Source organism: Nycticebus coucang, chromosome 16 (genome assembly GCF_027406575.1).
Source record: "Nycticebus coucang isolate mNycCou1 chromosome 16, mNycCou1.pri, whole genome shotgun sequence".
NCBI classification, from domain to species: domain Eukaryota; kingdom Metazoa; phylum Chordata; class Mammalia; order Primates; family Lorisidae; genus Nycticebus; species Nycticebus coucang.
Window position 1 is genome coordinate 92,699,517 of NC_069795.1, and position 72,089 is coordinate 92,771,605.

Below are 72,089 nucleotides of genomic sequence, written 5' to 3' on the forward strand. Positions count from 1 at the left end.
CCAAGAACCTAGCACAACATTCCATGATGGAACCGAGGAATGCCTCATAACTCTTATAGAATGTAGTTAATTAAGCTTATTCAACAAGTAACAAGTAATTCAATTGTTACTCAAAACAAACATCACAACTCTAGGTTTTACTGGTAAATGAAGTCCAGTAGCTACAAACTGTATTTATATATCAGCACTCCAATATAGTAGATATAGTCACAACATCAAACGATAGAGAAAAATCTGGTATAATAAAAACCAGTACCCAAACAGTTGACTAAATTTTTCCCTATGCATTATAATTTTCTAAATAGACATGGATGACAAGGATATACATTGTTTCTTTCAGAAGAATACCAAACATATTATACCTTATCGTTTGGCTTAAGAACTTCATTAGGGAGAATTCTTACCATTTTTAACAAATCCTATTATAACAAAATTTTATTCACCTGTCCAGATTGATAACAGCCTCAAGAGGGGAGGGAGGGATACATATCTTTGATATCACAGAATATATATATATATATTTTGAGACAAAGTCTCACTTTGTCACCCTGGGTTGAGTGCCTCCAACTCTTGGGCTTAAGTCATTCTCTTGCTTCAGCCTCCCGAGTAGCTGGGACTACAGGTGCTTGCCATAACACCTGACTATTTTTTGGTTGTTGTTTAGCTGGCTTGGGCCGGGTTTGAACCTGCCAGCCCCAGTGTATGTGTCCGGCACTCTAACCACAGAGCTATGGGCACCGATTCAATTTAAGTATATTTAAAATAAGTAACTCACTGGCATATAATTGAAGAAATAAAAAAATAAGAATTCCCATATTTACAGTCACACTGTTTACATCACACATTTAAAGCATTATAATTCAAAACCTAAAAAGAATCAAATGGTGTCATCCTTTTTTATTTCTTGATTTCAGTGCATTTAGATAAGCGACATTAATATCAGTTTAACTAAACCTTTTATTTATTACTCCTAGAGTATTTTGCAAACTTTTTTAATTGAACATGGAAGGTAAAAGACCAGGAGAAAGAACAGTAACCCTATATAATTTTGTTTATCCAGACTCCTAAGATGTTAAAAGATATGTCTGTAAATAATGGAAGGAAAGCCTCACCTCCAACACAAAATTACAAATTGAAAAGTACTTTGTAAGCTATAGGGCATAAAACAAATTTAAAATTTTAAATAATTTTATCTTACTGAGAAACTATGATTTGTACCCAATATCATTCCTGCCATTGAGTTTGGGGAAGCTTGGGTACCATTTTGGAACCATAGATTTAACCAATAGGAAGTAGAATGTCTTTTTGGTCGCCTCTGTTACAGATTTACCACCTGGAAAAAAAAAATCATTTACGATTAGAGCCATGCTGTATTGGGGGACCGGGTAATCACTGGGATGATACTGAATACAAAGAGAGTGGAAATGTTGAGTCTGAAGAGGGGAAATATCAAAGGTACTCTTTATCAAGAGTGAAACTTTGAAATCCATCTCTTTAAGATTAATCACTATTCTTTTAGTTAAGCTGTTGTCATCTCTAACTTCCCCTGAGTAGAAAATAATCTACACTTCCAACTAAGTTATTCATGGTCCAATTTGTTCTCAGAACACTATAATAGGCTTTGTGAAGATAAGTTTTATAATAGGGATTTAACATAGTGAGAAGCCAAGACAGAGAAGCCTTCAAACACAAAGAGTATATATATATATATGTACACACACATAAACTGCTCAGGCTCCTCCCCATCTTCTTCCACCCCCCCTACCCCAAAAGGATATTTACTCCTACTTAAAATGGAATTTTTACAAAGGATTCAAATGAAATGGCGGGTCAACAATTCCACAGTGCAATTGGTTTAGCCACTACAATGTTGCCTCTGGAGCCTTTTTCAACAGAGCTGGGAAAAGGGGAAATTTTTAGTAAGGTACCATGAAAAGAAGGAATGCCGTGAAGGGTTTTAAGAAAGAGAAACATTCATCATCTTCCATCCTGGCAGTCTGTCTTCTTGATGATCACATTTACATTCTGAGTTCATAAGCTATAATTCTCAAAGAGAATTCTACTTTCCTAGGGAGAATAAAACTTTCAGACTGGCATCCTGAAAAAAAAAAAAAAAAGGAAAAAGAATCACTAATAATTTATACACATCATTTTTATTTTCCAAACTTTTGATATTTTAAACTGTTGAAAATACATTAAGTTGTATAGACAGTATTGGTTTTTTTCTTCCTCTGTAGCTCTGTAAATGTAACTTTCCACATTTATTTTTTTCTCTCATTTGTATCAAAATGAGTGTATTGGCTATTTGTTTACAAAGTGGCAAAGTACTTGGAGTGCAACAAGTTTTATCTTTATTCCAGACTGTCGGGTTTTTCTTAGCTTCCTTATTTTTTCTATTTTAAACATTTCATTATTTATTTATTTTTTTTTTGAACATACAAAGGAAATTTAAGTATTTCAAATACAAGGCAGTCTTTACCTGTTCATGTATTTTTAATAACTAGCGTTCTTTTTCTGTACATATTGTGTTCCTGTTTTACCTACTTTGTTGCAAGTATGCCTATCTTTTGAATATTTGTAACAAAGTATTAGAAAGAATAAGATGTGTGACTTATTCATATTCAAAACTTTGAAAATCCTACCAATTACAGGAATTCTGTACAGATACACATTTTTAACTTTTTTCAACAAAGATTTTAAAAATTGCTTCGTAATGTGCTTTTAATGATTTCTAGCACTCACACCTCCTTCCTTGCTTTCTAAACTGTTTATACTGTCCCCAATAACACTCAGCGGAAAGCTGTCATTCCTGGCTAAATCCTTACTTAGGGTGGATGCTATGCCTCCGTGAGACAGGGTCAGGGGGTCGAAATCGATTTTGGAGGCCACCTGGAGAGTCCAGGCCATGAACTGACTCAAAAAATTTATATCAGAGCCAGAATGGTCCACCTCCCAGGGTCAGATCTGTCCTGACACTCCAACCGCAGGCTGAGGCATGCTAGACCAAGCTCAGAGAGAGGCCAGAGTTGTTGACCCTGCTAGCTGACCTCTTCAAACTTCAGGAGAATTTTTTTGGCAGTTACCACGGTGACTGGGTACTCTAAAAGCTTATCCTTCTTACTGAATGAAGGGAAAAAAATTAAGAAAAAAATATGTTAAAACCTACCTTGTAGAAATTATTATCATGGTTAAAGTTAAAAAAAAAAATCGGAGGAGGGGGCTATGTCCCTAAATTGTCTATCTTTGATATTAATTTTCCACTACTTTGCAGGAAAAAAAGAATTAGAATCTGCAAGATCTTTCAAACTGTAAAATTTGACATTTGAAGCAGGTAAGACTTTTTTTTTCTCTTTTTCTTTCTTTTTTAGCCAATAGCTGGAAACAGTATGAATAATATATCAAAATACTTTTTAAACAATGCAATTTACTTGTAAATTTTAATATCTCTCTGCTTTTCTTTGAGAATAATCAGTTTTAAAATAAGATCCACCATAAATTCTAGTCTATTAGGAAAAAATACTCTGAGTAATAATTTAAACATGCTCAAGATTCTTTCTTTCCTGAGAGAGAAGTGTGCATTTTTGCTTGACACAAAATGATAAAATTAGGAGAAAAGCAAGGGGCTATTATGATTACATATTTTACCTTTTACCACATGACAATAAAAATAATGCATACATTAAAAACAGTAACCTAAACATACTGCGGAATATGTAATATCACAAAGATACAACATGTACTTTATTTTAGAGCAATGAACATTAAAGCTAAAAAAGCCATAGAATATTCTTCTATTTTAATATCAAGTGCTATCTTGTATTAAAGTCCCAGAACATTAGAAATAGTGAAAGATTAAAATTTAGTTCCCTGTGGGGTAAACCAATGCACATTATAAAACTCCATTAGTTGATTTTTTGTGACAGATTGTAATATAAAATATTTTACAATGGTTCTTATGTGTGGCTTGAAATTAGATGAGAATCATAATAATTTTGAATATAATATTCTTTAATCATAATAATACTTGTCTTTAAAAATACCTAAGTACTGGGCAGCATCTGTGGCTTTAGTGAGTAGGGCGCCAGCCCCATATATCAAGGGTGGCAGGTTCAAACGCAGCCCCGGCCAAACTGCAAAAAATAGCCAGGTGTTGTGGCGGGCTCCTGTGGTCCCAGCTATTTAGGAGACTGAGGCAAGAGAATTGCCTAAGCTCAAGAGCTGGAGGTTGCTGTGAGCTGTGACGCCGCAGCACTCTACTGAGGGTGACAAAGTGAGACTGTCTCTTAAAAAAAAAAAAAAAAACAGAAACAAAAACCTAAGTACTATATAATGACTTTTTATAAAATGAAATTATTGACATTCCTTATTGTTACTGTTCTTGACGTCCTTTAATTTTCTCATCTATTTCTTATATGATTTAAGTCCTAAAAGTTTAGAAAGGACCTCCTTTACCGTTTGGGTGCTGGGTGTGCGTATATGTGTACGTGTGTGGGCATGCACACACACATTCCTGCACAAATGGTCAAGCCTTGGTGAAGGACGGGTAGATTTGCATTTTAAAAAGCAGTGGTTTTATAACAAGACAGTGCCTCTGATCTAAATATCATTTTTCATCTTGACTTTAAGCCAAGAAAAAAATGATAAATTACATAAATGTAGTAACAGATACTCCAAAAATCAATATAGAAATTTTAGAAGACTGTTTTAACCTAATCCTGTGACCCATTTTGACCACTAAAGTTCCTAGAATGGAATGGACATAAAACCAAGTATTTGTTCATCTTAATTTTCTTGAACTTATTTATTTATTTTTTTTTTTTGTAGAGACAGAGTCTCACTTTATGGCCCTCGGTAGAGTGCCGTGGCCTCACACAGCTCACAGCAACCTCCAACTCCGGGGCTTAAGCGATTCTCTTGCCTCAGCCTCCCGAGTAGCTGGGACTACAGGCGCCCGCCACAACGCCCGGCTATGTTCATCTTAATTTTTAGAAAACAAAATATAAATCAGGAATCATTTCCTTTTTTGTCTTGCACTTAAAACAGCCCTTGAATGGAAAGGTCAGAGACATAGATTGAGATGATCTTGCCAAGTGATCCAACTGCACTTCGTTAAAACAGAGGTCTTTCAATGAGATAGTATGGTTCTTGACATTTTGAAGTGGGCAGCCAGGTTGGTGGGACACCCAAACTGTGATGTCAGCTCACTGTTGTGATGAACTCAGACTGTCCTTCCCAGCTGGGAACTCTTGGAAACTTTCCTTAAAGACCCAATGGCTAGCAAAGCATGAGGAACTCCTGAAAACAGAAAATGAGGTCTTCCTTTGGTTTTGAAAACAGATGATAAAAGTCTTAGAATGAGGCAAGCCAGGTCAGAATCTCCTAAATCATAAGCCTTATCTTGAATGAAACTTTACTTCTAAGTTGGATCTGAAAAGAAAAAAAAAAAGTATAAGGCAATGGTTCATTTGTACAAGAGAAAACAATGGCAAGTCTCTTACCTTGGTTTCTTTTAGTCAAATTTAGTATCTCTCTCAAAGAAAAGATCAAAATAACTTTTTTTTTTTTTAACAATTTTTTGCAGTTTTTGGCCAGGGGCGGGTTTGAACCAACCACCTCCGGTATACAGGGCCAGGGCCCTACTCCTTTGAGCCACAGACACCACCCAATCAAAGTAACTTTTTAGTAATTGTATAAACTTTTACCAGAGGGAATATAAAATAAATAGGCATTTTATTCAGTAACTAATGGACTTAGATCTTCCCTTAGGTCGAAAATTCACAAATTTGTTACAAAACCACAGAATCTGAGGACTTAGAGAGACCTAAAAAAAACTTTACATATCAAAATATGAAGCTTAGAAGTATGAACTGACTTACCTATGCACTATCAATTAGATACCTAAACTAGAACCTAGATCATTGGCCTCTGTACTAGGGAAGAGAATATTAAAAGCCCAGACTCACAGACATAGTAAAAGCCTTAGAGGTAGGACCATGATAAAAAACGATTAAAAAATTCATTCAAGTTACACTTTCAGAAGGCAACTTGAGGTACCACACAGGCAGAAATTCCAAAGAAAATGTAAAGAAACTACGAAATAATGTGTATAGGAGGAAGCTTCCAATTTCTTAGGAACTTACATCTTATGATAAAACAAAGGCACTTGAGTATTACTTCTTCAGCTAGTAGTTTTTATTGATTTGTTATGGCTAATAAGCTCTGACTGATTTTCTGGTAGTAAGTACAGAGTCAACACTCAGCCAGGTTTGTAATTAGATAACAAGAAGCAGGTTTTTGGTGTTAGTCTGTCTCTGCTACCAATGGTATTAAAAGGTCTGTCCAAATAACCAGGAACTTGGGGCGGCACCTGTGGCTCAAAGGAGTAGGGCACCAGCTCCATACACTGGAGGTGGCAGGTTCAAACATGGCCCTGGCCAAAAACTGCAAAAAAACCCCCCAAAAAACCCAGGAACTGCATAAGACAGGATGCCTGTCAGTCCAAAGAGGGCTTAGTCTGGTCTTTCTTTAACACTGCCCTAATTTACTTCAGGTTTATATTATATCTTCTAGGATCAATGAGTCTTAAAAATGAGGAAAAAAGAAGTCTGTAGAAAAAGGAGCAATTCATTGCTGACACCCTAAACTGCCACTTGCCTGCTGCATTCAGAGGGTAACATTTACCCCTCCATCTAGTATATTTTCAGGGATGTCTCGGAGTTCCCCTTCTGACTTGTCATGGCGTTTGGGAAAAGACCATGATTTAATTCTGAAAATTTGGGCGGCACCTGTGGCTCATTCAGTAGGACGCCAGCCCCATATACTGAGGGTGGTGGGTTCAAACCCGGCCCGGGCCAAACTGCAACCAAAAAATAGCCGGGCGTTGTGGCGGGCGCCTGTAGTCCCAGTTGCTCCAGAGGCTGAACCAAGAGAATCGCTTAAGCCCAGGAGTTGGAGGTTGCTGTGAGCTGTGTGAGACCACAGCACTCTACCGAGGGCCATAAAGTGAGACTCTGTCTCTACAAAAAAAACAAAAATAATTCTGAAAATTTTTCTTGGGACCCCAAGGTACAAAAGAATAAAGCATAAGAATTAGGGGACAAGGAAAAGTACTAGGTATGCTGAAGGACTGATCAAAAGCTTTGTAGACAATGACACTGGTGTTTTGAAAGGTAGTTGTATATGACTAAGAGGTGAAAGTCACAGTAGCCAGGGAGTCCTTAACTCCCAGCTAGAATTTCAAAGAAATGCTACAGCCTTTCCATAAGTTCAAGTGGATATTAGTTAAGGAAAGCATTTTGGGAGGCTAACTATATGTTAAATTTTTGAAGTAGAAGATGAAAAACTGGCTGGGTGCCCATAGCTCAGTGGTTAGGGTGCTGGCCACGTACTCTGGGGCTGATGGGTTCAAACCCTGCCTGGGCCTGCTAAACAAACAAACAAACAAAGAATAGCTGGGCATTGTGGCGGGTGCCTGTAGTCCCAACTACTAGGGAGGCTGAGGCAAGAGAATAGCTTGAGCTCAAGAGTTGGAGGTTGCTGTGAGCTGTGACAACACAGCACTTTACCAAGGGTGACAAAGTGAGACTCTGTCTCAATTAAAAAAGAAAGGAAGGAAGGAAGGAAGGATGGATGGAAGGAAGGAAGGAAGGAAATGAAAAACTGGCTGGGTGTGTTGCTCATGCCCCTAGTCCAGAGATTCGGGAGGCTGAGGCAAAAGGATCACTTGATCACAGGGGTTTGAGGTAGCCTGGGCAACAGAGTAAGATTCTGTGTCAAAAAAATAAAATAAATAAGAAAAAGAAAAACTACTTTAAGGAGTACATTTGCAGAACATTTGCTCAGTAGCAGACTTCTCCACCCACAGTGAAAAGAGGTGTTAAAGGAAAGTTCCTGGTAGAAGGAAACTTTCAGATATACAAAGAGTTTTTTCTTTGTAGAATCAAGGTTGGGAGGTCAGTGAGCTGAGCCCAGAGACAAGAGTGAGTGAGGAATCGAGATGAAGGGATGAGAAGGTACCTTGGGTTTGTAATCCAGTCCTACCTCAGGACTAGGAAGGCTGGGCTGCAGGGGCAGTCCCGACCCCGGAGGAGCTGGTGGTCTTGGCATTCCTTGATCAGCCCTTCACACCTTCCCAGAGCAGTTCTCTCTGCGCACTCCATTCTAGGCACTGTCCACAGGACTACAGTTAGAACAGCACAGCCTGGGACCACGGACCGGTGCCTGCCTGCTGCTAAAACACTGCCACTTGAAAAGAGGCCCACCCTTTTGGCATCCTTCAGAGGCCCCTTAGGAAATTGTTAAAGACAGAAATGTTGAAATTGAATTTTAATGACTGTCAGAAGAGAAGGGTGAGGCACTGCAGCTGCCCCACAGCAGCTGCCCCAGGGGCCCTGCCCCAGGGACAGGCCCGCTTCTGGGCCACCACACCCCCAATTCAACAGATCAACGGGAGAAAAGTTAAAAAAAAAAAGGTTTCAACTTTGACATTGGTCCTGGACACGTCAGAGTCATCCCCGTGCACAGACTGAAAACAAAAGGCAAACAAGAAAAAAATTAAAGGGCGGCGCCTGTGGCTCAAGGAGTAGGGCGCCGGTCCCATATCCCGGAGGTGGCGGGTTCAAACCTGTCCCCAGCCAAAAAAAAAAAAAAAGTAAAAAAAAAAAAGAAAAAAATTAAAATCTACACCCCAGGTTGTTTGAGTGAATTGTGTGGACCCAAGAACATAAACTTTTTTTCTTTTTTGAGACAGAGTCTCACTTGTCACCCTTGGTAGAGTGCCATGGTGTCATAGCTCACAGCAACCTCAAACTCTTGGGCTCAATCCATCATCTTGCCTCAGCCTCCTGAGGCTGGTCTCGAACTCTTAAGGTCAAGTGTTCCACCTACCTTGGCCTGCTAGAGTGTTGGGATTACAGGCGTGAGCCACTGCTCTCTGCAAACATAAACTGTTTTGAGGGATGAGTGAGGGATGGGAGGGTGGGAGGGGACACATAATCCTTCAGGGAGAACGCAGCCACAGTGTAGACAAGAGGGCTGAGAAGGGCCCTGGAGAAGAGGGGAGAGTTTTGCAGAAGGAACCAGTGTCACCTCTGGATCCACACTGGAGTGACTACAGTCAGACTAATGCTCCTTTTCCTTCTTCTGCTTGCCGGGGCCCTGTCTAAACCAGAAGAGCCAGCCACAGGAGAAGGTCCTCCTTCCACCCGTTTCCTAATCCTCACAGTCAAGTGCCTGAGAGTGAGACTTCACAAAAGTGATTGCCAGTGACAAACTGAGGCTGACAAATTGTCGATAATCCTATCTTCGACAGGCTGGATGCTTCCAGGCAGTGAATAAGCAGATACAAGAAGGGACGGCGGCTGGGTAGGCCACAGCCCCAGTGGCAGTTCTCCAGTAGTGTCCCCTACCAGGGAATGCAGTCACCATGGAACTGCAGGCAGCCAGCCTGCTGCTCTAGCTCTTGCTCCCTTTCTCCCCATTGCTCAGACAAACTGGTCACTCACACAAACTGCACAGAGAAACTTAGACGTATCTCCCTTCCCTCTCCTCCAATTAACCCTTCTGGGTGCATTGTCTGTGGTCTCAAGCACCCTCGATGGACAGTCACATTGCTCAGGCTTTCATTTGTTTGGATCCTGAGCCTCTGGAATGTGTTGAGCATCTAGTTACTTTGGTATGACTGTGTTCCATGACTGAGCAAATTATTAGGAATCGACACTCAAGACAAAAATAACGTTTTTACCTATGGATGCATCTGAAGAATGCATGCATGTTAAATCATTTAAAAACTTGAGATAGGGCTGGGTGCCTGTGGCTCAAGGGCTAAGGCGCCGGCCACATACACCTGAGGTGGCAGGTTCAAATCCAGCTTGAGCCCAACAAACAACGAAGGCCGCAACCAAAAAATAGCTGGGCATTGTGGTGGGCGCCTGTCGTCCCAGCTACTTGGGAGGCTGAGGCAAGAGAATCGCTTAAGCCCAGGAATTGGAGGTTGCTGTGAGCTATGATGCCACAGCACTCTACCCAGGGCAACAGCTTGAGGCTCTGTCTCAAAATAAAATAAAATAAAATAAAAACTTGAGATAAATCTGAAAAAGGTCTTTCAAGGTGTTTGCATGTTAGTGCTTCTGTAATCACAACCCCCCAATCCCATGGTCCCTTACACACACACACACACACACACGTCGTCTTTGGTGTGTCTTTCTTGATTTAGACTCACTCTGCGTTTTAAATTTACGAGCAATTTTAAACACATACATTGATCTAATTATGCATTTTCTATGTAAGATATGATTCCTTGCATGGTTTATAAATCCAGTTACCCAATCACAAGGCTTTAAATTAAATTATCAGTCACAACCATCCTAGGAGGTTGATTTAGTTACAAAAGCGTGGGTTCAAAATTTAATTCACTCTTCCACTTTTTCCAACTTGAATTTTGATTTCTGCATTTAAATACAACACAGCACTTGAATTAAAGGTCTTCTTGTTAAACTGGAGGCTTTTCTCATTTCTATGAACTCTGTAAATGAACTGCATTGTCACATAATCAATAGGAAAAACTCAGCTGTCACAGACCCTAAGCAACCCTTTGCCACAGAAATAACATGATCTGGCATTTCTGAGTTTGAAAGTGTGCTGTTTGGATGACAGGAGACCAGAACTGCCCAGAAGGCTTTAAATACTGTGTTCTCTAAGAACTGGGAAGATCTGACCTGCTGAGATTCTTCCAATGGGCCTTTCTCCTTGTTAGAGACCAGGTGTTGCCTTTCTTTCTTCTATAAACAAGTGGTGCAAGAGCCAGCTTATTGAGAAACGGGATTCAAAGCTGTTTCAGCTCCTTTAAGTTTGTTTGCTGTCATAGGGCTTATAACAGAATTTCAAATTAGGTGTTTTCTCCCCTAAACCAATGAAAAATGCTGGCTTGAATTTTTTTCTTTTGAAATTAAATGCCCAGCAAGTTCCAAACCTATTCTTTGAAGCTTTCGATCATCTCTATCAATATGATCAGGATTTCTGCAGTGCATTAATCCTTCAGCTCAAAGGTAACTGAATGATAAGTGATTATAAAAAATCTGAACCCGCAAAATGCCAGCCATTCCTCTGCCTCCATGCCACTGTTTCTTGTTGTGCTCTCAGCCTTGCCTCTGTGATGTGCCACACGCAAATGCTGCCATTATCACTCGGGGGCGAGAGGAAGATCTCACTTATCTGGGATACAACCCTCTGCCACTCTTAACACAACAACTTGTTTCACTGAGGACATTAAACAAAAAAAAAAAAATGTTACTGGGAAGATCTACCCTAAAATCTATCCTACTTGGCAGATTAGATTATATAATAAACATCTTGAGTTATCTCAGAAGAATCTTGCTAAGAAGGGCTCATGACCTTGGCATACTATGAATCATTTATAAACCAAAGGTAAAAATATTCTCTGATTCATGATTTTGCTCTGTCAGAGAGTCAATGTATTAAATATTACAGTTACCCTTTGCCTACATGGACCTGTCTTTACAAAGAAAAGTGCCGGAGGGAAAGCAGGTAGTAGCAACCTAGGTGACACAAATTCAGCCTATAATTTCAAAGCAGGGATGTATAAAATTTGTATTTTCTAAAACAAAGGCTGTTGGAGTCTGCATTTCCCACATCTACCATTACTAAGTAAGATCGTAGGGCTGAACTAAGAAACACGGCCTCTAATTAGTTCACTATTAGTTCATCAGGGAACCATGGCATCAAACCAGGTATTTTGCCCCTATTCAACTCCGGAAGAAAATGGGACAACTTAACTGTTATTAAAAGCCAACATCTCAAATCCGCCTCATTCCACAATATCTTAGAAGCCTCAAGCCCAGTGAGACTCTTTCTTGGCAACCTTGTTCTAGCCCCAAACAAGACTCTTAACACAGCCTTGTTCATCTATTACTATAGTTCACAGGCTTCTCTAAAGTTTGGAATCTGTGTCACACAGAAGGCGACCAAAGGCTCCCCCCACCCTCCAGGAACCAAGATACTTATTTCTGAACCAACTATCACTTGTGGAGGTCGAGGTGGGGTAAGAATCAGGCTGAGAGCGACTGAGCTCTGATGTCCAGGAGGAACAAACGAAGGGTGAAAAGAGCTCTCTTCTTGGATACTTGATCAGCGTGTGAATTTGCCTTGTTTACATTTATGGGAAAGAGCTGGATCCCATCCAGCCTTAACACTGAAAAGTTTGGTTTTATCTTCTTTTTTTTAAATATGCTCTATTAAACTATCTTCTTTTTTTTTTTGAGTCACCCTTGGTAGACTGCCATGGTGTCATAGCTCACAGCAACCTCAAACTCTTGGGCTCAAGAGATCCTCTTGCCTCAGTTTTTCTATTTTGCCTAGAGCCGGGGTCTCACTCTTGCTTAGGCTGGTCTCAAACTCCTGAACTCAGGCAATCCACCTGCTTTGGCCTCCCAGAGTGCTAGGATTACAGATGTGGGCCACCTGGCCCAGACTATTAAACCATCTTGTTTTTGCTTCTCAGGATCTAAATCACATAAGAATGCTGCAAATTTGAACCTATTTGGTACAACAAACACTTCTGGTGATGGGCACACCAAAAGCCCTGAATTAAGCATTAGGCAAGTTATCCATGTCATAAAAACACTTGTACTCTCTCAATTAATATTTTGAAATTAAAAAAATTTAAACACTGAAAGTCAAGGATTTGCCTGAATTCTCAAACACATAGTAAAGGGACATGATGTGCTGTTCCTTACCCTCTGCGATGTGACCTTACCAGAGTAGAAATGGTGATTCAGAGATAACTACTTGAAGTAGTGTTGATGAAACTCTCTTTTACTTCTTTCCCTAGGCATTCACCCCAAGGGACTGAGCAATGCATGGTGTTGCCACTCCACTAGGTCTGAGAGACAGGTGAGGGCTGCAAGAGCATCTTAATCCTCGCAAGAGTCTAGACGCCAGCATCTGCTTTGTTGCCTAGGCCCCCGAGCTTATTCTCAGCTTAATTTTAAAAATATATCTGAATCTGCGTTTATCTGGTTATATGACCCAGAGGGTTGCCAGGAGTACTGTACTACCAATCCTGGAATATTTCTGTCTTCTACCTAATTCCTATCATTACATGAACCATTATTAAAAATACATCTTTAGGCCAGGCTCAGTGGCCCACATCAGTAATTCTATCACTCTGGGAAATGGAAGCAGGAGGATTGCCTGAACTCAGGACTTTGAGACCAGCCTAAGCAAGAGTGAGACCCTGGCTCTAGGAAAAATAGAAAAACTGAGGCAAGAGGATCTCTTGAGCCCAAGAGTTTGAGGTTGCTGTGAGCTATAATGCCATGGCACTGTACCAAGGGTGACAAATTGAGATTCTGTCTCAAAAAAAGAAAAATACATCTTTACTACAGAAGTCATTATATTAGCACAACAAATACAAAGTTCCAAGAAGGTAATTTGCTTATGTATCTGAAATCCAGTTCTATCAGATCAGTGTTGAGGTACAATGTTATCCTGCTGCAACTAAGGTCTGGGTCAGTATCGGTGGGTCTCCAGCATGTAGGGAGTATGGCTGGGTGAAAGTTTATCCTCCCAGTCTCAAAGACAGAACTGGGACATTTTGTAAAGAATCAAGATACGTCCAAATCCTTTTTCTTCCTCTTCCTGTTCACTTCTTTCCTTGACCACCAAGAACATGTGTCTTAAAAGATACTCGTCCACAGTTGTCTTTTTAGACGCAGACAAACATCAAGACTTCTTTCACAGGCAATACAAACACTTTTTGCCTTTTCTACTGGGGCATGGGGTTTGGGAAATTTGAATTCTATCTGTTCTGCCAGTTGTAGAGAAGCAGATCAGCTGCAACTCTGCAGAAAGCAAAGGTAGTGGTAAGGGTCAGTAGGTTGAGAAGGATTCATATGTTAATTTACACCTGAAAAGACAGAATGTAGTCACCTGCATGTGGGATGACTTCAGTTTCTCATGAATACAGGCAGCTGTGAGTGCTTCCTTGTGAAAAATGAGAGTTGAAATGGGGGGTGGGGAGAAGATTAAAAGTTAAGGGCACAGGAGGAAGGGAAGGAGCAGGGACAGCCTTGATGAATGAAACAAAATGTATTTGCCATCAGTTGTAAATCTTTTTTTCGACATTTTTTTTCATTACAGTTTAAAGATATAACAGGTGGTAATTTCCACTTTACCAAAGAAATATTTAAAGATTGTCTATGGAATCCAAAAGTACTGATGTAAAGAAAGGATGAAGAATTAGCCTTATTTTTCTGCCACTTGGATGGGTTTTCCTGTTTTACATGGTCTAACAACTCCTACCTGCCTTGGTTAGTGGGATCCCAGAGAATCGCAAGTAACTAAGAAAGAAAAACCTTCCACATTCCAACACTGCCTTTAACCTCAAACGATAGTAAAGGGTTTATTCAGACACCAGGACCACACTGAGGCATTAATTAGGCTGATGAAATCCATCGAAATGTATGGATTCAGCATAATCAAGTTTCTACCGCAGACTATCGTTAAGGAATACGTGAGCAGCTGGGAGAATGGAAGTACTGTTAGAGTTAAGTCATGCATGTAATTGAGTATATTTAACATAACCATTTTAATGATCAGTGATTAAAAGTGCATCTTACTTAAATGGTATATCCTCTGCAATTTGTTCATATCAACTTGATAATGTTCTCAAAAGGAAAAAGTATGGATACAAATTTCTAAACAAGATCTCTTTTGAATCTGAGGTTAAAAGCAGGAAAGTGAACTCAAAAGAGTTTTTTTTTTTTTGCACGCAAACATCTATACCAGTGTGCTATAAATTAACAACTCTTTGGGGCTCCTTCTGTGCTCAGTTCTTACAAAGTATTAGAAATACAGAATAAGTGATTTTTTTTTTTTAAATCCCAGAAGGAATGTATTTTTCCTTAAAGATGCTTTCTTTGTCTGGCAAGATGTTTTTAAGGGGTGGGGGGTTGATAGCTACAATCCTACTGCTTTTAAGAGCTTCTTTTAGTATCCTGAGAAGTTCTTTCCAATTCTTTTTCCAACCTGTTGGGTTGGATTCTCTTAGTGGAACTCACCTCTGTGAAGGTAACACTGGGAAGAAGAGCAGGCATTACAAGGAGAGAGGTGCACCCACATATGATGGACCAGGAGCACAAACAGTGCAGAAGCCGGCAAAGGAGAATTAGCTGTTCAAATCAGCGAGAGGCCTGAACCAAAAGCCCACGCGTTTAGAGGCAGACTCTGCTCTGCTCTATTCACTAGGACCTGGCCAGATAAATGGAGTCATTGTGGAACCATGCACAAGCCAGCCCAACTCTTTTGTTGTATTTTCTCAGCTTTTGTGCTCAAAACACGCAAATCACCGATTACTTTGCCCAGGAAAGAATCGAAAGAGAGAGGTGGATGGAGATCTACAGCTAGAAGTGTGCAAATCATACATCTACACGTCCATACAACCACTATTAAGAGGGAGGGTTTAGAAGGGACGCCCAGCTCCAGAAAGTTGCTTCACAGGGCTCTTTTTATCTCCCTTCACCCCTGCCCCCACTCCTATAGAGAGACAAATCTATTCTCCTGCTCAAAATAGGGTTGAAGAGCCGCACATCTTGAGTGTCTGGGAGTTGCACTGAAACTTTTACAAATCTAAGAGACAGAGAGAGAGAGGAAGGCACAAGTATGTTGGCACATACTGTTCAACTATTCTGCTTGCTGTGAACAAAACAAAAATGTTTTAAGGGTAAATTGATTTTGATGCCTTTCTTCTACCCACTAGCATGTCTTATTTGGTTTGGAGGAATAGCTCTTGGGAAATCAGGTCTCTCAAGGAGCACTCCCGCCCTCAATGTATAGTCTATAAATATAGTGGAAGAACCATGCCAGAGGTAGTCAGTGCAAGAGAATCTGGAGTCTTGAAAGCATCTTTTTCTTCTGGCTATGGTGGCACTTAAATGATAATGCGGGCAATGGAGCTGGGAGATTTATATCTTTTGGAAAGTAGGGCGAGCCAGATGGTAATAGCGTCATTAACACACAAACTTGGGATGTGCAAGTGAAGCTTGAAATTGGGAAAGAGATCAGGAGAACAAAGCCGGCTGCTGTTGAAAGGCTACCTCTCTTCTGCCGGCCAAAGCTAAGAGCCCCTTGGTACTGGGGTCTGCTCCTGCTCAGAGCTGGATAATAAACGACAGCTTTCCCCCTCCCTTGTTGTGATTTAGAAAGCACCAAGAAAACTTTTGCAATAGGCAAATTCCACACTTATTTATGTGTAACCCTTTGTAGTCTGAAGTGGCAGGAATGGGCCTTTAATCCTACTGCACTTCTCTCCCCCACCCCCATCCTAGTTTGATAAGCCCTTGCAATTGTCAACATTTATTTTCTAAAATCAAAGTGTCGCTTGTTGTACGTTTCAGACAAAAGTTCATTTTCCTCCCCTTGGGTAAATACTGTAAGTAAATATTAAAGGTTGAACACTACCTTTTTCATATTAGTGATGGGAGTTGGTGCGAAGGTGTTGGTGGAATGAGTTAAACTCTAGAGTTTTACTTTGGAAAGCTTTAATGTTTAAGTTAAACTCCCATTGCATAGATTTAATTTATTGAGAACACAGAAGGCATTAAGACAAGATTAACAATGGTGTTAATAATAATGCATGTTTATGAAAACATCTATAAACAGACAAGGTGGTTTGAAAGTAAAGAAAGTGAACACTTTTGTTCTTATTAACCCAGTGCGTATACACCTATGTACTATGTACACTACGTGTCCGCCTACATTACACGTGTATGTTACAGACGTGTCTGGCTTCTGGGAAGACAGCAAGGGTAACGGTCATTGGGCATAGACTGGCTCGAGAGATGCCTGTTAGCAACTAAGAGTTGGCGAGGTCTAAACTAAAATCGAACGTTTTTCTTTTTCTTCTAAAAAAAAAAAATACTAGAGCTCTTTAAAAGCCCGGAGGACTTACCCTCAAGGCATTATTCAGAGCAAAACTGAGACTGGCCGTTCGTCACAGGCAATTGTAAAGGGTTTCAAAGGGCCGATCAAACGTTTGCCAGAGTAATCTACATTCAAGTCCGGATGGTGGTGTTAGGGCACACACCTGCGGGGTGTTTGCGGTCCGTGCCCCTCGCCGAGCTACAAATCATCATTAAAGAGAGCTGCTTAAGCTTCTTCCCAGCTTCTAGACAAGAGTTGCTTGGGACAGCTCACTTTGATAATTGCCACAGCTCGCAATTGACAAGCAAGCTAAGTGGAGCTCAAGCCCGAGCCCTCATCCTAAAGCGCCGCCAAGTAAGCTGGGTGCGCTGGGAGCAGGGGGCGGCCCGCAGCTGGGACAATCTGTTCCTTTCGTCAATTTCCTGAGCAGACTCACCACAAAAATGAATAGGAAACCAGGTTAGAAGCAGCTGAAACCCGCCTTGAGTTTGAGAGCACTCCCGAAACTTCTTCGCTCTCGTTTACAACTTTTAACCGACCCAGACTGTGGACACCCGCGACCTCGGTTTCCCCCTTTCCTCCTCCCGTGCCCACGCTCGGGCCTCCGCTGAGTGCGCGGCCGCGTTGACTCCAGCAGGGCCGCTGTTCGCGGGAAACTTTCGCTTTTGATTCATTCCTTTGAGATTATTTCCCCCTCTCGGTGCCGACCCTGCCCTCAATGCTCTCACTGTCCTCACCTTGAGAAGGAAAAAAAATCGGAATTGGGCAAAAAGAAAGAGACGTGAGAGTCGGACAGCTGGAAGCAGGGAAGGGCGGGGGCTGTGTGGGTTTGCAGACACATTCCCGCCCGAGTGTCTGCAAACCCCGGACCATCAGCGTGAGACTGGCGGAAGGCTGCGGTGCGGCCGGGATCAACGCTCGGCGCGAATGTGTCAATAGACCAATTTTCTGCTCTTACCACGAGCTTTTTCGTTTCAACCCAGAGTGGAGGTGTCTGCGTTGCACAAGACGCAACAGCACTGTAGTGTCAGGGAAAAAAGAGGGCGCTGCACGCGGGAGGCGCAAATATGGAAATGAACTCATTAGGAAGGGGTGTGGTTACCGCGAAGCCCCCTCCTCCATTCCTTCCTTTCTCCCTCGCTGCCACCGTCCCGGCTTGCTAAATATGAGATTACAAACAAACAAATAAAGCAGAAGCTGACTGTGCAGCCCCAGATCAAACAGGCTCCATATAATTCGCTTCACTCAGTGCTGCGGCCAGATCTGCTGCCCGCCCGTGGTTTCAGCGCCCCCTCCGCGCCAGCCTCGGCGTCCGCAGCACCAAGAGCAGGGCCCGTGGCGGCTTTTCGAAGGCACAGCACGTGGCCCTGACGCCGCATTTCGTATACGTTCTAAAACGCCAGACACACCCTTCCACCAATATGGTAACCATCTGAAGTCGTCTCCTAAAGGCTGCCTGGAGAGGGTGAGGGTGGTGGTGCTTTCTCTGGGAGAAAAAACCCAAACTAGAAACTGGTGTCCCAGAGTACCTAACCAGGGGGCTTTTCCTGGGGCGCCGCAATTCGAGTGCTGGTGTTGGCGGTGGGGGGAGCTCCGAGAAGACTGCCGCTGGGGCCTGCAGGGGGTTCTGAGCGTTAGACCCGCGGGTTGTGATATTGTTAACCAAAGCCCAGGTTACCAAGTGCGAGGGCGAGGGTGTTGGAAGACCTAGGGTGCATAATTCTGCGCCAAAATAAAATGTTTAGATGGCAGGGGGTGGAGGGAGTAAAAGAAAGAAACAAAACACAGAATCTCTCACCCGCCACACCGCCCCAGCTGCCCTGCCCCTATGTCCTCAAAGCCTGCCTCTGTGCCGGGCTGGGGGGGAAAATGGTACTTTTATGGTTTTCCTTCCTGCGTGGCCCGCCTCCCGCCCCTGCTCTGTGCCTGGCGCTCCCCCAGCTGCGGGCCCCTTGGAGGAAGGCTGCCCAGTACCCTCGTCTCCCGCTGCCTGGAGGCCACCGAGCCTCAAAGCGCGCATTGTCCAGTGGGGGCGGGAAGGCCAGAAGACCCATGGAGAAGAATAACACTGCGCCCAACTCCTGTTAGGGAAAGTTTCCCAAATGCACTCCTTGTGGTAAAATGCTTCTTTAAAAAGGTGATGGTGGAGAGGGGGGAGTAAGTTTTGAAAATTCACTGCTTTCTCCAATTCATCAGCCTTTCCCCAATACTTTTTAGGTCCTCAGAAAGGAATAGCGTGGACGAAGAAAACACTGGAAGGTGGCATGGAGAGCTGAAAATGTGACCATTACCCTAGAACGGTCAATGTCTTGTTTTTAAAACGCAGGTGGGAAGGGAAAAGAAGGCTGTCTCCCCCAGGTCTGGTCTGGGGACAGCTGCAGGGTCGGTGAGGGGGGTGGGGTTGCAGGGAGAGGGGGCCCCGAGGGCGCGTGTGCCGGCGAAGCACTTCGCACCTCCTGTTTATCTTAGAAGCTGGGCGGAGGGCGGGGGAGTGGGTAGCGAATTGTCCTGCTTCCCGACCGGCAGGGGAAGTTGAATAAAATGGAGAGGCGGGCACACGCAAAAACAAAAACTGCTGTAAGCTCCCAGTCTTTCTCCTTGACTCGAATTCCAAATAATGGGGGCTCTCCATTTGCAAAGGACTCCGAAGTCTGAAGACCCCCAAAGACAGCAGTCCTCCAGTGATGGCAAAAGCTGCGATGGAGACCGTTAGAAATGGGGCTGTGGGGGCAAACGTAATTAATCTTTCATTCGAGCAGCGGGGACCCATTTCTTCTAAGCATTGTCGTCTGCATTCGAGGGGTCTCTGGGTTTTGTCTGCTCTTCCAGTCATTTGCAAAATAATGGCTCGTGTCCCTTGCAAAACTCTGTCGGAAACATGTATATTCTAAGACACTGAGATAGTTGAGTCCATTTTGAAAATGAAATCAAAACAAAGTAAGAGTAAAAAAAGCCCCAGGCCGGTGCTCTCGAAGTCCAGCGTCCGAAGTGAGGGAAGGGGGGCATCCGTGGTTGCGGCTGTTTGGGAGTTGCGCTAATTTGGTGTGTGGACTTAATGCCTTAATGCTAAATCGGCAATAGAAAGGGCTGAAGAGCAAGTCCGGGAAAAGCTTTAATTACTACTGGAAACTTCAGGTGGTTGCTAGGATCTAAGGACCACCACCACCACAAAAAACCTCCAATAGAGCGTTTGGACCGTGTATATGGGGGTGGGGGTAGAGTTTCTACGGCGCCCCACATCTGCTGAACTTCCATATCTAAGCTGTTCATTTACGGGAGCCAACTTATGAAATCTCCACAATTAGATCTTTATTGTTCTTCCTCCACAACACTGTCTAGAAAGAAAAGGTCTTCTCGGTCGGGGCCAATCCAACGAAGCGTTTGACGTTATTAAATAATAAAGCGATTGTGATTTACATTGTTGTTCAGAAAAAAAGGCCAATTATCCACTGTTATGTTGCCATAAAGATCATATTAACTCGAATTAGTAATCAAACAATATGCGAGCGTTTAAAAAAGTACAGCCGAACTGGGTGACAGCTACCGCGACGTCTTTACTTTCACCAGCTTACCCGCGCCGGCGACAGGAGAGAAGGAGGCGGCCGCCGCCGCAGACCCGAAAGGAGGGAGGGAGCCGCAAAGTGGTGATTAACGGTCTCCAGTGTTAATTATTCTCAATTAATCCCAAACAGTGCAAACCTTCCTGGTTCCCTGCAAGTTTCCTGGTTCGGGATGCTCTGAGAATTCTGCTTTTTGGGGGAGGGATCTATAAGAAATCCTGAAGAGACAATCTCCACGCAAGTGACCCTACGAGCGAAGGGGGTAGGGTGCAGGTGTGTGCACGCACGTTGTGTGTGGTGCGTGAGGCTCGCTGCCTCTCTCGGAGCCTGGAGTGCTCCCCGTAGAGGCCCGGGTGGGCAGCATCCTTACAACTCTAGTGAATCTTGCGTCTTCTCTACTCAAATCACTCTCTCGCCCTGTTATTAGGTTTATAACTCTTTGCCCACTTAAATTTGTGCAGCCAACCAAGGAAATCTAAATAGGTTTGAGTCGCCCCTTGGGTACAGAATGGAGGCTTTAATAAGAAAGATTAATTGTGGGTGTGTACCGGCCGGAAGATGCGTCAGCTATCAAGTAGCAACGGCGGGCTGTGGGTCGAGGGGCGAGGGATGCCTCTCCTGGGAGCCTGACTTTAGTAGGCGCCTTAGGCATACTCAGTGCAGGCCACTGGGCCACTCCTAGTTACAGGAGCTCTTCTCAGAACTCTTACCATCTCTTCTTGTGTTATTTGAAGTTTTAAGGAATTTATCCTTTACTTGTCCTGACCATCAAATAAGTCCTCTAGCCCCACGCCCTGTCCTGCTAGACCCTGGCCCCTCCCTTCTATGTGGGGGTAGCAGAGTGAGGGAGGGTTGTGACCACTGTCCTAAGAGATTTACCTGTGTTGTGATGAAATATATATATATATATAAATTATATATATATATAATATATATATATATATATCTGGAAGTAGGGAGCAATTTTGTTAGGCACCATGCTTCAGCAAGTCAAGGTGGGGGCGGGGAATCAGTCAGTGGCAAGGCCCTGGAGGTCTAGGTGGAGGTCTAGACAGGCCAGGCAGTGGCATTGAGAAAATTGAGAGAACTGTCCTCCCCCCGCAGGCCCTTTTCTTGCCCCTCCTTTCAGCTAAAAAGTTAATATACCAAACTAAGAAGTGGGGAAGAGGGTTGGGGGCAGTGAGGAGTGGGGACAGCCAAGGTGGGGGATAAAAAGATTGACTAGAATAGTTTCTCTAGTGGTGAATTACTCTGTTTAAAAGTTGAGGCACCAAGGCCTGGACTTAAACAAATGTAAAGCAAAATCTTTGAAGGTCTGTTTCTTATAGCAGCAGGGTGGCCAAAAAGTGGTCCCATCTTTGTATGGAGTTTTAAAACAATTGCTGTCTTTGATAACCCCCTTCCTTTTTCTCCATATCCCTTATTCCCAGTAAAACCAATTCAAAAGGGGACAGAACTCCACTCCAAAAGATTAATGTCTGTTCATTTGCAGGATTAACCCTCTCATGCAGCATAATAAAATACTAGAGGTCCTCTTAAATTTAAATAAATACATGAAATTCGTGCTTGCTGTTTGATCTCTCTCAGGATGTGGAAAACAGTGTCTTGGGACCTAAGAAGTCTTAGAAGGACTTGGAGTTTTCAGATCATTTGGGGCAGTTCTGGGCCCCAGATGATCTGAAAATGGATTGGGAGAGAGTGTGGAGACCAGCTTACTTTTAATATCTATAGCTATACATTTTGGCCTGGAACTCATGATTAAAAACCTGTTTGTTCCTCCCAGGGCTCTGCAGATTTCAATGTTGGTCATAGGAGCCACAAAATGTTCATTAAAGGAACCTAAGCAAGGCTACTGTATGGCCACTTTGTGAACTCAGAACTATGGATGGTGGGGGGAAAGTATGAAAGTGTGAGTTGATGTCACGCTGGCTGTCAGTGTGTGGTCTATTGTGGAGAATGGTGCTTTTTGACTGAACAGAGGGAGCCCCCCTCCCCCTTCCCCAGCTCTACTGCACCTGCACTGGGTGAGGGAGTCCCTGCCATTCAGCCCATCGCAGATTGTTCAAACAGAAGACATCTCTGACAGCACTCAATTCATTACATTTCTTCCTGCTTTTCAAACCAACACACACACACAAAATGAGTATTGCCAGCCAGTGACAGCCAAAAAAAAAAAAAAAAAAAACTTAAAATACTTTATATGCAGCTAATTTGGAAGCTCATACAACTAACCATGAAATATTTTGTATCCTTTAACTTGTAAGACTTCCTGGGGGTGAGGGGGGGGGTGAATCACCTGATCTTTCCAATCAAGAACATGTCTCTGTAGTTTATATGGGAATATTAAGTTTGGTAGAAAGACACAGCAGCATGAGGCAGGGAGAAGTTTCAATGGGAATAAAAGCAAAAACGTGCAAAAGAGTAAAACCTCTGATTGATCTTATCAGAAGGGCCTGGTTGATACCAGTCATAATTTATGCCAGGGAACCAACCAGTTTGCTATAGAGGTGGGGGTACCCAAACCTAAGGAGCAGCAACGGAGGCAAGCAAGATCGGGGAGTGAGGGGAGCATTGAGGCTGAAGTGTGAGCTAAACATTTAAATCAATATCTTAACAACACAGTCTTCTCCCCATATGTTCAAGTTTATTTTGCCATCTTGGATTCCAAGATGTTTTTGCACCATTTCACAAAGCTGATGAGAGAGTGTTTAGAAAGCTGATGAGAGAGTGTTAGTCCAGTTTAACAGAAGTTGGGGTAAACAAACTCTCACAGGAAAACTTGATTTTAAGATATTTTCCTTGGAAGTGAGAGGAAGGGAAACAGAGAAAGGGCGGAGGACCTTGAGAAGGAGAAGACAGGTTTGCCACTCAGTATTCCAGACTGATTAAACTGTAATGTTATGCAATAATCCAGATTGGAGCTGTTAAGTGTGATAGTCAAATTGACCTGGATGTGAGCTGATCCTAAAGTGACTGCATGCTAAATATTGGCTAATTCTCACTAAGTCATTACTCTGTGAGATCCTGAACCAATAGCAGAACATAAGGCCTAATTTCCAGGATCCTTCCTATTGGAAGGGCATTCAATGAATTCACTTGATTTGAGGGTTGGAAAGAAAACTTGGGAAGTGCACCTCCTGGAAAAGCGTGGGTGCTTTCTACCAAAAATTTTATACCTCTTACATTTCACTGACCAAGTGTTATAATTTAAATCATGTTTCAAATAAATTCTCTGAGCAATATTTGCTTCTAAAAAGATTATTAAAAGCTATACAAATGATTAAGAATGAGGAGCAAAGAGAAAACAGAAATGGCAGAACAATGGTAAGCCAGAAGTAACTGTCCCAACCATCGCCCAATCCCAGAACCAGAAAACTCCAAGCAGTTCTTACATCCTTGCTGAAACACGGGTCCAGTCCAAATGAAGCTACAGGGCACTTTAGAAAGTCTTTTTATAATTTGTTGAACGTTCAAAAACAAAACAAACAGAAGCACAACTAAAACAGCTCAGATCCCGTAACAAATTTTAGCTAACAAATCAGACAACTTCATGTATGGAAGAAGGAAGTTCCTGTGACAGGGATGTGTGTGACTACACCCTGTGGCCACTTCTGTGTGTAGCTAGGTTCTGGGGTGCCCCGAAAACTGGAGTGGGTAGTGGAGGTAGTGGAGACTGAGCCTCTGGCTGCGCCGGCCTGGCCCCCAGCGTCTAGATCTCGCCCTGCCTGGAACGCTCAGATCCTGGTCCCTGAGGCCCGCAGGCCCTGACGTCACCAGGCGGGGGTGGGGGCGCAGTCCCCTCCGGCCTGGCCGCCAGCGATAAGCGCCCTCGGGAAGAATTCACCGCTCCTTTTAATGCAGTAATTATTTTCCTGCCTTCTACGGGTGGGGGCTGCTTCTGCCCAGAATGCCGGGATCCCTCCCTTCAGAAAGATACCCAGGGATGGCAAGTTGGCGAGATAACTTCCCAGGCAAACCTCATACTAGAAAGAGCACCGCGGAAGTGAGAAGGGTGTGAACAGGGCCTATTTCACCGCCCAGAAGCGGCACCAAGGGAAAGGACAGGGGGTTCTGTATCAGGCTCTGGAGTCCACCAGGAGAACTGCTTCCCTTCCCTACCTCCCAATTCTGCTAGAGAGTGACAGAAGTTACAGTTAGCAATTAAGCCTATTTCGCGTCCGATGGTTTGTATCCGTTTTCTTTGAGGTAGCTGTAGCTTATCCCCGTTTTACAAATCTGCAAGTGAGGAATCTGCTCTTCCCCTTGCTATCTGCTCTGCTTCCAGAGGGCCCCAACATTCCGGGGATCCCCAATTGCTCTCTCTGGAAGGACCCGAGAGAAATCACTTGATGCTGAGACTCGGTCACAGACAGGGACAAGCAGCCCCTTAAAAGTAAAGCACTAGGGTGACAGGCCAGAGGAAGGCAGGATTTGGGTGAACAAGCTCTGACGTGGGAAGTTTGAAACCTGCAGGCATCTCCGGGGTCACGAGGTCAATGTGGGTAGTGCTGGGCCGGGTGGGGGAGGTCGAGGATTGTGGAGCAGCGAGACTTTCTAGACTTGTCTGACCCGGGATGAATGAGGCTGAGGGAGAGGGAATGCAGGGGCGTAAGGGCAGCGAGTCCAGAGCCCTGTGGGGCCGTGGTCAGGGCCATGGTGACGTCAGGTCCACCGCGGGGAGCCTGTCAGCGGCGGCCTGGTTGTGCCCGGGCGTCCCTGGCCACTTGGCGCCGCGCTCCCTGGGGCAGCGGCAGGAGGCCGGCGAGCTCCCAGCCCCGCGCTGAAGACGGGAGAAGGAAGCAAAAGATAGTTCAAAGCGCTGAAATCTATATAAAACTGTGCACAATTCATTCTGTACTTGCAGGCAGACGAGGGGAGTAGAACGAATGACTTCTCCGAGCTTTTAAATCACCTGACACTTCTTTGCGAAGTAGAACAAGCATCTCAAGTTCAACTGCCTAGAAGTAGCAAATATCTTTGCGTCCCGAAATGAGAGGACATTCTATATTTGCTTTAGGAGAGGAACTGAGCATAGCGCTTAAGGAATTAGAACTATCATAATTATACCAAAATATAAAAATCCATCTGAACTTGCAGTACAGAAAGAGCTCTCTGCCCTGAGAAATCTTAATACTCTACCCTTCCCAAGAGAAGTCTCCTTAGTCAAAAAAAAAAAAAGAAAGTCAAGACCATAATTTTTTACAGGCCACAGAAGCAAAATATACAAACCGAAAACAAAAATTGCCAATTAGACAGCATGGTCAGAAGGAACAGAGGAGGTTGTAAGTCCCTCTTGGTGGTATCAGACAGCAGATTTCCAGGAGAATTTTAAATAGAAAATAACTATGAAAGACACTTAGCCAATTCTCTGGTTTAGGCAACTTCTCTGTCTTTGGAAAGCTCTTCTACGGTGTCTTTATGTAGAGTTCTGAAGGATCTGTCCCTTTAGACTTTATCCATATTTTCATAGTAAAGGTCAGAGTCTTCCCAACCCCCCTCACTTCTTTAAGGGGTTCACTTCATAGGTGAGGTCCATAGGGAAACCCATCCAGCCCTCTTCCCACCTAGGTAAAAAAAAAAAAAAAAAAAAAAAAAAAGCAATGCAAAGAAACAAATCAACCCTTATTCCCACGCTCACTTACGACCTGAAAAGTAGCTTCAACTCTGAGAGCAAGGAAATACAGCAGGAAAAAGACAAAAAAGAAAGAAAGAAAAGAAAAAGGAAAGAAAGAAAAAAAAAAAAACTCCAGAGAATTAAATGCAAATTATTTGAAGGCAATAATGCAGGGGTGGATGGGTGGGGGGACTGGGGAATGTGAACAAGTCTCTGCTAAAACTCATGGCAAAGAAAACTCCTTCCACAAAGAAAAATATGAGAACCTGTTTTTAAAAATTCTCCAAGACCAAGATATAAAGGAGGGGAGCAGATAGAAAGATCTCTTAATTATAACAGATAAATAAATAAATAAGCAGGTGATCAAACCATAGTCAAACTTCAATCTCAGAGCAGTTAGCTATAAACTGTTAGCAGTTGAAAAGTAAACTTTGTACACACAAAGGCACTGTTTAATTTTCTTCTTGTAATGGTTCTAAATGAAGACCCCATCACTATGCAGTTAAGCGGTATTTCTTGTCCCCCTGAGGCGCTGATCAGTCCTTTCTAAAGTGAGAAAACTGTCAGCGCATAACTCTGTCAATGGAGCTCCCACAACAAAAGTTCTGAAAAGCTGAATGAATTCGGTTTGTAATTACTGTTTCCCACTCCCCCCACCTTTTGCAGCTTATCTCTTATTCATTCAATGTATATTATTGTCAAGGAATCTTACCCTCAAAATCATTCCCTTACCATTTTACCTAGGGCCACATAGAAACTTAAGACAGGGCAGGAAATGGAACATTCACTCCTCCACTGCACCTTGCAGCTTCAGACCAATAGGTGGTAAGGGAGGGAGAGGAACTACTTTGTACCCCAACTTTGAGACTACTAGAACTGAGCGTTCCGGGCGTATGGGATCTTCCATTTTAAAGAGTGAATATTATTGGTAAACAGGAATGTGTACCCTGTCTATAAATTCAGGGCCTTCATAGTCTCTGCAATCCCGTGACATCTGTACTTAGAAAAAGCTAAGGTTATAAATAAACACCCTTCCCTTTTCCCCCAAATTGTAAATCCCTAAAAGACCTTGTCAGACATCATGTGGAAATTAAGATAAATTATTATGTTCTTGTTTTTTCTTTTAAAACAAAACACTTAATGAAACACAAAAGAATATAATCTGATAAAGCTCTCCCCCCACCCCAGGAAAAGGTTTTATGAAAAAGTCAGCTTTAGAATGCAAGGGCTCAATGTGTATTTTAATCCAAGGTGTTGCTGATGGAGAAGATTCTCCTGAGATTCTCCTCCTGTAAGAATATGTCGGTTTCTAGAAATAAGTACAGCTATTACAACCAAATCTACTAGCAGTCTAAATAATTAATTGAAGCGTTGCTCTTTGACCCCTGAAAAGTCCAGTAGGGACACGTTTATAGTAATAATACCTCCGAATGAGCCCTTGTCAAATATTCATTTAGTGGTTAATGTGAGCCATTTTCCCCTGGGACAGTCTGTAATACCAGCTTCCCAGCATTGGCAAGAAATCTTGCTAATCTACTACAGCTCAGCAAAATATTTTAACGCTCTTTATTTAAAGTACGGAGTGGGGGGGGCAGGTTTGGGGAGAGGAAAAATTGCAGAGAAGAAATCATCCTTTTGTATGTTTCTGTTCTGTGTATCAGGTTAACAAAACATTTAAATTCACTCCCTTTGACTAGAAATTAAGTGATTTCATTGAGCTGAATAATACCCCGAGAAAACACATAAACACTCTATAACTATCTTCAATACCATGAGATATCCACCTCTGGGCAAGTTTATGGATTAACTCCCCTTCCTGAAAATCACATTATAAAATTATTTTTTTCGTTAGTCAAATATTTTAAAATATTCTATGTTTAACATTAATCTAGCCATACAATTTTATATTTGAGATACACATTGAACGCAATGAAGTGAATGATGGCAGGAGTTACATATCTATCATTTTCCTCAGATGCAGTTTATCAAAATCATTTACATTTGCAAACATAATATTTTGGCTTCCATTTCCAACTACTTAGTTTAAAGATATGGAGGGATGGGAAGGGGAATGGACATTCTCCTGCTTTATGCAGACAGTGACAATTATTCAAAGCTAGTTCAACTTCCCAAAATATTGTGCTCTTTCCTTTCGCAATATATTTGAATCTGAGTATTTTGCAAAAGTTGTGTCTTATCCTGTGGGCTCTTCTTTTTCCCCCACTTAAATAGGAGGTCAGTGCAGTGCAATTACCCTAAACCCTTATACATATTTCTAATATATCTCTATTTTTCAAATATACACGTTTTATGTAGCTGATTGACTCAAATTCCAGGAATATCCTCCTCATTCCTCCAGCACGATCATTTGGATTTTTATTCAAAGTTTCTTTTATTCGTATGTGTGAGCAAGACTGGCCAATGTGCTCATTACCACGTGAATAATCCGTATATGCATTACAATGGCTGGCCAGGCCAGGGGAAATTCTTTTAGAGTCTCTGCATTAATTAGGGGGGAAATGCCTCGCTTAGAATTGGTAACGGGAATAATTGTCCCTTCCCAATATAATGTTGCCCTAAAAATGAGGATAAAGAAGTAATAAGTAAAAACCAATGCATACCTAAAATAAAGCAATCAAAAACAAATGTAAAGTACAGTAATGTGAGATATCCCCAGTTCAGCCCAGCACTAACATTAGCAACACCATGAGAAAGAAATAACTTCCTTGGGAAGGGAGCCTGCAAGCCCAAGAGATGAGCTAACTCAGTGGCTGAAGCGGGCACTTTACTCAAGGGCTCAAGGCGCTGCCGGATTCCAACTTCTCCAAAGTTGTAGCAAGTTGATATGACAAGCTCTTGAAATTGTGAGTAGCAAACCCGTACTCTTAAGAATGCCGGACTCTTGGTTCCTGGTCCCCTTGGGTGGGGTAAGATGAGGGAAGCGAGTAGTAAATAAAGAAGGAAAGTCCCTAAGTCAGTTTCTCCGGCCGCCCCAAAGCCAGGGTCGGTTGTGCTGCAGAAGCATCGCTAATTCAAAGACCAAGGTGATTTCCCAACTTTTCCGCTCTCACCGAGGACAACTACAGCCTTTCTTTACCTTTCCTAGGGCAAAAGAAAACAGCAAATCCAATCTTGTTTCTCCACCCTTCCCCCCACCCCCCCACTTCTCTACTACTGTAGTAAAACATTGTTAACAGATCAAAAGCATAATCATCTCCAAATGTGATTAGACCGGACAAAGTAAAATATCTACCTCAGAGTTGATTTTCTTCTTTAATATGGCTGTTGCCTGGCTTCTGTTTTGCTTGTTATCAGCTGCAGAGATTATCCGATTTGGGGCTACAGGCTTGGACGGGCGCTGCCAATTTAAGAAATGGAATTCAGGGAGGGAGAGAGAAGGAAAAAAGAAAATAAATAATAATAAAAAAGAAACTATGTTCGTGATAAGTCGGAGAGTTTTGCGAGACGTTCTTTGCTTTCCCTTGCCCCTAAACGGGAAAATGTAGAGGGAGAAAGTTTATGAAGTCAAGGAACAAAGAAAGCAAACCACTTGTTTCCTCTCAGACAATAGCAGGGCCCGAGTAATCCAAACACCCACCCAGCAGATGAACACTTTGCATGTCTAGTTTGCAATTATTCTGATACAAGAAGCATCATTTTCCCCAGTAACTAGGTTTCAAAGGACCATTGTGCTGTGAAGAAAATGAAAACAAAACCAGCCAACCTGGTGCTGATTTGGCTCAATACTCCATCTGCTAAACTACATGAAAATTTTCACAACTGAATCCTTTCTGGCAACAAGTGGCATAAATCAGTTTAAGTACAAGTCCCCATCATGCTTATTCATGCTGCCTAGAAAAGAGGGGGTGGATTACAATATAAGTATCTAGCTTCTATTTTAGAAATGACAGAAGCATTTCAATTTTTCCAGAGTACCTATTAATCATCCAGCCATCTCTTTTTTGTAGTTAACGTTAGCACATGAGGCTGGACTAGTAATACCGAGGTTTTCGGTATTTCGCTTTCTTGGCGGAGCACAGTATTATAATTCCCCAGGGAAGTTATGTATAATCACAATGTTATCCGAATAAATGACAGACTCAAGCATAATTTCAGTGTCCATATTTCAAAAATTTATTTATCTCAAACTGTGCATAATGGAGTAAAAACTTAAGTTGAAAATGTACCTGTTATAAGGATGATATTAGTTCAAATATATATACATGGATTCTCGGCAGACTGATTCAAATAATACAGAGCCGAATCTTTTAAAATACAACTACGGAAAATAAGGAGGGAAACCTTAAAATATCACAATAAATTTACAGAAATATTACAAACCATAAGAAAATATTTCAAACACAGTAATTTCATGGTTTTTTTTTTATCTGAACAAAATGGAAAGTTGGGATTGAACAAAAGCTATTATAAATTACCAACGATGTCAACCTGCATGGCCATTTTTGCTTTTAACAGTGAGTTAAAAAAATTTAGTACAATCTAAAACTTTTGCCCTTTTAAACAAGACCACAGAGATGGTTTGCCAGTACTTATTCTATTTTTTCCTTTTGTACAATTTTTAAACAATTAAAATGTCCAAATTGAATAATTTTCTTCTTTCCACGTTTGCAACTGTCCCAAATTTCAGCTGCACAATCAAAATTCAGCAGGAGCCTCTCCTTGAAAAATATTGGCAAATTCTCAGCTTATAAACAATGGACATTTTGATTGCCATGTTTATCTCGATAAATACTGTACAAAAGTTGCTTGCAAATATTAAAACTTTTTTTCGTCGCTTGGAGACTAGCTCTAAATATTATTGGTAAAGACTTTTGCAAACTTTCTGCAAAGCTCCTACCGTACCACTAGAACTTTTAAAAAGTTTTGCGTAGCTTTCTTTCCTCCAGATCTATACAAGGTTCATTCCCCCCTCCCTCCCCAACCCACTCCCGGTTTACTCTGTACAAAAATAGTCCCCCCAAAAGAAGTCCAGAATCTCTCTCATAAAAGTTTTCCTGCCACTGTGGCGGGTTTTGTGTGAGTGTGACCGGATTGGTGTTCTCCTTTGCAGCTGTCATTTGCTGCGGGCGATGGGATTTTCTTTTCTTTTTTTAAAAGCGTACCGGGTTTTTCTCCATGTTGTTTCTCATTCTCCTTTTTGGTACCCCTCCCATTTCCCTCGTTTTTTCTTGAGAATCTCTCCCTCCTCCAGTTCGCTGTCCGGCCCTCACATGTGCGAGAGAGGCAGTGTGCCGTTAATGGCCGTGCCGGGCACCGGGCCGCTCTGGTAGTGCTGAGACATGTGAAGTCTGCTGGGGGCGGCGGGTTCCGGCACCTCGGCGCCGGGGAGGTACATGCTGATCATGTCCCGGAGGTCCCCGGCCTGGCAGGGCGCCCTGGAGTGGGAGGAAGAGGTAACCACAGGGGGGCTGGAGCTGGCCTCGGACTTGACCACCGAACCCATGGAGCCCAGAGCCATGCCCGGGGTGCCCTGCTGTGAGTAGGACATGCTGTAGGTGGGCGAGCCGTTCATGTAGGTCTGCGAGCTGGTCATGGAGTTGTACTGCAGGGCGCTCACGTCGTAGCGGTGCATGGGCTGCATCTGCGCGGCGCCGTGCGCGTTGAGGCCCGGGTGCTGCGGGTAGCCCAGCTGGTCCTGCATCATGCTGTAGCTGCCATTGCTCCAGCCGTTCATGTGCGCGTAACTGTCCATGCGCTGATTCACGCCCGCGCCCAGGCCGGCGCCCACCCCGACCCCGCTCGCCATGCTGTTGCCGCCGGGGGCCAGCAGCCCGCCGGGCAGCGTGTACTTATCCTTCTTCATGAGCGTCTTGGTTTTCCGCCGGGGCCGGTATTTATAATCCGGGTGCTCCTTCATGTGCAGCGCTCTCAGCCGCTTGGCCTCGTCGATGAAAGGCCGTTTCTCCGTCTCCGACAAAAGTTTCCACTCGGCGCCCAGGCGCTTGCTGATCTCCGAGTTATGCATCTTGGGGTTCTCCTGGGCCATCTTGCGCCGCTGCCCGCGGGACCACACCATGAAGGCGTTCATGGGCCGCTTGACGCGGTCCGGGCTGTTCTTCTGGTTGCCGCCCGCCGCCGCCGCGGTGGAGTTGCCGCCGCCGCCGCCGCCCCCCGAAGTTTGCTGAGGGCCGGGCGGCTTCAGCTCCGTCTCCATCATGTTGTACATGCGGGCGCTGTGCGCGGGCCCGGCCCGCCGGCGGCCGCCGACCCTCGGCCCGGTCGGGACTTTGGGGGGCCCGCGGGCGGGGGGAGAGGAGGGGAGGCGGGCGGGGGTGTCGGGAGCGCAGGGCTCCGCGCGGAAAGTCAGGCGAAGAATAATTTGGGGGAAGAAAAGAGAGAGGCAAACTGGAATCAGGATCAAAAAAAGCGCTTCCCTCCTCCTCCTCCGGTCGCTCCTGCCGCCGCCGATGATTGTTATTATTATTTTTTTGGAAAGGCTTAAGCCTGGGGCTCAAACTTCTCTCCCTTTCTTTCTGTCTCTTCTTCTTTCTCTCAGTCCTAGTCTTAAAGAGGCAGCAAACTACTTTCCCCCTTTTGCAAACACTCTCTTCCCTGCCTTGACAACTCCTGATACTTTTTTGAACAAGTTAATAGACAACCATCCATGTGACGGGGGCTGTCAGGGAATAAATGGGTTTCCAGCGACCAATCAGCGCGCGGCGGCTCCTCCACTCGAGCCCGGCCTCGCCGCCGGGTTTTGCATGAAAGGGGGCGGGGCCTGCCGCGCCGCCGGCCGCACAGGGGAGGTGGGAGGGGAGGGGGAGGCCGAGGGGGGGAGGCGGCTCCCGGAGCCAGCCTGCCAGCCACTGAGAAACCTTTGTATCCCCTCTCGCAGCAACAGGTCACACCACACGCCTTTTCGAAGGAAGTGGGTAAACAGCCCTAAGACTACGTGGGTTTTTTCTTTAAACTTAATATTGATTTACTTTTTGGTGCAGAGTAGTGAAATGAGGAAGGGGCGCCGGAGGCGGCTGAAGGGTGGGGCGGGGGGAGGCAGGGTAGAGTGGGTGGTTCAGGGCGACGGTCCAACTAGTATTTCTGGAAGCGGGCAGCGCTGGAGTTGATGTCATTGTTCTCCCGCAGCACTTCCCCCAACTCCAGCCCCTCGAGTGCTTCCCCCTGAGTCCGCTCTTCCCCTCGCCCCCTTCTGTACAGGTGCCACCCCTCCCTCCCTCACTCCTCACACCGTCCCGACTAGAAGTTGGGCGACCGGGACGTCTGTCCACGAAACCCTGGCTTCCACGTACCTTGCCCTGTTCTTAAAAATAAACTGCTCGGACCTTGCGGCCGACTCCAGAGCTGAGGACCCGCAGGGCCGTTGGGAAGCTGCCGCTTCCCTGTCCACCTCAGCTCTTTGGCCCGGGACACCAGAGCTGGTTCTCTTCCCAGCCACATGTCCCACAAGTCTGTCTCCAGTCGATGCAAAGGGGATGCTCATACTCTCTGCCCCCTCGTTCTCCTCCTTAGCATCCCCCAAAGAAGGATTTCAGCTGTGCGGGTTTCAAATGCTGGCTGGTGAAGGAAAGAGAACCAGAAGGATCCTCAAAAGAGCAGGCCCTGGGACAGGGTAGTTTCAACTTCCTGGCATCCCGTGGCTCTGTACAGAGGTGACTTTAGGGCCGCACTCACAAACTTCCTCCCACGCCGAGTTCCCACAACCCCAAGCAGAACCAGCCCTGGCATTTCCCCCACTAACTTCTACCAGGGTGGCCGAGCGGGTATGGGGCTGCGCCGCAGAGGGGGCTGCAGACCTGGGGGGGGGGGGCGGCGCCCTCCAGGCGCAGGTGCAGGCAGCGCGCACAGGGAGAACGCGGCCAGGACTGGGGAAGGGAGAGCCCAGCAAGGCCCTGGCTGGAGGAGGATGGGATGAGGGCGGGGATAGGGGCTCAGGAATCTTGCCCGCCCAGGACCCAAGAAGGTAATTTTAGCCTTTTTCCCATTGTCCGGACGTAAAGATTTCAATAGGTAGGTGCTCAATGCGGAGGGCAATGGCAGCACGTCCGTTACAAATAGGTAGTTTTGTTTCTCTTGTCGCTACACAGAGTCAAACAAAGCCTCGTCTAAGTTTCCTTCCACTCTCTTGTTGGGATCTTTGTGGCTAAAATGCACTTGACTACAAAGCGGGGGGGGGGGGAACTCTGATGCCATTTCTTTTATAAAGGGCTTAAACCATCAGGGTTACTTATTTTCTTTCTTCTGTAACACTCTCTCCGCCCCCTCTTCCCCTGATCTACCCTTCCTCAATCTAAGAAAACGTACTGAATAGTATTTACCAGCCACGTTCCATTTATTATCTTTACAAAACTGTGCATTGTTTTGTTCCTTACTAACCTTCTTCCCACAACGCCCTTCCCCATTCCCGCCCCCCCCAACTTCTCCAATCTCTGCACTCCAAGGCCTCTCTGCTACTGTCAAATTCAAGCTAAGTATGCCGATTGGAAACCCAAAAAAGGTGTGAAAAGAGAATCCTGAGATTTTTCTAAATAAATAATTATTTCTTGTCTGTCGTCACCTACCCCACCCCCCGCACACACACATCCCAAAGGTTCTCCCTTTCTCTTAAGTTATGTTTTGCTGTAGGTCTTGAGAACCCAGAAAGGGTGAGACTGATCTTCGCAAAACGCATAAATATTCGGTACTCTTCAAAATAAAGCGATGCTTTATGTTTCATCGAGGTGTAATGTTAAACTAAACACAGACCTGAAGATTAGGAAAGAGAAAAGGTGGACAGAATTTAGAGAAGAAAAGGCGGCCACCGGCTTTTCAATAAAAAAAAAAAAAAAAATCCCCGGCTCGTTTCAGGGATGTGGCTGGTGCGCCCCCTGCTGGTAGATTTTCTTTTCCAAGACTATTACTTTTACCTTTAAAAGTAGGTGTTTGGAAATAATTAAAGTAAAAAAATGAGGGGGATGGAAGCTTACACTTATTGTACATAAACTAAAGAAAAGAAAAGTTAACATATCATATGAGCTGTGGAACCAAATCATAAGAATCATATTTAATTTGCTTAACTTAAAAGTATACATGCAACCTCAAGATAAGTGAGAAGTTAAACCACAAAAGAATATAGATACAAATTATGAGATTCAACATATAAATGAATTATTATTGTCCAGACTCCACGAAGAGCAGACCAAGCATTCACTTAATGATTGTGTATGCACTGGTCTACTTACTAGCATTATTCCAAAAACTTTTAAAGGCTTATGATAATTAAGTTTAAAGAAATGACCAAGGAGTTGGCATAGATAATGGTGATATACATTTATTCAAATAACTATCAATAATGGATGATTATAGACACAAATCTATTAAATCTCTCTTTCTTTCGAGACACAATTTTTTCCTTGAGATGATATCTAACAGTTTTTACACATTCCCAGATGCATGTGTTTGTGCCTGAACTCTATAATAATGCATTTAAGAGGTTAAAGGGGCTGGCTAGGTCTTTTATTAATTGCTTTTATCACATAAATAAGCCATGGAAATACAACTGGGTTATCATTGATTGCATTTATTTACAGCTTTATTTTAATTAAGCCTGCTGTACTTATCAAGGCAATAAACTAACTGTGGCTGGCATTTACACATAATAATGTGCTATGAAAATAAGATTAAAGAAGATAGTGATAGCAGAAACAATTTTCTCATTAGATTTTAAAGAACATATGCATTAAAAAAAATCAGATCACTGCCCACTCGATTTCAGTCCAGCAACAGCACTGGCTCCCACATGTAACAATAACAATCTCAGTAGATGACAGGAGCAACACTGTTTTAGGCTTAGACAGCTACAATACTAAGACAATATACCATTGACTACTAGACAATCAAAAAAACACTTGGAGTAGGGTGCTTCATCTTCTCAGAATTTAAAATGTTGCCACTGGCACAATTTATGAAAATTGAAAATGTCTAATCTAAAGAGAGTGTAACACTTCCCTTCTGTGGGCAGCAAAAAGCTATACACTTTTAAAACAAGATTAGTAATTAGGAAGAAAAATGCATAACTCCTGGGATATTCTGATTTGATTTTGTTCTACTATAGGCCTTAGCCAAAAAGCCTGTGACACTATTTTATTTAAAAATCTTTTGCATTGATTTTTCTGTTCTAAACTCTCCCTATCCCTCTTCAAGTATTATATCTGAAGCCAACTAACAATTTTGTGGAGATAGGGGACTGTAGACTTATTTTTTTTTCTTCTTAGTGGCAAATAGAGGTTTAACTTGCAGTAATTAGGTGAGAACTAGCCAAGCATCTTACTATTATGATGCTTGTTAAAAACCGCTTCTTTTCTGCATCTGCATTTGAGTGTGTTCCCCTCCTCTCTTAATCTTCTTATGGAAATGAAGGCAAACTGCAGGGAACCTGCGGAGTCTTGGAGAATGTCCTTGTTAACTGGAATTTCTCAGCATTGCTAATTAGCAGAGTTTGACGACCACCAGTATTGGGAAAAAGCTCTGTTTAACCACTCACAAACCATTCCGAAGAAGAGCAGACTAATTTTATTTTGTAATTAAAATCTGAAAAGGGCCCTATTTGACAGTTAGGGCTATGAGAGTTTTATCTCCCCGTGAAATAATTACTGCCTTGATAACTCAATTTTCTGAAAAATGTCAACTGTGGGCTCCAAAAGTTTTAATTTCATTACGTAAGGAAAAAAAGGCAAGAAAAATAGAAGAAAATGTACAGAAAGGCTTTCTAATTCTGGAACTGGTTAAATATATTAGGAGCCCGATTTGGTCAAAAGAAGGCTTTTTCCTCCCCTTTTTGGAATGTTTCTTTTGGATCCTAATCTTCCAACAACTATCTCCTCTCTAAGTGACCATGGCAATGATCATACTGCAGTGAAAGTCTGGCAAGTAGGAAGCAAATAAAACTAAAGAGGGAAGTACAGCAACAGAGAAAAATTCTTATCTTCAAAAGCCAAAAATAAAGGAAAATTCAACTGTTTAGGACAATGCTAGTTCAATTTGGTGAAATGAGACTTTTATTTATATGTATCCCTTAATACAAGAAAACTATGAATTGCAGAGTAAAGAGACTGGCATTAGCCGATTTTTAAAATGTTTCCTTCTCTCCTTTAAATCACAAAGATCTCAGTCACTCCAAAATGCGTGTATGTAGAGTATACTACAAGACTTCCAGGATGATCAAAGACTGATTCTTCAAGATTTAAGAAACAAACAAGAGATTATAGGTGAAGCACTGTATTAAATGATTTCTTTTCCTTAAAAAGCATCCCATATTTTCCAAAAATAATCAATAAGAAGTAAGTGGGATACAGTTAGAATATGGAAGTAAGAGCAAAAAATAAAAACCGAATTATACTATTATCAAACTTCATTTCATTTAGACTATTATGGACACTTTACAGAAATTCCTGGAGGGGATAGACACCTTAATTTTTATAATGCAATTTTCAAAATGATGGAAACTCTTTCATCTACCTTTCCCTCATTTTTCCTATGTCAAACGTGTCAGGTATTGGAAATGTGAAGGAATAGTGACAGGAACTATAATGAATGTTTCTAGATGATATAAAGAATAAATATATATCTCTAGCCCTTCTATTTGCTAAGATATAGAACTGCATATGGAAGCATAATAGATTGGCAATTTCAGATTGCTTATTCATACATTTTTCTTCTGGTCTTTGCCTTTAGCACCTTGCCTTTAATTTCCAAAAGTGGTATTACACTTAAGAAATGAACAAAGGGATAACAAATGCTGTTTCAGTCTAGACCCAATTTTACCAAATAATTTCACTCAAGAGCTGTAAGGGCCCTTGAAACCTAAGGAATGCAGAACTGCTTTGCATTCAGATCCCCCTTTTTTACTCATTTTCTTTCATCTAATTCTCACTGATGAAGTAAATACATTAAAAAAATACAATAGTTAGAAAACTAACTATCTTTCCCCCTCAAAATTATAGCAACAAAAATAATAATCACTTGTGTAAGTCTCTCAGGCTGCATAGAGTAATCATCATATTACTTACAGAATCATCTATGCGTATACATCCTTCAGAGATTCCAGCTCAAATATTTTCTGGAAAAAGAAATTAACACTTCACAATTTCACTTACATTTCTGAATTATCAAGCAATTTTAACATAAGTTAAGATTCTGTCCCTGAACTGCAACTATTGTTCAGTTCAATGCAATGTGCCCATTAAATGATCTAATTATTTAAAATAGAAATTCCTCTTTTAAAAGGATGAACTAAAATCTTAAAGAGTTGCCACCCATGGTTTTCAGTTACATTCAACCTATGATTTTGATTTTAAAAAATTAGAAGAGAATTAAAAAAAAAAAAGAAAAAGGCAAACCAATCCCCAGAAACTCTAGAGTACCCCTCAAAACTCTGGATCCTTTACACCTCTAAATCATTCTTGTCTAAACACACGTCTGTCTGATTGACCAAAATATCTTGTGCAATTAACGTACCAAAGGAAAAGGATCTCCTTAGAATGCTAATTTTCCATTACTATCATGTTAGAGAAAAGACAAATGTTTTACATTCTCCAACTGTTATTATTTAGTTTAGTTGTGAACACAACTTTTGTGGAAAAAACAAACCTATACCTTCCTTAAAATTTCTCTAGCTCTTGCTAAATGTCACTCCAATGCAGGCTGGGCTACCTTGCAATGAAACCAAGCAGGGAGACCCTCTTATCCTTAGGCTGGCCCCTTCTGTGCCATATCAATAGAATTTAGTCTTCCTTCTCCTGGAGTCCTCAGGGAACATACTGCTCCACCAACCCCTTTCTAGAAGCACAACTGGACCCAATACAAACCACAAAAGTGACAAAACTTCAGAGGGCTGATGTGTTTGACACCTCTAAAAAGCAAGTTGGGGAAAGAAATTAGATCTGCTTAAATAAAATTAGATAAGAAATTAGATGTGAGGGGCACACAGGAATATTATGGGAGGAAAAGGAAGACAGTCTTCCACCTGTGGCATGAAAAGAAGTTGAAGCAAACCATTGGGGGAAAAAATTATTGTACACAATCGCCATTAGTCCTAAGTGAAACTGTTACTTTCTTCAAGGATTTGCAGCTGAGACTTGCCCTGGGAAGTGCTCTAAATCAAAGTATACACCCATCTTGGGCGGGCTGGCATCCTCAAGGCCTCCCATTACACCGGGAACCTTCACCCTAGAGCTCTCTGGCCTCAAAAGAAATGCCCGAGACGTCGGCCTTCCCAGGGGTCCACTTCTCCTTGCCCCTGAGTGCCCCCCCTTCCAGTCCCGGCTCAGATGGAGTTGGGCTTCCAGACTCATCCCAATGGAATTCTCAGATCGCTGCCTGATACTCTTGAAAGGCTCCTTCGGAGGTGGGGCTCTGACTTTTATCTTCCCTGCTACCCTTCTTCCCTTTTTGTTGGCTCTCCCCACTCCTTTTCCCTCTGCCCCACCCCCCCTTCTTGATTTGAAGATCATTGACACGATAGGCTGTAATGAGTCCTTCAGAAACTGTTATGATCTACAGTGACAATCTCTGCACCTAATTCAGATTATTGACAAGCACTGTGGGCTCAATGGTGTCAAGTTGTACTTGTGGTTTCAACACCCGCCAGCAACCCGGGAAGCTGCTAGGCCTAGTTGGGGACCCACAGGCTGGCCGGCTTCTCTGCGGTGGAATGGTGGAGATGGTTGTCAGTCTGCGCCTCAGCCCCAACTGGGCTTTGTGTATCTCAGGGCTGGACTGTCGGAACTAAAGGATCTTCTGAGTTTAAAAACAAAGTGAAGGAGCAAACTTAATGAGCGCTCATCCTTGAATCTCGGTCTTCAGAATGAGTCATTTTTCCCTATGCCCCAATAGCTACCAAGTTCCAAACTACATATACTGGCTTTCAGAGCGGAGGTTCTTTCCTGGGTTCACTCTGAAAAGTAAGAGGGATGAAAGGAAGAAAGGGCTGAGCAGTTGGCATGGACTCAGTGGGCCTAAGCTAGCTTGGCCCATCCGCCTGGACCGTCCTCAGAATCAGGCAAGATTGACGACTTCCAAAGCAGGGCGCCCAGCCAGGCCGCGCAGGCTCGGGCCTGGACGCGGGGACAGGAGACCAAAGACGCCCGCCCCTCCCCGAAAGGCCGCTTTGCCGCCGCGGAGAAACGCGGCCGGTTGCCAGCCGCTGCGGCTTTGGCTGCTGCTATGGAATCAGTCGCTTGCTGCCCTCGGCCCCAGCCCGCAAAGATGGAGGGGCTGCCTTCCCGCTGGCCGCCTTGGGGCGTGGGATTGGAGCCGGGGCTGGGCCTGCCTGGAACCACAGAAATCCCGCTGCGCCGGGAGAGCTGGGGGGCATGCCCAGGCCTGGGCCACCCACTTGTTTAGCCCTCTTTCCTCAACTAGGGCTTGCGTTTTCTCCTGGGGCCCTGGGAAGTTGAGCACTTGCTCCTAGCACGCTGGGCGCGGCTCCTCCCTCTCCTCTCCCCCGCAAAGCCCTCTCCTTACAGGTTGGGACCCCTGGGTGCGAAACGGGGTAGAAATCTCCAAAACTCTATTGTACATTTTACATCACTTCAGGCATAGTAGGCATACATCCGCCTTCGTGGGTCGCGTTCCAGTTTTGGCTGGCTTGGCCTCCCTACCCCGCGAGCTGCGGGAGCCTGAGCGCAGCCTTCCGACCTCGGCGGTCAGCTCACCGTTTCTTACCTCCCCTGGTTGGCGCGGATTTGCGAACCTTGCCCGGACTTAACATTTCTGTAATGGGAACAAACCTTTTGGAGGAGCAAAGGGTGAGGGTAGACTGTCTAGGATCCTGCTTGCCCCATCATTTCGATAACATTCCTGGTGGAGATTTATCAAAAGCTCTGATCCTTTTTCTGCCACTCTATCTGAACCTACTTACTAAAAACCCTAAGCCGAGATCAGATTCTGGAACCAGCTGGGTAAGGCATCTCTCCTCGCATGGAACAACAATTCTTAAAATGAAATCTCGGACTCACTAATTTTGGGAGATGGGGGGGATAAACACACGGGCAACACGAAGCTTGCACAGCCATGGCATTAAATATTTAAAAAATTCCTTTATGAAAAATTTAGCTGGTTTCCTTCAATAGGCAAACTTAAAAGAAAACATGAAAACCTTAAACTTTTTAAGGTTGAAAGTTTAAAACGGTAAGTACATCTGTGAAAATGGAAATCCTAAAACATCTTGATCATTTAGCACCCAAATTGTTTCTACGTGTATTTGATTTTAAACTAAACAAATCCACATCTTCCTATTTAGAGGATGTGTCATTTTTACAGTTTATCTTTCTGAAATGATTCAAAGGCTATCTTTGTCCTGCTTGCTCATAAAAAAAGAAAGAAAAAAAATTAAAATCTCTTTCTTATGTAGACAGGTACTTTTTGGAAGTGTAAAAATATTGCTCTTTTCCTAGGATAATATGGTGGATTGCTGGTCCATCAAATACTGAACTTCAAAGAAAGCACTCCTTACCACGGGCACACCTTTCCTGAAATCCTACGCTAAGATAAAAGAAGAAAGATTATCAGGCACCTGTTTCTTAGACAATATCTAGAATTTAACTGCTAGCCAGAAAGGGAAAAGTTTGATCAAGATTGGTTTGGGGGATGGGAAATACTCAAAGAAGAGACTGGCCTTGTAATAATATTCTAGAAATAAATAAAAAGAAGCAAGCTATTTCATTTACTCAGAGATTGAGTTACAATACCTGCAGGACCTACAAGGGCACTCATGATGCCTCTGACAACGTTAAAACAGCAAGCAGCAGCTTCTTCCGTTAAATTTTTTGAAATGTGAACAAAATGGAATAAGTAGTCTTTGCTTGATTTTCCATGGCTACAGAAAAAAATTATTTGTTTTTCATCATGTTTCTCTTTACTTATTTTACGATGGCAGAACCTTTAACAGGCGTTCCAAAACTAAACTGGGGTAGGGGATGGCTGGGATGTGAAGAGGAGGAATATAAGTTAGATATTATTTTTTATTGAATTAAAATTGTATTGTCGTCTTTCTAGTTTTTTATTGAGTTAAAATTATATTATCTTTCAAGGATATAAAAACTTGTTTCCGCACCCCCTTTCCTTTTTGGAGGGTAATAAAGAGTTTTTCTAACCCTAGAGCAAGGTTCTGGCGATTTCCGGGACTGGCGCTGCGCAGCTCCTACTGTGTCCAACAGGGGGCGCTGGGCACGAACCTGCGCGAGGCTCAGCTCCGCTTCACGTCTGAGTCGGGTTCCAACCCCGGAAGGCGAGAGCCGCTCGCGGGGTCGAGTACAGAGCTTTAGTCTTCGTGGATAAAAAGAGATTAAAGGCTAAATTCTTTTTTGGGTGTGTGTGTGCGCGTGTGTGCGTGTGTGTGTGTGTGGGGGGCGTTATCCATTTTAAACAACTACGAAAATGTAGAGCTTTTTATTCTTTGATGTTCTCATAAAGAAACTCCTATCGGTTGAGAAATTACACGGTTTCCGAGCCAACACTGCAGCTATAGTGTGGGGGAAATTATTTAATTAAAAATATATTTTCCATCTGTTCACATGATCTTTTTAGAAGTACTTAAAAAGCTGACACTGATCCCTTTAGCCTGTTAACCCTGCCCCAAGTTTCAAATACTTTTAACTATATCGAAGGCCCTTCTATTAATTTGAAGGGGGGGAAGAGACCCAAATATTTAAATCTCTCCTAAATAGTTACTCCTCTGCATCCTCCCCCACCTTCCTTAAACAGGGGCTTTATGGGACTGACACATTTCACACCGCCGATTCTACAAACCCAGGTATAAATGACAAGAAGCTGCTCTACATAATAATAATAAATCTGATTTTGGACTACATAACACCCATGTACCATATAAGAAGAAATCGAAATAAAATTGTAATCCACCCCCACCCCCCCGCAAATAACCCTTCACCTGTATTTAAATAGCGTGCCTTTAATTACAGCAGTTGGGATGCATGAGGCTGAAATGAAATTAGCAGTCATTACCAGTCCTTTAACTCTGTGGTGCTTTTGATCAGCACTAAATTAGCTTTCCAGTCCTAACAAAGACTCTACAGCAAGCAGTGGGCTGTAAATAAGACAGCGCGACCTGCCCTCAACACCTTTTCTCTTGTCAATCATAGCTCTATCATTCAGCCCAAGATTAACCTTTATCTACCAAATTTTTTTTAAAGAAAAAAAAAAGAAGGAAAGAAAGAAGAAAAAGAAAAATGAAAAAGGAGGCGGGAAGGAAAGACCCCTGACCACCACATGTCGCAATAACAGAGGTTCCTAAGAGCCCCCTTTAAATTGTATTATAATAAGCCCGTGTCAGAATCTGCAATTTTCAAATCATCCCTTCCCACTCCTCCTCCCTACACCTCTCGAGTATATTAGAAGAGTCAGAGTGCTGTTCAGGTAGGAGAGAATCCCTTCCCTCCCCACCCCCACCCCCCCGAATTACTAATTGGGCGTGGACCTCCCTCCATAAGTCAATTTGCCAGAAGCCACTTTTCCTTTATTAGTCTAACAAGATTTCGGGAGAGGAGGAGATGTTTGAGGAGAAAACATCGATGATTTTAAGGTATATACATAAGTCCTTGGGCTGAAAACGATCAATTTACTCCACTAATAGCCTCTAGTTTTCAAGTCTGTGGAGGAAAAAAACCTAACAGCATTAACAAAAACCCAGCTGCTTTTCCCAGTACTGAATTTACGAAAGTAAAATATTGGTTCACGTTGCCATTAGAGGGCGCCAGAGAGTAAGCCCCATCACCCCTCGCACAACTTCTCGCAGAAACCCTCTCACCTTCCAGCTTCGCCATGCTCTGTAATTCCTTCTCTCAGGTAATATTTCCTGCCTACCCTGTCCCCTTGCATTTCTTTCTCCCTCCATGTCAATCTCTCATAAAGAACGCAGTATCACTATATCCCTTTTCTTCCTTTTTGTAACCTTCCTCCACCCCAAATATCACCAAAATAGTAAGATGCCAATTGAAGTGGTAGGACCCTCTTTATGATAGATTCCTTTTAAATCAAATCACTCTTCCCATTCTAAGTATTATTGGTCTAAGAAGGGTTCCTTGTAGGAGTAAATGGTAGAGTTTAGTATTTTTAAGATGGAAGCCTAAATTTTTCATTCCTGGGTTTCTCTCCTGGGTGCTCAGGGATCTATTTCTAGATTTTCATAGAAACACACACACACTACCTTTCAAGGCAACTGATTATGTTCAGTACTAAAACTGTTCAGGAGAGAATAAAATAATGTCATTTCATTTCTGCATTTGTTAAAGAAATCTAAATTAGCATTTAATTCCAATAGTTAACACTTTCAGACTTAAATCTGTCTGTGTTAAACGACTGCCACACAGGATGTATTTCCAGATCTCTTAAAGGTCAAAAAAAAAAAAAAAGCCCAGAATGAGAGAGGAAGAAAGTGAGGTGGGGGGAGGAGTGAGCTAGCAGTGAATGTCAAAGTTGGGTTGCAAGCTACTTACATGTCCATGCTAGATCAGGGTGTTGTCTTGTAGCAGTTTGATTGGCAGGTAAAAAAGCGAAAGAACGTGAGGGCTCCCTGAGCCTCTTGTCAGCCCAAGCTTGATCACTTCTCACCGGACAGAACGAGTTGAAGGAGCTTGCAGTTCCCCTCTCGTCCTCCATCCAAGGCACCGTGAATCCATTTCGGCTTTTCTTCCCCCCAGTCTTTCCATCAGCCTCCTGCCTTCACCCGCATCGCCTTACACCAGCATCCAAGACCTAGCCTAGCTTTGCCACTGCAATCCCCTGCAACAAGAAAAATCGTTTATGGCTTAAAACCCCAAATGGCTGATTTTTTAAAAGAGAGAGAGAGAGGGAGAGGGGAGAGAGAAGAGAGAGAGGGTGAGGGGGAGAGAGAGGGGGAGCGAGAAGAATGCACCCAGAGAACAACAAAAAAGTCAGTTATCCTAACACTGCTCTATCCCCCACCGTACAGAAGAAGAATAAAAAAAAAAGCTTTATGTTTTTTCAGTGGGTATTCAAAGATAATTTGATGCCATTGTTTCTGCTACAGATGGTTCTTTTAAATACAATAACGCGGCTCTTTGTGCAGGCTACCCACAATAAAAATCGAAAGCGTTCCCCTGAATAACCATTTTGTTCTCTCTTGTATGGGGCCAACAAAAGATGCCGTGAGGTAATGGGTTCTGTTTATTGAAGCCATAGAATAGGGGTTTGATAAAGATTTTTTTTTTTTTTAAAGCAGAAGACCTTGCAAGGTCGGGCTGATCTCTTCATATTTTTATTAAAATATTTGTCCAATAGATTATTCCTTGGTGCAGCTGCAGGTTTCCTCTTCAATTCTTAATCAGCCCAAACATCTGTCTCTTTGAGGAGGCTTTAAAAAATCTACAATCGTTATCAATGGTGCAGTAACCTTATCAAATCCTGAGTTTTTAGGCTCAGTATAGGCAAAGGCAATGAAGTTTCAATTCTATTTGGTCCTGACAGGATGAAGCAGAGGGTAGGGGAGAGGCGATAAGCAACCCCAGAAAGAGCAACTGAAGAAAAGGAAGCTTTCCTCTCCCTCACTCTCTGGTTGGCCATGCACAACTGTATGAGCCAGACACTCAGGGTTTCTCTCATCCCGAGGTATGCCTCCTCCTCTCTGCAAGCTCCCACCAGTGCTCCCATGCTAGACAGAGGCTAGGCATGTTTTCTTACCATGCTTTCCCTCTCCTCTGATAAGGTCTCCAATCCTGGAAAACCTAGGATGCAAGCCCAGTGGGAGGAGCGGAACAAGCTAAAGGTTAGTCTCTAGCACCCCGAAAGTCCTGCTCTTTGATTCATAGTTGGCTAGCTTCAACTCACTGATTGCAACCATGCTGGGGGACTGGTGTCCACAGCCCTCCCGTGCCAGCCCCCTCCATCCTCAGGCTTGCTCTTACAGCCATCAGACTTCCTCTGGCTCAGTCCACAGGAAGCTTCCACTTCCTCTCACAGGGGAAGCCTGCCACCTAGACCCAGCTGAAGTCTGTATCAACTTTGAGAGAGCCCTGTTCTCTTGGTGTAAGGGCACTGTGGGGAAGTCTTTAGTTACTAACTAGGTTTATCTACCTTTCTTTTCTTTCTTTCTTTTTTTTTTTAAGTTATGTTCCCAGGAGATGTACTGGGAAAGGTATATTGGAGCAGAGGTATTACTCTATAGGTTTATCTACCTTTCTATAGGAATCAATGCCAGGGCTCTCCAATAGCACAGAGGGACAGTAATCCACCTTCATTACTTCTGCTCTGTTTTGTCACTTGTGGTAAGACAATAGTTTGAAAAATGGCTTTAATTTTAAGAACAAGTTTTATTTTGTTCTCTATCTCTGACCTCCTCCCATTTATCTCTCCCTTTCTTCTCACAAACCTTTTAAAATAAAAGGAAGATAAACACTCACATGAATCTCTTGACACCACCATCTCTCAACTTCTACTTTTCCTTTTTGGAAACAATTATGTTGGTTTACAACTGGTGTGGAGTTAACTAATAAGGGATTTGGGGTGAGGACTGACAACTTAAAGACCAATTAAAGTCTTTCCCATAAAATTTGAAAAACAAACATCAAAAGAGAAAATGAAACATTTGTCACTTTTTTTTTTTTACCAAAAGTTCATTTTGTTTCTCAGGATAAACAGCCTAATTATCAGTTTGAAAAGAATGAAAGTCAGCGCAATACTAAAGAAGTTGTGCACATGTTAACACTCTCTGAATCAAGAAAAATGTGCCTGCATACGTATGAGGGTGTGAGAGAGAAATGAAGTGTGTACCTCAAGAGTGAAATTTAGGAGAGCAGGAGGCTACAATGTTCCTTATGATATTGTAGGGGAGGGTGGGGCATTATACAAAATTAACAGTCAATAGTAAAAACATTTCTTTCAGCTAAAGGTGGAATGGGGAAGAGTCAATATAAAATGTTTTATACAGAATTTCCATTAAAAACTGATCAACTGGAATAACTGAATAGTCTCTGCTTCCCTTGTCACAGAGATATTTTTGGATATCAAAACTTTTAAAAGATGCCCCAAACTGACATAAGCTATTTTCTTTCTTTCTTTCTTTACAACAAACTGAAAGAAGAATCTGGATTGCTGCCTTCTTTCTACTGAGGGGTTGGGGCTGATTCTGAGACTGTGAGATAGGAGGTCATCAGTGCGCAGGCTAAGGTGACTAAAGGTGAGTGAGTAAACCATATGCAACTTACTGCTTGAATCTATGCAGTCCTAGCCATAAGGAGGTTTAAAATCTGTCAGTTGGCTTCACTCTCCTAGGAAGGATTAGGAAGACATTTTTAGGCCACTCACCAAAAGTTGTCTCAAAACCTGAAATGCATTGGCATCCTGTCTGACATAGGGGAAGAAGACAGCATTTAACTAAAAAAGGTGGGATATGCAATGCCAGGTGCAGGGCCAAGGTGATAAACAGCCTTGGGAGGTAGATAAGAGAATTAGGAACCAGGTGTCTATATCTGGAAAACTGCTTAAAAAACAAACAAACAAAACTTTCTGTCAGAAACTGAGCTGACTGGGCAGTGCCTGTCTGGTTGGAACACCCATCACTAAAAAGATGCTAGGTTACAGAAGTGGCTTTCTCACTGGAGTTGAAATATCTGTGAGGCGATTTATAGGCATTTTATTGGGGGCTTTGAATTGGAAACTTCACTGTTCAAAATCACTTTGGAGCCAAAGGTGATCCCCCTAATTTTACAGGCACAAGCCTTGCTGGGGAAAGAGGGAAGTGGGGTTGCTCCAGTGACCCTCAGATTGGGACGCTGGTTGAGTAAATGACATTCAGTACCAAGCACTCAGATTGAGGGAGAAAACAAGGAAAGGACAGAAGGGAAGGAAGAGAAAAGGAAATGAGGAAGAGAGGAAGGAAAGACAGGTAAAGGGATTTATTAAAAAAAAGAAAAAAGGAATTTAGCAGACTAATGGCAGAGCGGATTAGCAAGAGGGGCACCGGGACTTGGCTTTAAATCAGCGACTGCTGCTTATAAGGAAACACGATACGCGCGATCAGGGTGTGGACGTTCTAGTGAACCAGTGACCATGCAAATCACAGTTTCACACAGATGGCACCATGTCATGTTTTGGCCATCGGCTACCATGAAAGCTGTAGCTTCTCCGTCTTTAAGCAATCAATCATTCACTAACTGGCCACCTTCTAGTGTCTCCACGTGGAAATAAATCGGACTCAAGCGGCGCGGGCCCCCAGCCCTCCGCCTTCGGATGCGGCCTCTCGGAGTCCGGGTCCGCGGCGGACGCGCGCGGTTCTCAGCCGGCACCGCCTGCGGGCAGCGCGGCTCCGGGTCCGCGGGGACCGCTGCTCCCCACACGCTGCTGAAGGGTTAGACAGGCTAGTACTGTGAAATACACCCCGGGATTATGAACCTGTAAACTGACCCCACGCGATCCAATTATTCACTTAGACAAAAGCAAAACGACGCGACACCCGACTTGACCCTCTCTTCTAAATGAACCGGGACAGCGGTCAGGTCGGCTGCCCCGCTGGACACAACGGAGGCGAGGATAGGGTTTAAATGAAAACTCTCTAGGTCTGAAAATCTAACCAGGGAATATGCGTGCGTGCGTGTGAAAAGACCTGGCAACCTCCCTGCTCAAAGCCTCTAGAATAAACTTGGAGTCGGAGCCTCAGCCTTTGGGCATTCTCCATACATCCTGTCCTTGGTCTGTGGGACTCCGAGAGGCACCTGGGCTTTTCAGACCGAGGCTTTTCAGACCCGGCCTGGCCTCCCACGTTTTCTGGGCCCTGCGGGCTGGGTCAGCCTCGCCCGATTTCGCTCGCGTGGGAAAGTGGAGGCTCGGCCCGGCGGGGGCGTCCCCGGGCCCTGCGCTGCGCCCCCGCCCGGCCGCGCCCGCCACTTCACTTGGTGGCGCTCCCGGCGCCACGTCCCGACGCGGTTCGGGCGCAGGCCCGGCTTCCAGGGAGGCCAGGGCCCCGCCACCTGGGTGCGCGCCGTGCCGGGTGGTCTGGCCGCCCCGGCCGCCTTCCAGGACGCCCTTCCCAGCCCATGGGCTGCTCCAAGGCGCGGGAGGGCGAGTAAGATCTCCCTGAATCTAGACTCAATGTCGAAGTGAATCTGGAACCGCTTATTTCTCCCAGCTCCCCGTGTGGCCAGTTGGTTTGTTCTCCCGTACCCGGTGTTTGGAACCGCGCGCCCAGGAGATTCTTTCTCAAGGGCTAGATCGTGGTTACTGGGGGAGGGGCGGCTCCGGACGGGAAAGTCGGAACCCAGGTCCAGCCAAGCAAAGGGCTAGGCGAGCCTCTGGCAGAGGGCGGCTCTCACTTGGAACCGGGCTTGGTGAAGGTGAGAGTGCAGTCGGGAAGGAAGGCTGCCCGCGAAGAGGCCGAATGCTCTTACAACTAAGCAGAAATTTAGAGGTAGAAGCAGGGCCCATGTACAGCATTCACCAAGAGCCTCCATTAAATTTTTTTGATCTCTGTAAAATGAAGTCATAAATATAATCATATATTTTGTCTTTATGCGTTAAAAGTATTCATTTTAAAATGTTAAACATTTGAAATAAGACACAACTTTTGTGACCCCCCCACCTTTTTTCAGTTTCTTAATTTATCAATATATTCAATGTTTCACTAAATGGAAATATCCCTGGTCTCCCAACCTCTGCATATCAGGGCTGTGGAGGTGGGGGTGGAAGGGTTGGGGGGAGGGGGGACATGGGGATATTTGTCCTGGGTCCCTCTGGCATATTTTTGGTAGTATCACGCTCTGGAAATTGCTTCTTGCTTCAATCTAAGATACTTGTTTTTTTTTTTTTGGCGGGGGGGGGAGGAGAAGTAAAACATTAATACCATCTGTTGGATTCTAGAATCATGAAAAACTAAGGACATTTCCAAATGCACATCTTAACGCAACGTTGTAATTGCTCGTGCATACTTAGATTTGCTAGGCTTCTATTCTCTGAACCGAAATTCACATAGGGCAACCCCATGAACACAATTGCAGACCCAGAGCAAAATCTGTACCAAAAACCTTGAAAAGGCCTCCCAAAGCGTGATGATTATTTTTTATTTCTCTATTTCATAGGACCATGGATAGACAGCTGATTTGGGAGGCTTGCTGATACATTCTTAAAGAGAAAGCATTGTGGTGGATTTGGGAAGAAAAGGAGCAGGCCATTTGGGGTTTTGCTTGTGGAAAGGAGTTAATGTTCAAAGGAAAGGAAGACACCTCTGGGCCTTCTTCCTAACATTCTCCCTTCAGCCCTGAAGGAAGAGCAGCATTCTCTTTGCTTCAGAGTGAAAGAGGAAAGGAACTAATCTTTAATGTGTATATATTATATACCAGATCGTTCTCTTATTTACTTCTCATAATACTACTATAAAGTTTAAACTATTACATTTCCCTCCCTTGCCCCCATTTTAACAGAGTAAAGGAAGATGCAGATGGGTTAAATATGTCTGTTTTCATATCCCGGAAATAGTAGATCTGGGTTTCAGATCTAGCTGTATAATTTCAGAGATCTTACCAGATCCCCTTTAGGATCCAGTAAGTTGAGTCCACATGGACTCAAGCAAGCATCACTGGCTGCTAACTGCTGTGGGTACAGGAGGAAATTGGTTGTGAATAGTGTGTGGGCTGTCCTTTCTTCTTTCCTTTTTTTGGAAGGCAGCCTCTTAATACTGGCTTTCCTTGGGACCTTTTGGCTGTGGAGAGACTGACCTGAGGCAGGGATATAAAGTCAGTCTTTTTCCATACCGAAGTTGGGCCTAGGGTTTAAACTTAATTTTCAGAAGGTAAGTCTCAACTGGCATTAGTTCCATGGCTACCCACGGGCTGTCCTGGACCGGGTATGGCTTCATGAGGATAGACTCACGTAGGTCAAACTAAGTATCACTTTTAAAACTCTAGCCTCCTCAACCAAAAGGATGGAAGAGAAATACAGTAATAACAGAATATATGACTGCTAATTAACCTTATTAGCAACTGTAAACCAGTGAACATTTATATTTTTATTTTCTCAGAAAGGCAATTAATTTTTTTTTTGCCTCCTATTAACTACCTTTCCCCCCTAGATAATCACCTATATCAAAACTGCCCTTTAAAAGGTCAGGGAAAATTATTTTAAGACATTCAAATATAAAAAAAGTATTGTTATTTTAATAGGCACTGTGGATAGTTTAATTTGTATCTTGTATTAAATTAAACATATGGTGAACAGGGTATAATAGATTTTCTATAATTTAGCTGCCAATGTGGCAACAGCAGCCAGTTACTCTCACCAGCAGACTTGTCAGTGGTTTGTTTACTAGCTTATTTGAATTAAAATAAAGCTTCGCTTCTGCTGACTGCACATCATTATCTATGAGACCATAATCCTGCTAGCAAATCCTATATCTTCCAGAACTGGCTCTTTTGTTTGGGATTACTGAGAGCTTAGCCTATAACAAAGAGGAATAAGGCATCCCTCTCATCCTCGTAATTAAGTGTGGGGACTAATTTAGAAACAAACCCAGAAAGATGTACTATTCGGAGTTATATTTCTATACAGAATGGAGAAGAAACCGGATAGGCCAAACACCTAATTGTTAACAGAATGTTTAAACTATTAAGCAAGTGTACTACAAGAATCCAGCTTGTTAAAATTAAGAGCAGCAGCAAATAAGGCATTGGTGGCCTTTGCACGGGGCAGTAATTCTGTATGAAGGATCTGAAGGTATGTTTGAAAGAGGAAGTCTTAGGGTGTCAAGCTGAAGAAGATGTGCTGTATACTTTCTGAATGCCATTTGTTTTCTTCTTCCATTATTTTAACAGTGGACGCAATTCATAGTTACTATTATGAGCAGAGCTGTTAAAATGCTGAATAAAAATAACAAAACTCTTTTTTATTCATTGAAAAAAATATACCTTTTGGAAATTGTCATGGGGAATTGTTAACATTTTACTTTGAAGGAGCGTAAGACTTAACAGAAAGCAAAGAACAGATGATTTCCTGGCCCTTTCCCTGGCTCAAAAAGAACCTCTGCATTCTCATAGTTCAATTCTATCTTATGTTTGTGGAAATAATTTTATCAATAGGATGTATATAAAGACAGCTTTCATAATCCACAATTCATATACAAACTGATGTCTGTTTGCTAGAGAAGAGAGAAAACACAAGGGCTGATTTATCAATGTCTTCAACATTAATTGTCACAGATGGGAATTCTGAGGACCTCTGTGAAACCAAACCAGACTCTGGTGAATTATAAAGCAGGTCCTTAGACTTTAAAAACATTTAGGCAAAGTGACAGTTCAGAACATCTGTTAGCCTTCTGTCTGAGTATAAACTGGATGTCATGGAGTGCACAGCTGTAGGCATTTTAGGCTTTTTTTTTGCCAACATCTGTCACAGCAGTACAATAATATAGGTAATTATCAACACCTTATATAAACTGTTTGCTATTTTAATTTTTAGAAAGAGTAAAATTAGTGTTACAGTCCTTGGCAGAAATAATTAAGATGAATATTATCATTTTTCTCTAAAAGATGAATAAATGATCTGATCATTCTTTGAAAAGCCCACATTTCAAATATTTTCTGCAGCCAATATGGATAGCATATCATTTTTAAAAGCAAAAATTGTAAGTAATCTTCTTTTTGAAAAATAAAGACAAACACAACCACAGTAAAATAAAGGAGATGGAAGAAAGAAGCCAATAATTTGCTATTTAGGGCAACCAAAGGTGATATGATTTGTGATAAAAGAAAGCATTTGTTAATATCTCACAATTGTAGCATTAATTGATTTCATATTCATAACAATTAAAAATTCATCTTATAATGTCACTATAGCATGGTCTATAGTGGTGAATTATAGAAAACATTGCCTTGCTCCCTTTTCCTCTCTTCTTTTGGTCTTAGACTTTTGCAGAGAAATAGCAAGTACAACTATAATTCCTGTCCTGCCACCTTAATTTGGAAAGGGTTAGTACTTCCTGTAAATCGAAGGACCCCCACCTGGATCTGATCATTCAGTGCTCATCCTAAGGTACTGGGCATTATTTTCTCATATCTGATTCTCTTGACCCTTACCATAGCTGTTTTTCAGTCTAAAGAACTCAAAGCAGCAAGCCTGTATTCCAAAGGGCCTGTCCTAGGGACGATGCCAGTCAATAATGTCTTATTGAAAGACGAGGTCCAGCTAGAGAAAATAAAGGAATTGAGCTGCAGTTGGATTTCATCATCTAAACATGCAATGTAATCTTAACCAATTCATTACACACTCCTTTTGTTTCCCCTACAATAGGGATGTTACTTTTGTCGGAGGTTGTAATTCCAGTATGTTCAAGCAAAGACAAGAGAGAAATTGAAAAAGTGCTATTAATTCTACCCACAGCCAGGAAGAACCGTTGGGTCAGAAGGTCATTATCACTGCCCCATGTACAGTTTAGACTAGACCATGGATAACTAAAGTTTCCATGTTGCAATAGAAAGGTATAATAAAGGAGAGCCCTAGAGAACACTGGATAAGCAGAGGAGTAGGAAATCATATTCTTGAACACATTTAACACACAAGCAGCTGGATCAAATGGCTGTCTTTATTTAGGCAACAATTGTGGATGTTCAAAATTATGCTTTCTTAGAACAGTCTTGTGGAGGAGAGAGATTTCATTAGTGGAAGGTCACTATGGCAAAAACAGCGAGTCACAATTTTTAGCATTCATAATCTAAACTTCTGGGAAGGGTGAAATGAGAAAGAGAAGGAGGAGGTAAATATGGATATAAAAGGCAGACAGGTTGGCCCACAAGGAAGGTTGAAGAATGAAGAAGGTGACTAAAGAAAAAGAAAAATGTGACAGCTACTGGCAGAGAATAAGGCTGCCTGAGAGGGTGGAGGAGGAGCGAAAGAGGATATTGATTACAAAATTCAGTATTGGGGACCAAATTAAAATTTAAGGCCTGTGAATGTTAGTGCTTCCTATAGAAAGTGATCAGTTATAGCAAATGAGTCTTAGAGAAATGTTTTAAAATGATATGTTAGTGGTATGGTTTTGAAGCCTGCTAAAGTGGGTTCATTTGACATTTCTCAGTGTCATATTTCTTTGCTGGGGGGAAAAACAATGTGTTTTGAGGCCTATAAAAGTTGAAAAAAGAGAAAGTAAACCATTTCTCAAACAACTTGAAAAATACCTTATTTAGTGATGTATTCAACTCCTTGTGAACATTACTTTTTCCATCTGCTTTTAAATGTTTAGAACAAAACCATGCACCAAGGATATCCACAACATCAGATATTAGAAGGAACTTCAAAATGATTTCAATAAAACAACCTTCACCAAAGTGGGGGCTTCTAAGGAGACACATAGTTGTTCAGAGTTCACATAGTGTCTAGGAGGGCACATTGCCTATAAATATCCCTCCTCCATTACTTGCTCCTTGATTGATAAGAGTTAGGGTCCCACCTTTTGTCTTGAAAATAATTTGCTAGAAGTCAGAGTGAGCTCTGATCAACCCTCTGAAATACACACAGTCTGCAGTCAGCATGCTCTCATCTTCTTTCCTCTTTGGTGCTATCGCTTCTCTCTGCTTGGGCCCACTGCCCTTGTTTTCCTTCAGTAAGTGTTTTAATCCAGGCTGATCTTTCCTAGGTATTGCCCTAGGCTTGCCTCCCCCTTCTGCTTTTTAAAAATCTGAAACAAATGGCTAATCAATGGGTTCACCAGAAAATATTGATAACTGATAATAATAATATGTTCTTTCTTCAAAGTTATCAGCTTTTTGCCTTAAGCTCTTCAGAGGGTGGGACATAGACCTTGGTCATTTTCAGGTTCTCTTATCACCCAACCAAATGCCTTCCCCGTAGTAAGTCCTCATTAACTTGTAAGTGAATATTTCTTGAGTTTCATGTTGTTCTCCCTGAATCCATTTAAAAGTTGTTACATGAGAGTATTAATTTACTTTTTTATTTTAAAAATTTGTTTATTCATATTCTAGGTTCCACTAGTTAGAGATACAATAATCAGGTGGGATTAGAGTCTTTAAAAGTGATACTAGTTTTTTTTCCCCTACTGATGGTTATTATAAACACATAAGTGGAAATTTTTAAAAAGACAATATAATCTGTGATACTACCACTTTAATGCCATAAATAACTTAAATTTTCTATATTTTTCTTATCTTTGGACTACCAGTGTACATATATTTTTGTTCTTTTATGTTTACTTCAATTTGTTTTGCAATCGGATTTATCAGTAAAGGACAAAGAGTAATTCTAAATACTAAAATTTCTAGTGGTGGAATTTTACATGCCCACAAAAAGCTTGGGAAAGATATTTTTGGATGGCAGAGACCTTTTCAGAATTCTGTAAGTCAAAGTAACCCAAGACCAGTGTTTCTGAAAGTAGCTAATCTTTTATGATCTAAGTCATAGGATCTTTAGTTTTAAAAGGCAAAATTGGAAGCACAGAATTTTAGGGACTTACAGAATAAGGAGGTCTGAACTGGGATTGAATTGTAGGTCTGAACTGAGATTGAATTGCTAACTGAAGGCATTTATCTGTCCTTCCTGGAATCTTTCTAGAAAAAAAAAAAATCCCAGATCTCTGAGTTTTTCTATCATTATTACAAATACGAGCCTCATAATAGAGTTTAGTTGAAACTGTTTGGACATGTAGGCCATATTTACCAATGTAAGAAAAAATCAAATGAATTTTCTTATTGTCTGTCCAATCCGGCTACTATTACCACCACCCTTGCAGGCAACCCAAAGTCCTTCACAGAAGAAACACTGCAATGTTTTGTTAATTGAGGGATCATTCTGAACGTTTTCAAGTGTTATATAATTAATATTTTTATCACAATAGAACCAAAAAGATTTGGAAGGACTGCTACAATGTGGAGTTTAGCCTTGAATGTCCATTACCATCAAATGGAATAATTAGAAGAATATAATAAACTAGTTTATGAGAAATATGCACTCAAGTGCAGCCCACTTTTCTCCTTTCCTCTGCTCTTCATGACCTTACTATTTGCTGTGGTACTTACGGATTCAATAAAAGTAGGGATTCTCTTTCCCTCACACCCACACACACACACAATCCTTGACACCCAGTTGCAGGAGGCCAATTCACTGTGCTGTGCAGTTTAATCCACCATCTCTCCATTAAACAGGAAGGCACCTAGAGTATTTTTCTTTCCTGACATGAAACCAAAATCTTACAAGGCCATAGGCAGTATGCAATATTATCAGTCTAAACGTAGGAGGAAATTTCCTCGTATTGAAAGGTCAGAGTTCACAGGATCATAGAGCAAGACCTTCTGGAATTTTCTCCCTTATAACTCAGCTTATCCTGAAGAGGCCAGGAAATCAGGCCACAGGCCAGACAGAGAAAACTGTGCTGTGCAGAAAACACAGAGCCGATTCCCATCTTGCACCTGCAGAATCTGCTGTCAGCTGCTCAGTTCTAAGTTCTGTGGATTTTCTCGATTCCTGCCTGTTGGCTGGCTAATTTATTAACTCCTTAATATCTGCAGCACAGGCAGCACAAGGCAAATATTTATGGGATCAAGAAAAAAAAAAAAAAACCAAGAATGAAAAGATGATTGAGCAGGCCAACTGAATTTTGTGTTTACTTCACTAAATCATTGCTGAGAATTGTCTTAGCAGCTGCACATGGTCCAGAGTGGCATCTCAAAATTCAGCCTTGACTTCCTAGCTCAACTTCCATTCACTCCACCTTAGGCAGAGAGCTAGCCATTCAGTACATCATCCTCATTTTATGCTGCAGGCAAAAAGCCAACAAAAATATGGTCACATTTAAAAGCCTTTTAAACAGTGAGCACCTCCCTCCCTTCCTGATTGTTCCCTGCTTTTTCACATTCCTAGTTAATAGGTTTTTAAAGCAGTTTCCCCAACTCTTTTCCTGCCACATACTGTCTTGCCTGGCATCTCTGCCACAAAAGGCTGTTCTTCAAGAGGCTTTTAAATCCATTGTACTTCTTTGTGCCTTTCAACTGCTAACTCTTCAGGTAGGAGCTAGGTTTCTCAGTTAGCATATTTTGCATGTTCGAAACCATTCACAGCAACTACAGCAAACGTGAGGATAAAAATAAAAATAATAAATACAATAATTTGAAATGGATTTTAGGGCCATGCCTGAAGCTTCTTATTTGCTAAGGTATTTTGCAGATATCCAACAAGGAGAACACTTTCACAAAATGTACAATTTTAAGTTTAAATATAAAGCCTTAGATATGATTTCTTTCTTTCTGTTTTTTTTTTTTTTTAATTAAAGTTCCCTGGCAAATCTTGGGGCTCTAATTTATTGAAACACAGATACACTATTGATGAGGCTATTTGGAATCCTCTCTTGCTTGTTCTTATTGAGAGAATGAGGGCAAGAAAAGGTTGCACATTGATGGGCAGTAGAAAGAAAACTCAAATATTGAGCTTTGGTAAGAATGTAAAGGTCAACATTTACATTTTTCTTTTAACAAGTACTTGTCTTCTGTGTGCCAAAAACTGTGCTCAGCCATTAGATGTAAAGATGAACAAGAACAGTCTCTGTTCTACGAGAAGCTCACAGACTGGTAAGGAGACAGCCAAGTAAATAAGCAATTAATTAAATATGTAGTTTGAGAAATGCTTTGTGGCTTTCCTTGATATTAAAATGGTTTGCTTAGCTCAGAGATAAGAAGTCTAAGGTAGGTAAATATGCTGCTAAAATCTGAAGTAAACAAGCATATTTCCTCCTGACCCTAGAAAATAATAATGACTAGGAGTCTCTTTTGAAACTCTATAATTACAGATGCGTGTCCTTTCCCAGGCACTGCAATGCTGGGTGCTTTATCTTCCACACTGAGACCGCTGGTTTCATAATATTGCCCAAATTAACTGAAATTTTCCAAGCAATGAAGCCATTATAAATTATTCAAATACTTAAATCTTGTAATATGTTCTTTCTTCCTGGCTTTGTGATATTTTTTAGTAAGTTATAGAAAAGATTAGTAAAGACTGCCCAGACTGAAACTGTTTGTAAAATCATTTTTTTCTCCTCTGTACTACTGCTATGCCTGGCACACACTTTACATTTAAATTACTTCCCCATCACTTGTTTATTGGTCTGTCTCCCTTTTATTTTTTTATTTATTTTTATTTTTTTGTAGAGACACAGTCTAACATTATGGCCCTCGGTAGAGTGCCGTGGCCTCACACAGCTCACAGCAACCTCCAACTCCTGGGCCCAAGCGATTCTCCTGCCTCAGCCTCCCGAGTAGCTGGGACTACAGGCGCCCGCCACAACGCCCGGCTATTTTTTGGTTGCAGTTTGGCCGGGGCCGGGTGTGAACCCGCCACCCTCGGTATATGGGGCTGGCGCCCTACCGACTGAGCCACAGGCGCCGCCTCTGTCTCCCTTTTAAAGAAGGGATGATGTCTTTATGTTTGATATCCCTGGGCCTAACATAGTGCTTGGCATACGCTATAGGTATATGAATGAATGAATGAACAAATAAATGCATTTAAGCTTTTTTTCATACTAAAGAAGCTCACAGATCCACTCATCCCCCTGCATTACTCCAGTTTCTCTTTAATTTTATACACAGTACTTCATACTTTAGCTTCTAAGATGAGCTGGTCACTCAATACATTCAACTTTTGATAGGCAAAAGGGCCATTTTTTTTATTTGCCCTGATTATAAAAATGCAAATAAATTTCATTAAAATAGATTTGGAAAATATCTTTATATATATGTGTGTGTATGTATGTATATTATATACATATTGATTTATTTTTTGACACAGAGTCTCACTGTCTCCCTGAGTAGAGTGTGGTGACATCATAGCTCACAGCAACCTCAAACTCTTGAGTTTGAGCAACTCTCTTGCTTCAGCCTCCAGAATAGCAGGGCCGACAGGTACCTGCCACAATGCCTAGCTAGAGACAAGGTCTTGCTTTTGCTCAGGCTGGAACTTCTGACCTCAAGCAATCCACCCACCTTAGTCTCCCAGAGTGCTAGGACTACAGGCATGAGCCGCCATGCCTGGCTTGGGAAAGTATCTTTATTTTTTTTATTTTTTGAAAGTATTTTTTAAAAAGTAGCCACAGGAGAATTTCAGTAATAGAACATTTTTATTCTACTTTTACTTTGGCTTGTGCCAAAGTCACAATTCCTTTTTCTTGAGACAGAGTCTCAGGCTGTTGCCCTGAGTAGAGTGCTGGGGCATCATAGTTCACAGCAACCTCCAACTTGGGCTCAAGCAACCCTCTTGCCTCAATTTTTATATTTTCTTTTTCTTTTTTTAGTAGAAGTGAGGTTTTGCTCTTGCTCAGCCTGGTCTCCAACTCCTGAGTTCAAGCAATGGACCCGCCTCAGCCTCTCAGAGAGCTGGGATTACCAGTGTGAGCCACCACGTCCCACTTTAAGGCATGTTTTTGACCACTGATCCTGTGAAGGGGTTACAGAAGTGCTGTGAGGGAAATAGAAATGAATAAGAAATAGTCCCTGCCAGGTGGGGCTGGTGGCTCAGTGGGGTAGGGCACCAGCCCCATATACCAAGGGTGGCGATTTCAAACCCGGCCCTGGCCAAATTGTAGCAAAAAAATAGCCGGGCATAGTGGCGGGCGCCTGTGGTCCCAGCTACTTGGGAGGCTGAGGCAAGAGAATGGCCTAAGCCCAAGAGCCTGTGAGCTGTGACGCCATGGCACTCTACTGAGGGTAACAAAGTGAGACTCTGTCTCAAAAAAAGAAAAAAGAAATAGTCCCTGCCCTCAGGGAACTTGGACTCTGTAGATTAGATGATAGTACACACATAATACTATATCATAGAGCGGAATATGATTAACGTCTCATAAAAGATACATTGAAGAAGTAAGCTTTTTGCTGGACACTGAAGAATTTAAACCTGGAGCGATGTGGACAGGCTTGCTAAGCAGAGAAGAGCAAATGTTAAGGCTCTATGGAGCCCGGTGTAAATATTGGCATGAGAGCAGAGCTTGTCTGGATTAAGAGCATATAGTAGAGACATTTGAACATAAACTATGAAGTTTGTACTTAAATTCAAGGAACACTGGGCAGTTATTTTATTATTTTTTTTAAATTAATTAATTTATTTTTTGAGATAGAACCTCAGGCTATCACCCTGGGTAGAGTGGGTAGAGAGCCGTGGCATCACAGCTCACAGCAACCTCCAACTCCTGGACTCAAGCAATTCTCCTGCCTCTGCCTCCCAAGTAGCTGGGACTACAGGGACTACTGCCACAATGCCCAGCTATTTTTTGGTTGCAGCCGTCATTGTTCCGCGGGCCCAGGCTGGATTCGAACCTGCCAGCTCAGGTGTATATGGCTAGTGCCTTAGCCGCTTGAGCCACAGGCGCCGAGCCTGGGCAGTTATTTTTTAAGTCAGAGAATATAAATATTATAGTTTGGGGGAACACTACAATGTCAATCTGTTGCATGGCCAGATGTAAGGGAAGAAAAAAAGTAGCTGTGGGAAGCTGAGTTGGGAGGGTGTTGTGAAATTCCAGGATGGTAATATCATATTGGATTTGGGCTATGACAACTGGGAGTAAAAGATGAATAGATGAATACCGTAGCTAAGGAGTGATGAAAAACAACAAAGGCACCAAAACTTTAAGCTGGGAAGACAAGGAGATTGGTGGTGTTAAAAGTAGAGAAAGGAAAGTCAGATGGGGGAACTAATTTAGTAGGAAAGAAATGAATTTTGTTTTGGTCCTCTTATATTTGAATGGCTGTTGGTGTGTTTGCGTTGGGGATAACCACCAGAGAGTAAGGAAAATATAGAAACTTGGGAAAGAGGTGAGAGCTGGAGACAGATTTTGGGATCTTTGACATAGTAATGATAATTGAAGGTATGCAAGGACAGAAGACCTCAAAGAGAAGGTGGTGAAAGAAAGATAGAACCTGGATATCTAAATTTCAGAAGATAAGCCCATAAGAGAAGATAGAGAGTCATCCAAAAAACAAAAAAAAAATTAAAGGAGTACCAGAATTGTGAAGGAGGCTGGGTCTGGTGGCTCACATCTGCCTATAATGCTGGCACTCTGGGAGGCCAAGGTGGGAGGATCCCTTGAGCTCAGAAATTTGAGACCAGTCTGAGCAGGAGTGAGACCCTGTCATTATTAAAAATAGAAAAACATTAGCCAGATATTGTGGCAGGCACCTGTAGTCCTAGGTACTTGGGAGGCTGAAGTAGCAGGATCACTTGAGTATGGAAGTTTGAGGTTGCTGTGAGCTAAGCTGATACCTTGGCACTCTACCCTGGGGCAACAGGGTGAGACTCTGTCTCACTAAAAAAAAAAAAAAATAAGACAGAAAAGTGTTTAAAAAATGGGGCATGGTCAATAGCAACCAGAAATTTACATTCTTTAAAGCAAGTTCTCATTTTCAAAACGTTGTCTATGTTTCTTCTGCATGTTTTGGCTATTATATATCTCACAAATATGTTCTGTGTTTGGAAAGATATGCACACAAAACGATTAGTAATCATTAATCTGGAGGAATATGTGTATGGAGGGAGGTGTGCTGGCAGACCTCTCTACCAATCAGGCATACCAGTCAGGCTCCCAGGGGGGAACAGATGACACTTTCAAAGTATAAATTTCTTTCTTTGTTTCTTTATTTTATTTATTTATTTATTTTTTTGTGAGACAAATTCTCATTATGTTGCCCTTAGTAGAGTGCTATAGTGTCACAGCTCATAGCAACCTCAAACTCTTGGGCTTAAGCCCTGCCTCAGCCTCCCAAGTAGCTGGGACTACAGGCACCTGCCACAATGCCCAGCTATTTTTTTGTTGCAGTTGTCATTGTTGTTTAGCTGGCCTGTGCTGGGTTTGAACCCACCAGACTTGGTGCATGTGGCCAGCACTGTAACCATTGTGCTACGGGTACTGAGCCCAAAGCCTAAATTTCTAATTCTAGGCTTCACTAAGCCTAAGAAAGGCTTACTTAGTAAAGGTACTATTTACAGTCATGTAGATGAGGTATCGGGAAATCACAGACCCCAGTGTAGTATCCCAGTGCTACCAGTAGCACAGGTTAATAACCCTACGCCCCCCAAAATAAGTAGAGGGAGCATTTTCTGTAGCTCAGAGAGAAAGGGTGGTAGGGGAAAGACCACCTTCAGAGGATTTTAGTCAAGGGAGCAACAAGCTTGAAGGACCCTCCAGGAAAAGAGCAAGGGGAGTAAATAAGCTGACCACACTCTCCTTTCTCCTGGATTTCTTGTTGGAGATTGGCCTAATCACAACTGGAAATTGGATTTCCAGAGAATGTGTACATCCAGGGCATCCTCCTGAGACAGAGCAGTCTGAACTGGCATAAGGAAGACATTTGGCATAAACTAGATTATGTGAATTTAAAGGCAAACAACTGTGTCTACAAAGCTATAGTAACCAAAATAGCATGATACTGGCATAAAAGCAGACACGTGGACCAATGGAACAGAATATAGACTCCAGAAATAAATCCTTGCATTTATAGCCAACTTATTTTTGGCAAAGGTGCCAAAAGCATGCATTAGGGAAAGAACATTCTCTTCACTAAATGGTGCTGGGGAAAGTGGATATCCATATGCAGAAGAAGGAAACTAGACCTCTATACCTTATCATATAAAACATCAAATAAAAGTGGATTAAAGACTTAAAGGTAAGATCTGAAACTATGAAACCATTAGAGGAAAACATTGGGGAAATATTTCAGGACAATGGCTGGGACAAAGATTTCTTGAGTAAAACCTCAAAACTCAGGTAAACTAAGAAAAAGTTGACAAATGGGATTAAGAGGTCTGACAATGAAGTTCACAAACTCATCCTAGAAAAAGTCCTACATACCTCACTGCTGAAATCATGATTGTCACCTTTGACGTTCTCCTCTTGGGAAGCTATGTATTGACCCCAGTGCCTAGTCTACCCATCAAAGCAATTTTGGAACTCTTTTTCTGGAATGACTAGTAGAGCTGTCATTATACAGAGGTATGACAATTAAGTTCACAGACGTGCCACTGTGTGCTTTTGTTGGCAGCACTGTACAAACAGCTTGGTAAAGTTTCGTAACCTTGGTATATCAGGGTCTCACAGCTGCATTCATGTAGATGTGTGGTGGTGTCATGCTGAATGGAATTCATTATTGTTGTTGCCTGTTTTTGTGTGCTGTACAATGAAAGCACTGATGGTCATTCCAGAAAACAAGTTCTAAAATTGCCGTGAAGGGTGGACCGGTGTGCACGCATAGCTTCTCAAGGGGAATACTTCACAGGTGACGATAGTGATATTAGCAATGAGGTGAGCTTCTAGTATGAGTTTGTGAACTTAATTATTGGACCTCATACACCAAGCTAAAAAGTTGCTTCACAATAAAGAAAACAAAGTGTTGAGATAACCTACAGAATAAGAGAAAATATTTCCAAACTATTCATCTGTCAAGGGATTAATAACTAAAATATAGGTATAAGAAACTCAAACAACTCAAAGAAAATAAAACAAATAATTCAATTAAAAATGAGCAGAAGCTCTAAATAGATAATTCTCAAACAAGGACATACAGCTGGGTATGGTGGCTCATGACTATAATCCTAGCGCTCTGGGAGAGCAGGTGGATCACTTGAGCTCAGGAGTTAGAGACCAGCCTGAGCAAGAGTCAGACCCTGTTTCTACTAAAAATAGAAAAACAAGCTGGGTGTAGTGGTGTACTCCTGTAGTTCTAGCTACTTGGGAGGCTAAGGCAGAAGGATTGCTTGAGCCCAAGAGTTTGAGGTTGCTGTGAACTATGATGATGCCACAACACTCTACCCAGGGTGACTTTGTGAGACTCTATCTTAAAAAAAAAAGAAAGAGGGATACAAATGGCAAAATTCACTATTTTCATAGTTATATGAAAATATGCTTAATATTACTAATCATCAGGGAAATGCAAATCAAAACCACAAGCTACTATCTCACTCCAATTAAAATGGACATTAGCAAAAAGAAAATAAAAGATGCTGGAGAACATGTGGAGAAAGGGGAATGTTCATACACTGCCTGTGGGAATGTGAAGCAGTATAGGCATTATGGAAAACAGTATTGAGCTTCCCAAAAAACTGAAAAAAGTGCTAACGTATGATACAGCAATCTCACTACTGGCTATATATCCTAAGGAAAGGAAGAAGAGGTATCCATACTCCTATATTTATTGTACACTATTCAGAATAGCCAAGATATGGAATGAACATCAACAGATGCATGGATAAAGAAAATGTTGTACATATACACAATGGAATATTATTCAGCCATGAAAAGAATAAAATCCTGTCATTTGCAGCAATGTGGATAGAACTAAAGGACCATATGGCAAGTGAAATAAACCAGGCATAGAAAGACAAATATCACATATTCTTATTCATGTGTGGGAGCTAAAAAAAATTTGACCTCATGGAGGTAGTGAATAGAATGGTAGTTACCAGAGGTTAGAAAGGGTAGAGGTGAAGGGAAATAAAGAAGGATTGGTTAATGGGTGCAAAACTACAGTTATACAGAAGGATATATTTAGTGTTTGATAGCACAGTATGCAACTATGGTGTTAATAATTTATTATATATTTCAAAATAGCTAGAAGAGATCATTTAGAATGTTCCTAACACAAAGAAATCATAAATGTTTGAAGTGATGAATATCCCAATTGCCCAGATTTGACAACTTACACATTGTATACATGTATAAAAATATCACTTGTACCTTATAAATGTGTACAACTAATTGTATCTATAAAAATTAAAAAATAAACAACAAAAATATAAGCAATTGTGTATTACTTTTCTGGTTATTTATTAATTTTTTTTGAGACAGTCTTACTCTGTTGCCCTTGGCTAGAGCTCCACTGCATCAGCTTAGCTTATGGCAACCTCAAACTCTTAGGTTCAAGCAATCCTCCTGCCTCAGTATCCTGAATAGGTGGGAGTACAAGGCACCCATCAGAATGCGTAGGTAATTTTTCTATTTTTAATAGAGACAAGGACTCACTCTTGCTCAGACTGGTCTCGAATTCTTGAGCTCAAGGGCCTCAGCTATACTGCTTCATATTTCCAGAGGCCTCTCTGACTTGGCCTCCCAAAGAGCTAGGATTATAGGAATGAGCCACCATACCTGGCCCTCCAATGGGATTTTATACAACTTTCAAGGGCTAGACAGTTCCTATTTCATTTTATTTTTTCTTTCTTATTTTTTAAAATTGACAAATATAAATGATATACAATTTTTGTGTATAACATGTTTTGAAATAGATATATATTGAGAAATGGCTAAATTGAGCTAATTAACGTGTATTGCCTCTCATACTTATAATTTTTTGTGTGGTATAATGCCTGTTTTATATAAATTGCTACAGAAAATGTAAAAACAAACAATTGAACAAAAGAAAAGAGACCCAGCTAATTTTATGATGCTTGTATAATCTTGATTCTCAAACTACAATAAGGAAGATAAACATAGACTCATTTTACTTACAGATGTAAGTGCAATAATCCTAAATAAAATATTATCTAACCAAATATAATGGTTTATTAAAAAATAGTACATATGATTCAAGTAGTATTTCTCCCTAGAATGAAAGGATTATTCAACATCTGAAAAATGTATCAACGTATTTTACTATAATGCTAGACCAAAGAAGAAATATATTATCTGGTGATTTCACAAGACACAGAAAAAACATCTTATTTATGATAAAAGTTACAGAATGAAGTATGAATACAGTGCTTATAATTTCCTGGACTATTCACAAAAAAAATTATGAAGAAATAAACTTACTGGAATAAATTTAGAAACATTTTTGTTAAAGCAAAGAAGAAAAAGTGGTTATTTATCATTTCTACTACCATCTAATCATAATACTAATAATTCTACATCATAATTATAATACAACATAATTTTCCTACAGGGGCCTTGACTATCTTTAAAGGCAGGGCATGAGACATGTTAGGAATTGATAAGAAGAGTTGAATATCATTATTGGCAAATGATATGGTTATTTATATAGAAACTGAATTGAATCAACATTCTATCAGTGCTAATAAGTTCAGCAAGATTGATAGAAATATACAAATCACTCAAAATAGTACTTCTTTTAGCAACAGCCAATTTATTTGTATAATACAAATAAAATACAGTATTATTTTAACACATATAAATACGCTCCCAATGCAATTTACAGATTCAATGAAATGCCTATCAAAATTGTCAGGATCTGGGTGGCACCCGTAGCTCAGAGGGTAGGGTGCTGGCCACATACACCAAGGCTGGCGGGTTCAAATCCAGCCTGGGCCTGTTAAAACAATGACAATTGCAACAACAACAACAACAACAACAACAAAATAGCTGGACATTGTGGCAGACACCTGTAGTCCAAGCCACTTGGGAGGCGGGGGCAAGAGAATCACTTAAGCCCAAGAGTTTGAGGTTGCTGTGAGCTGTGATGCCACAGCACTCCACTGAGGATGACAGCTTGAGACTCTGTCTCAAAAAAAAAAAAAAAAATTGGCAGGATCTCCCTAATGTGCACAAAGTGAGAGTGTTCAGCACATCCCCTGGGTGAAGGGCTCAACTACAACTTGAACTTTACCTTATAAATGAAAACAATGTAACCTAAACATTTGTACCCTCATATCAATCTGAAATAAAACCCCCAAAATCTCAATGGCAATTTTTATAAAAATAAATAAGTCTAAAATTCATATGGAACCACAAAGACCATGAATAGACAAATCAGTTTTGAGAAAGAACAAAGCTGGAGGCATCACGTTTCCTGATTTCAAATGTATTGCAATACCACGATAATCAAAACGGTATGGTACTGGCATAAAGACAGATACATAAACAAATAGAACAAAATAGAGAGTCCAGAAATAAATTCATGCACATATAGTCAACTGATCTTTGACAAAGGTTCTAAGAATACCCGATGGGGAAAAGATAATCTCTTCAATAAATGGTGCTAGGTAAATTGGATATCCACCTGGAAAAGAATGAAATTAGACCCTTTTATATATGCATATATATACACACACATATTGATATTGTGTGTGTATGTGTACATGTTTATATACATATGTGTATATGTGTATATATATATAGTTTCTTTTCTTTTCTTTTTTTTTTTTTGAGACAGAGTCCCAAGCTGTCGCCCTGGGTACAGTGCGTGGCGTCACAGCTCACAGCAACCTCAAACTCTTGGGCTTAAGTGATTCTCTCGCCTCAGTCTCCCAAGTAGCTGGGACTACAGGTGCCCGCCAGAACGTCTGCTATTTTTTTTTTTTGCAGTTGTCATTGTTGTTTTTTTAGCTGGCCCAGGCTGGGTTTGAACCTGCCAGCCTCGGCGTATGTGGCCAGTGCCCTACAAACTGAAGTACAGGTGCCACCTGTACCCTTTTATATTATATACACAAATCAACTCACAATATATTAAGTACTTAAACCTGCCACCTCAAGCTATATAAGACTGCTAGAAGAAAGTGTATGGAAATACTTTCATGACATTGGTCTTGGCAATGATTTTGTGTCTATGATACCAAATGCACAGGTTACAACTACAACAAAACAACCAAAAATAAAGAATAAAAACCAACCAACTAGACAGATAAACAAAAAGATCCAAATAGTACTATATTAAACGAGAGACTTCTGTACAGTAAAGGAAACAATCAACAGAGTGAAATGGGAACCTATCAGATAAGAGAGTAAGGAACATCTGCAACTCAATAGTAAAAAACCCAATAACCCCATTAAAAATGGGTTGTCTGGGCATAGTGGCTCATTCTTGTAATCCCAGCCCTTTGGGAAGCCTCCGTGGGAGGATCCCTTGAGGCTAGGAGTTTGAAACAAGCCAGGACAACAAAGCAAGACATTGTCTCTACAAATATAATTTAAAAAGTGGCAAAGGGCTTGAGCAAACATTTTTTCCAACGAAGATATACAAATGGCCTATGGGCATAGAAAAAAAATATTCAACGTCACTAATTATCAGGGAAACGGAAATAAAAACCACAGCAAGATATTACCTTACACATGTTAGAATGGCTATTAACAAGAAGACAATGGACAAATATTGATGAAGATGTGGAGAAACTGGAACTCTTGACCATTGTTGGCAAGAATGTAAAGTGGCAAGATGAGTATAGAGGTTCCTCAAAACATAAAGAATAGAACCATTGTATAATCTAGCAATCCCACCTCTGGGCATTCATCCAAAGTGAGGATCTTAAAGAGGTATTGGGACTTCTATGTTCATTTCACCACTATACATGAGAATCAAGATGTGGAAACAACCTAAATGTTTATCAACGGATGAATAAAGAAAATGTGGTATATACATAAATGTGACACTATTCAGTCTTAAAAAGAAATTCTATAATATTTAACAGTATATGAGGGGTCTGACAATTAAGTTTGCAAACTCATCCTAGAAAAAGTGTTACATACCTCATTGCTGAATATCACTATGGTTACCTTCAATGTACTCCTCTTGGTGGGGTATGGTGGCTCATGCCTGTAATCCTAGCACTCTGGGAGGCTGAGGCAGGATTCCTTGAGTTCAGGAGTTTGAGACCAACCTGAGAAAGAGTGAGACCCTCTATCCACTAAAAATGAAAAAATTACCTAGGTGCTGTGATAGGCACTTGTAGTCCATGGGAGTTACATGGGAGGCTGAGGCAGGAGAATCATTTGGAACAAGGAGATTTAGATTGCCGTGACCTAGGCTGATGCCATGACACTCTATCCTGGTTAACAGAGTGAGACTCTTGTTTTAAAAAAAAAGATCAAAAAAACAAAGCACTCCCCTTGAGAAGCGATGGACCAACACCAGTGCCTAGTCCACCCTTCAAGGCAATTTTGGAACTCTTTTTTGGAAATGGCCATCAAAGCTGTTGTTGTCTTTCCCTTGATATTTTGAATGGCATCAAAATGTCTTTTCTTTTCTTTTTATATTTTTATTTTCTGTTTTTTTAATTTGTTTTTTCTTTTATTAAGTCATATACACATAGATCATGAATACATTTCTGCATTTGTGGAGTACAATGTGTTGATTTTTTATACAATTTGGAGTGTTTACATCAAACTAATATAGCTTTCACTTCATTTGCTTAATTATTGTTAGGACATTTATGTTCTATGCTTGATAGATTTGACTTGTACCCTTGCAATATGCTCCATAGATGTGGTCCCACCATTTACCCTCCAAAATATCTTCTTATCAATACTTCCTTTATCATCAGGTAAAAAAAAAAGTCATTGAGGGTCAGGTGATGAGAGAGTGTTCCAATACAGTTATTTGTTTACTGCCTAAAAACTCTCTCACAGACACTGAGTGCCATGTGAGCTGGTGCATGGTCATGATGCAAGAGCCATGAGTTGTTGGCCAAGATTTTCAGTTAAGATTTTCATAACTGTTAATTGGTGTTTACTTGGTCTGCTATGCTTCTCACAGTCATATGGGCATAAAAAAAAAATGCTCAACATCACTAATCATTAGGGAAATGGAAATAAAAACCACAGTGAGATATCACCTTACACATGTCAGAATGGCTACTGTTGTACAATTTGACAAGTTTTTGCAATGTTTTCATCAGTTCTGCTCATTACTGGCTGCTCTGACCTCTCTTCTTCAGTGATGTTTTCTTTTCCCTCAGAAAAAGTTAATCCATTTATACAGTGTCATTTTCTTCATAGTTTTATCTCCATAAACTTGGGCTAGCATGTCCCTGATTTCACTTCCACTCTTGCCAAGTTTAGCAAGCAATTTAATGTTTGTTTGTTGCTCTAATTAAGCTCTGACATTCTGGTGATGGTACGCAAAACACAAAAACAATAATGAACACCACACAGCAAGACACTGCCCCACATTGACACGAACACAACTGTGAAACACTGATATACCAAGATTATGAAAGCTTACTGTGTTGTTTGTACAGTGCCCCCCAACATAAGTGTACCATTCCAAATTTGCAAACTTAATTGTCAGACCTTGTAGATAAACCTTGAATACATCATGCTAAGTGAAATAAGCCAGAACAGAAGACAAATACTGCATGATTCAATTTATATGAGGCATCTGAAAAATAAATTTATAGCAGTCAGAGAATGGAATGGTGGTTTCTGGGGAAAAGGGAGAAATAAATGAGGACTTACTAATCAGTGAACATAATTATTTCAGTCAAGCAAGGTGAATAAGCTCTGGATAGCTGATGTATAACATTGTACTTATAGTCAACAATAATGTATTGTACACTTGAAATTTGTTGCAGGCATCCTCAAACTTTTTAAACAGAGGGCCAATTCACTGCCCTTCAGACCGTTGGAGGGCCAGACTATAGTTTAAAAAAAAAAAAACCTATGAACAAATTCCTATGCACACTGAACATATCTTATTTTGAAGTAAAAAAATAAAACGGGAACAAATACAATTACACTGCCTCATGTGGCCCGCGAGCCACAGTTTGAGGACCCCTGGTTTAGGGGGTAACTCTCATGTTAAATGTTCTAAACACACACACAAGAATTGTAATCACCTGTCAGGACAAATCAAAAACATCCTTTGTCATTCCCTTCTATTTCTTTCTTTATCCATTGATCAGATGTTAAACACCTTCTGCAAGCTTATCATCAGAAATCCACCCCAGCTGACTTAGTGCATTCTTTGTCTGGCTTCTACTAGGGAACAGCCTTTCTTACTTACACAAAGCACAAGTGAGTGAGACCTTCTATCTACTAACAATAGATACAAGTATTCAGAAGACAAAAATAAAAGCAAACTGCAGTGTCAGGACAAGGAGATGCTCTTCCTCTCCTTTCACATTAGCTTCTTCTGGTGTCTTAATAATGTAACAGTATGTGTTTCCATCTCTTAGTGTCTTACTAAGTCCCCTACTCACCTGATAATCCACATTAGGCAATATGTCATGTATTTTAGAACCTGGTGTGGTGGCTCAGCCTGTATCCCAGCACTCTGGGAGGTTAAGGTAGAAGGATTGCTTGAGGCTAGGAGTTGGAGACCAATCTAAGCAAGAGCAAGACCCTGTCTCTACAAAAAATTGAAAAAATTAGCTGAGTGTGGTGGTGTGTACCTGTAGTCTCAGTGACTTGGAAGGCTAAAGCAGAATAATTGCTTGAGTCCAGGAGTTTGAGGTCGCAATGAGCTATGATGATGCCACTGCACTCTAGCTAAAGCAACAGAGTGAGACTCTGCCTCAAAAAAAAAAAAGTGTTAAAAAAATTTTTTAAAGGAATATAAATTCTCATTGTTTTATTTCCTTTAGTAGAAAAATAGAAAAGGACATAAATAAGATTTAAATAAATAAAGAGTTCTACTATGCCTATGGCTGATATGACTTAACCTGGTATAGTTATCAATTCTAAGGACACATGCAAAGTAAAAATATTCCAATAATAATTTTAACTATATATATATATATATATATATTTTTTTTTTTTTTTTTCAGTTTTTGGCCGGGGCTGGGTTTGAAACCACCACCTCCAGCATATGGGGCCAGCACCCTACTCCTTTGAGCCACAGGTGCCGCCCCTATATATATATATATATTTTTTGAGACAGAGTCTCATTCAGTTGCCCTGGCTTTGAGTGCCGTGGCATCATAGCTCTCAGCAACCTCATACTTTTTGGCTTAAGCAATCCTCTTGCTTCAGCCTCTTGAGTAGCTGGGACTACAGGCACCTGCCACAACACCCAGCTAGTTTTTTTATTTTTACTAGAGATGGGGTCTCACTCTTGCTCAGGCTCTTGAACTCCTGAGCTCAAGCAATCCACCTACCCTGGCCACCCAGAGTGCTGGGATTACAAGTGTGAGCCATTGTGCCCAGAATCTAACTGTATTTTTGAAGAACACAACAAATTTTAAAATTCATATGGATAGGTAAAGGCCCAACATGTCTGCAGTAAAGCATAAAAAAGCTGTGCCAAATAGATGTTATCACTCTGATTCATTAGATATTAAGACATACTATAAATTATGATGAT

General features: G+C 41.8%; 1 protein-coding gene and 1 long non-coding RNA gene across 2 annotated transcripts; both read right to left on the bottom strand.

Moving 5' to 3' along the window:
- Window positions 1–1,967: 1,967 nt before the first annotated feature.
- Window positions 1,968–45,138, bottom strand: LOC128567704 (uncharacterized). The gene is made up of 4 exons (XR_008374914.1): window positions 44,580–45,138; window positions 29,366–29,470; window positions 4,025–5,427; window positions 1,968–2,098 (listed from the first exon to the last, which is right to left on the bottom strand). It is a non-coding gene; the product is annotated as an uncharacterized LOC128567704 (long non-coding RNA).
- SOX2 (SRY-box transcription factor 2) lies at window positions 30,223–32,775 on the bottom strand. Its single transcript, XM_053565137.1, has one exon. The coding sequence runs from the start codon at window positions 32,297–32,299 to the stop codon at window positions 31,340–31,342; it is 960 nt and encodes a 319-aa protein (XP_053421112.1). The 5' UTR covers window positions 32,300–32,775; the 3' UTR covers window positions 30,223–31,339.
- Window positions 45,139–72,089: the final 26,951 nt, after the last annotated feature.

Coding starts and splice junctions, on each gene's coding strand:
- SOX2 (XM_053565137.1), bottom strand. CDS start 32,299: ATGTACAACATGATGGAGACGGAGCTGAAGCCGCCCGGCCCTCAGCAA.